This window comes from Rana temporaria, chromosome 4 (genome assembly GCF_905171775.1).
Source record: "Rana temporaria chromosome 4, aRanTem1.1, whole genome shotgun sequence".
NCBI lineage: Eukaryota > Metazoa > Chordata > Amphibia > Anura > Ranidae > Rana > Rana temporaria.
The window spans coordinates 340,886,215-340,954,006 of NC_053492.1; the positions used below are offsets into that span (position 1 = coordinate 340,886,215).

The window sequence follows — 67,792 nt, forward strand, 5'->3', positions numbered from 1 at the left end:
TATGGAGAATCAAGTAAAAACTTAAGGCCCGTACACACGATCCCATTTTACGACAATAATTGTCTGATGGATGCGTTGTGTTGGATAATCCAACCATGTATATGCTCCATCAGACAAAAGTTGGCTGAATTAACACTCGCCAACTGTCTGACAAGAAATCTGTTACGTCGGATTATCCGATCGTGTGTACACAAATCCGTCCAACTAAAATCCCTTTGGATTTTAGTTGGACGGATTTGTACAAACACGCACCATTGTTAAACATTAAGACAACCACATATTTAGGTTTTGTTGGCTGAAAATGTTGTGCCGTCTGTATGCATACCAAGTTCACAGCCAACGCTCTTCGGACCAAAATCCACAGATTTGACTGATGGAAGTCTGATTGTGTGTACGAGGCTTTAGACTAAAGAGAGTGGCTGTGAATATAGTATACTTGTTTTTTTTTTTTTTTACCACACATTTGTTCCCTACTTGTGGTTAATGTGTAAATTAAAGTCTACAGGCTTTAGTTTGTAAATGGATAGAAAACTGGATAAAAAACTGTATTTCGAGTAGTAATGATTCATAATCTCAAATGTCTACGGTTATTAATGGTGTAACCCCAAGGTTTAGTGTTGGAGCCCTTCGTTTTGAACATTTATAAATGATATAGGGTCTGGGATAAAGTGCCATTTCAGTGTTTGTAGATGACACTAAGCAATAGAACAGGGGTCTCAAACTGGTGGCTCTCCAGCTATTGCAAATTTACAAGTCCCATCATGCCTCTGCGAGTCATGCTTGTAACTGTCAGCCTTGCAATGCCTCATGGGACTTGTGTCACAGCAGCTGGAGGGCTGCCAGTTTGAGACCCCTGCAGTAGAATAATGTCCTTACAGGATGTCTTTAATTTACAAGCTGACCTCAATGCACTGTTTAATTGGGCAACTATGTAGCAAATCAGGTTTAATGTTAATTGTAAAGTTATGCATATGGGGCTAAAAATATGCATGCATCATATTTGCCGGGTGGAGCCCATGGTGGAGAAGGATCTGGATATTCTGGTAGATAATGTTTTTAAATAAACAATGGTTTGCACAGATCAGCCCTGATCCTCCTCCTCTTGGTTCCCACACCGGGTACCCCCACAGCAAGCAGGCACACTCCCGAGCCATGGCTGTGTCCATTCACACATGGAGCTGTGGCTCGGCCCACCATCTCCTAATTGGCTCACTGGCTGTGATTGACAACAGCGGGAGACAATGGGTCCCAACGCTGCCAAAAGCCAATCAGGAGTGTGAGTCCCTAGAGAGGCAAGGTTTTCGTGGACATCGCTAGATCGAAATGGGGCTGCACACAGATGTTTTTTTTACCTAATCTTGTGCCTTTAGAACCACTTTAATAATTGCATGCAATGCCAAGCTGCAGTTTCTAAAGCTGGCAAAATATTTTTGTATTAAAAGATGGTATAGAAGAGAGGGAGAGGCAAAAATTTACCCCTGTACAAATCATTAGTAAGACCTCATCTAGAGTATGCAGTTCAGTTTTGGGCACCAGTCTACAAACAGGATACAATGGAAACTGGACAAATTGTAGAGAAGGGCAATCAAAACCAAAAGAGGCATAGAGAATCTGTTATAGGGGGGGGGGATACAGTAGCTAAACTGAATGTATTCTCTCTTGAGAGGCAGTTAAGGGGGGGGGGGGGGGTATGATCAACATGTGTGGTCCATATAGTGAACTCGGTGAAGAGTTATTCACGTTATGACAGCGGGGCACTCTTTACATCTGGAAGAAAAGAAATTTAACCTTCAAATACAGAAAGGCTTCTTCACACCTGCGCAGCCATGTGTCCCAATACACATCTATGGCACTGCCTGCAAAGGGACTAATGCAACACCTTTGCAAGAAAAACATGGCCCTGCATGGAGCACATAGGTAACTGGACAAGGCCTAACCATTTCAAATACTTTGTTTTGTGTGGTTTTTTTTACCTGCAATTTGAGTTAGTGAAAAGGTTTGTTTAAGTGAATAAGATCTAGTCATGACAAAAAGCATGCATTAGCACTTCCCGGAAGGTTGGAATGGTACAGTTGTGACAAATGATGCTCAAAATCGGAAGCATTTCTTGCTATTGCCACTGTCAGTGGTTACCCTATTGCTCCGTTATAAATTTTTCAGCTCTTACTTTGTGGTAATTGTCCTAAAAAAAATAATAGAACACATATGGATCGCTTTGTTTCATGCTTTTTATTTCAATGAACAGAAAAGTGTGTAAATAGAGTCTCATTATTGGCTTGTCAGAAAGCCTTGTAACAGTCCTTGTATGCGAGACAATATAATTTCATTAGTGCTACTGCAGTTATCTGGTCCATATGGAGGGTCAATACTTAGTACTCCGGCCACACGCAATGTGCTTAGTGAATCTCCTTGTACAGTAACAGGAATATTGTTTTGCTCCAGCCAACTTTTCAAGCTCTGTTTCCTGGTCTCCAGATCTTCACTGGATTGTAAACTGGTTTCATAAAGGCTGAACATATGTGAAAGTCTCTTTTTAATGATGTCATCCGCTTCATTGATTACCTCTACATTTTGTATGGCATGCCCCATTACCACCCGAACCAGCGTTTTCTGGGCTTCTTCAAAATGAGCCAGGACAACACTTTAAAAAAAATATATAAAATAAAAAACTGTTTAAAAGAAAGCAGCTGTTAATAAATGTTATAAGACAGACATTCTAAAGCTTTCAAAATTTCTGCATATGAATTACTTCAAGTGATCTGTTTTTCACCCAGTTACCCTCTTATTTAGATTGATGAAAATGATCCAAAGTTGTGTATTTGTGTGTGACAAGAATAAGTGGACCACTGGGATTCTCTGTTCATTTAAAGGGAAACCTAATATAAATCAATAGGTTTATGAGTGAGTGAAATGCTACTTAAGAAAATAGTACCTTCATCCCAACATTGAATAGAGAGATCGCCAATTAAAGCGGAGGTTCACCCTAAAACAAATATACCATTCCATCCAGCATACTGCCGACATGTCTGTTTTTTTTTTCGCTGTACATACCGTTATATCGTTCTTTTCTGACTCTCGTGGGGAATAGGCGTTCCTATGAAGAGGCGTAGATGATTGACGTGTGGCTAAGGCGCGTCACGCGTTCCGAAAATAGCCGAACTGGGACTCCGCTATATACGGCGCCTGCGCAGTCAGCTCCTAGTCTGTGCGCAGGCACCATATAGCGCCGAGTCCCAGTCCGGCTATTTTCGGAACGCATGACGCGCCTTAGCCACACGCCAATCATCTACGCCTATTCCCCACGGGAGTCAGAAAAGAAAAAGAACGAACATGGTACAGTAGAGAATTACAAAAATATAAATTTATTGTACAAAACAATTGATTAAAACATAGGCAGATATGCAATATAAAAAAGGATGCTAATCAGATTCTGCAATATTATTACAGAAACAATTCTCCAGTTTCAAATTTCACATGTTTTGCGGTGACCCGCTTCCTCAGGAGTATGCTTTCAGAGAATAATAAATCTAAAAGAGAAACATATAAACATCAAAAATAAATATATAATCAGGCAGCAGAGAACTGAGGCAAATCACCAAAATGGCTACCATGATGGTAGATCGTCGTATATCTATGACCTCAATACACATAAAAACCATACTATGTCCCTTTAGAAAACCCTGAGGTATAGGTGATGCTAAAAAGAGTGTTACAGGAGTAAAAAAATACTCACCACAAATGCCAGCACCAAAAGGTCTGGGCATCACAAGGCCTGTGAAGGCAATCTCCTGGGCAAGTATGAGAACCAGGTAAAAATGTGAATGTGTAAAACACAGTTTGAGAAAAAGATGGAGGGGGGGGGGGGAAGTGTACCATATGAAGCAGGGCTGTGGAGTCGGTAGATAAATGTTCCGACTCCGACTCCTCAGTTTTATGTACTTCCGACTCCGACTCCCCGACTCCTCTGTATTAATATGCGAATGTATTTTATACATTCCTTGAGGGAAACAAACGCAACCTACCACAGGACTACTGGCTGGGAAGCCAACAGTCTACTGTATTGCACAGTTTAAGCAAAAGACAAACACAATGAAAACAATCAAGTGGCTGGATAGTAGCAGCAGGCATAAACATCAGGAACAGGATCTTTACCAGTTCAAAAATACAAACCACATTATTTGGTTGTTTTAGAACAAAAACAAAGCTTATCTATAATGAACCAAAAACAAAATCTGTAAAACCTAGAAATGGTTTATATTAATATTGAAATGTAGTTATAGGCTTAGCAAATGCAAATCAATTCAATGTAGAGTTCTAATGAAGAGAATTGCCTCTGCCAGATCCTCTTTCATAGAGGCTCTTAAGTCAGACTTTATTATTTTTAGGGCTGAAAATAATCTTTCGACACTGACTTGGGTGGGTGGCATTGCAGTAACTATTCTGGCCACATCACTAACGATCTCTGGATAAACAAGGATGGCTTCTTCAACAGTAAGTTTTGATGAGCGATCATACTTTTCATCTTCTTTTAGTGCTTTATAAAACTCCTGTTGGAATTTTTTTATTTGGACACTTACTGGTTCTCTAACATGCTTTCCCTGTAAAAGCAGAACACAACACTATGGAAAGTATAAGTATTGCAGCTCCTAATTGTGCGTTGCGTGCCATATAGTGAAGCACATGAAAAGCATGCTTCTTCACGGTCACTTAACGTGTTCGTTTTGCGGTTACGTGAGGCACTGCATGCATTGGTCTTTATTCTTACAGTAGAGAAGTCATTAATTATAACTTTTTGTGAATTGGGACATTTAAACTTGCTTTTTTTTTTTTATTCCAATCTAAATTTAGTAGGAGTCGGTGCATTGTTTGCCGACTCCGACTCCAGGTACCCAAAATTTCCCCCGACTCCTCAACTCCGACTCCACAGCCCCGATATGAAGAAAACTTCCCAAAATTGGGTGCTTCCAAGGCTGGGAAGAGAAAACATCTCAATCACCCACATCTTGATAATAAATAACTTATATTTTTTTAATTCTCTTGTGCAAGTCTATACTGTACAACAAAAGTCAATATTGCCTCCTCAATTGGGGTTATGAGTGAAGTGATAGCTTTGAATCATTTAATTCCATAACCAGTTTATTTTCCCAGCATGATGCTCCGTGTTGGGAACACGTGGGGAGCTTAGGTGAGGTCATCGCGCACATATGAACCAGGAAGTAACCGGAATAGCTTGTAAAAACAACTGTTGGTGACCCACTTTATATTCTGTTACTGCGCTTTATTGATTGGGTGCACTATATAATGTGAGTAAATAATTATTGAAAAAAAAAAAAAAACGTTAAATGGTAAAAGCACTGTAGTGTTTTTGCCCTGAGAGCTGGAGAGGATAAGAGGTGCATGCTGGAATTGGAGACCAGAGGACCCCGCAAAGGGGAAACGGGCATTTTATGACCCAATATAATCTATGGGTCATGGAGAGAAAGTTGGAGCACACCTGGTGTATAGCACAAAGTGATGAAAAGTGGATCTGAGCACTGCAATTATGTACAAGAATGCACAAGACACATTAGGGGAGATCTGACAGGGCATCCTACCAACACAAGTGATGGTGCAAAAATCTCCTCCACTGTGCCTTTTTGTTCCGACAGGGGGACCTTTCCCGCCCCCCGCCAGAACAAACGGATCAGCGTTCGCAGCAGCCCTCCTTTAAGGCACATCATGCTGAATTGATTTGGGCTGATTATCTGGCCTCCCCTAAATCCATTTAATACACCCTGGTAAACAATCTAATTTCCACTGCCCCCAGGTCAATAGGCATCTCACTCACACTGTCTTAAAGCCCATACACACGATCTGACTTTGACAACAAATGTGTGAAGGACCTGTTTGATCGGACAATCCGACCATGTGTACGCTCCACCGGACAAATGTTAGCTGTGAAAACAGACAAACTTTCCGCCAACAAATGTCCTACGTCTGCTAATCCGATCATGTGTACTAAAGTCCAAAGTACAAACACGCATGCTCAGAATGAATGCTAAAAATCATACAATAGCAGAAGTTGCCCAAAGGGTGGCGGTAAAGAGCTGCCGTGTGTATGCATACCAAGTTCACGGCCAACGCCCATTCAGAGAAAAATCCACAGAAAAGTCAGATGGAAGTCTGATCGTGTGTATAAGGCTTTAGAATAACCTGCTGCTATTTTACTGTCCTCTGTGCTCTACCAGAGGAGATGCTGGAGGGGGCAGACCCCCACATTAATATGAATACACACCTGCTGCATGCCACATGTCCAAATGCATGGTTATTTGCTGCAATGAGCAACATTAGTATGCTTCACATAATCCATCAGCTACCATTCATAAAACTCTAGAGAATAGTAGCGAGTACCAGCATCCTACTACAGTTCACTTATACATTATAACTCACTAAAGAGACGATGTCAACAAGTTAGAAAAAAAAAAAAGTGACGTTTTCATGAATGAAAGTTTATTCGGAATGTTCCTCCCCTCTCTCCCTGTGAGGCCCCGTACACACGACCTAGAAACTCGACGGGCAAAACACATCGTTTTGCTTGTCGAGTTCCTTGTGAAGCCGCCGAGGATCTCGGCGAGCCAACTTTTCCCATTGACGAACGAGGAAATAGAGAACATGTTCTCTCTTTGGCCCAACGAGATCCTCGTCGGTTTCCTCGGCGAAAAGTGTACACACGACCGGTTTTCTCGGCAGAATACGTCTCCCATCGAGTTTCTGGCTGAATTCTGCCGAGAAACTCGGTCGTGTGTACGGGGCCTTAAAGCTGGCAATACATTTGCCAGAATATTGCTCTAAAATTTTTATCTTAAAAGCAGTCAACTGATTTTCGAATTGGTGGGGTCAAATTGCCATCTGTTTTTGGCTGCAGTGACAAGGAATAAAAAAAAAAAAAAAGAGGAGGGATGGAAATTTGTTCTCGTACTAATTTCTAACAGTAAATGTGGTCTTTGTTTGGGAAAGTCTATTCACTCCAAAATCAAATGTTAAAGGCTAGTTTTTGTTTAAAGGAAATTTCGGACAACATGTACTTATTAAAATTCTTGTATGAATGTGTTTTTGAAAATCTACTAGTGTATGGCCAGTTTAAGTCACTAATTAGGCTCTTAGAGTGGCTCCTGCACAGCCTACCAGTGAAGAAGAATGTAGGAGCGTGTACAAAGCAGTCAGCAGTAGTTGCTGTACCACAATATTTCCTTTTCCAAGTGCTCAGAAAAGTGAAAGCCACTTCTACTGGACTTCTCATTGGTCAGCACAGTCACGTGGCTGCACTGATCAATGAGAACTTGACTTTTGCAAGCATTATGGATACCCATGCCATGTCTGTGTATAGCAGTGCTACACACACAGGCAGGATTTTTGGAGTTAGTTTGTCTTTCTATTTTTTGGCCTGAGGGCACTTTCACACTGAGGCCGGGGGGGGGGGGGGGGGGGGGTGTCGGTGGTAAAGTACCACTAGTTTTAGCAGATTTACCGTCATCTTAGAGTAGCTTTTCAGCCACTAGCGGGGTGCTTTTAACCCCTGCTAGCGGCCGAATAAAGCGTTGCTGCGCTTTGCATGCGCTGTCCATTGCAGGGGCACCTTAGAAGCAGTGTATACACCTCTCCTAAAGCGCTTCAAAGATGCTGGGCTTTCACACTAGAGAGGCAATATTTTTCACCCCCACTACCGAGCAAAAAAGATTTAAAAGCTAGAAGAACTTTGCGGGCCCTTCAGCAGCGCTGGCCATTGATTTCAATGGCAGGGCGTTTTAGTAGCAGTGCATTCACCGCTCCTGCAACGCCCCAAAGATGCTGCTTGCAGGACTTTTCCCATCCTGCAAGCGTACCACTGCACTGTGAAAGCACTCAGGCTTTCACACTGGGATGGCAGGGGAGTCGTTTTTCAGGCACTTTACAGGTGCTATTTTTAGCCCTTTAGCGCCTGAAAAACGCCTCCTTTACCTTAGTGCAGTCCTCTTTCACTTACCTCATCTTTCGATTTTGCTTTTAAATGTCCTTATTTCTTCTGAGAAATCCTCACTTCCTGTTCTTCTGTCTGTAACTACACACTGTAATGCAAGGCTTTCTCCCTGGAGTGGAGAAAGAAGTTCTCAAACCCGATTTCTTTTTATGAAGAGGTAAAACCTTGGACAGAGGGGTGGCTGTGGACGTGGTATACTTGGATTTTGCAAAAGCGTTCGATACAGTTCCCCACACACGGCTCATGTGTAAGGTAAAGTCTACAGGATTGGAAATATCAATTAGTAAATGGATAGAAAACGGGCTAAAAGACAGAATTCAGAGTAGTGGTTAAAGGGGTTGTAAAGGTTCGTCTTTTATTTTCTAAATAGGTTCCTTTAAGCTAGTGCATTGTTGGTTCACTAACCTTTTCTTTCGATTTCCCTTCTAAATGCTTTTTTTCTTTGTTTGAATTTCTCACTTCCTGTTTCTCCTCAGTAAGCTTTCCACCATCATCCAAGTGGTGGAAAGTCACTTAGAAAAGCTTACTGAGGAGAAACAGGAAGTGAGAAATTCAGACAAAGAAAAAAAACATTTAGAAGGGAAATTGAAGGAAAAGGTAAGTGAACCAACAATGCACTAGCTTAAAGCAACATATTTAGAAAATAAAAAACAAACCTTTACAACCCCTTTAACAATTCATACTCTGAATGTCTTAGGGTTATCAGTGGTGAACACCCCCAAGATTCAGTGCTGGAACCCCTACTTTTTAATATCTTTATAAATGATATAGGGTCTGGGATTAAAGGTTGCAGATGACACCAAGCTATGCAGTGGAATAACGTCCTTGCAGGATGTCTACAATTTACAAGCCGACCTCAATGCTCTGTCTAAGTGGGCAACTAAGTGACAAATAAAGGTTTAATGTTGATAAATGTAAAGTTATGCACTTGGGGGCTAACAATATGTTTGCATATTGGGGAACTGGAGAAAGTGCAGAGAAGGGCCACCAAACCGGTAATAGGAATGGAGGAGCTCAGCTATGAGGAAAGATTAGAGGAACGGATCTACTCCCGCTTGAGAAGAGGAGATTAAGGAAGGGAAGTGATCAAGATGTACAAATACATACGTGGTCCATATATTGAACTTATTGTTCAGTTATTCACTTTGAGGTCATCACAGGATGCACTCTTTACATCTAGGAGGAAAAAAGATTTAATCTCCAAATACGGAAAGGTTTCTTCACAGTAAAGCCTCGTACACACGCTCGGTTTACTCGGCAAGAACCAGCAAGAAAACTGCTGGCAGAGCTTTCTTGCCGAGTATAGCGAGCGTGTGTACGAGGCTTTCAGGATTCTCAACAAACAAGAAAACTGCCCAGAATCTGGATGAGAAAAATAGAGAACATGTTCTCCATTTTCTCGTTGTGAGATTCTCTGCAGTTTTCCTGCCGAGAAACCCGAGAGGGTGTATACTTACCTGATCACCGTGGAAACCTGCGCAATGCTCGAAATGACTTCAACGCATGCGCGGTAGCCTTCTAGGCATAGGTAGGGTGCAGCAAGATGGCGGCGATGGCATTGAATGTGACAAGCGCATGCTCGTCGTACGCAATGACGTCACTGCTTTCTTGCCTTTCAAGAGAACCATGGTTCTTTTGAAAGGAGAGTCTGTACACACGGGCGACAAGAGATTCTTGCCAAGAATCTCGTCAGAAAAAAAACGGAGTTAGGCTTACCGGTAACTCTGTTTCTAGGAGTCTTCCAGGACAGCCTCTTGAGACCTTGGGCTCCTCCCTCCGGGACAGGAAACAAGTACACCCTTTTCTTTAAAGGGCAGTCCTCCAGGTCTCCTCTTCAGTTTGCCCGAGAAATAACAGAAGACTCTGAAAGACACAATCTACACATCGTTAGATCATTACCACACTACCAGTTCCTAAATTGACACCGGGTGGGAAAAACTCCGGCTGTCCTGGAAGACTCCTAGAAACAGAGTTACCGGTAAGCCTAACTCAGGTTTTTCTCTAGTCGTCTTCCAGGACAGCCTCTTGAGATGATAAGCAAGAAACTTACTCTTTTTTAGGGTGGGACCACTGTCTGTGGGACCCTTCGTCCGAAGGCCTGATCTTTATCTGACATAAGGTCCAACCGATAATGCCTTGCAAAGGTTGAATAAGATGTCCAGGCTGCCGCCTTACAGATCTCTTCCGGGGAAGCTCCGGCTCTCTCTGCCCAAGAAACTGCAACTGCCCGGGTAGAGTGTGCTTTGACAATTGGTGGTTCTTTACCCCCTATCTGATAAGCCTCAGTAATTAACATCCTCAGCCATCTGGCTATAGAGGATTTAGACGTCCCGTAACCTTTACGGGTACCAGAAAAATTAACAAAAAGGGAATCACTGAGTCTAAACTGCTTAGTGGCCTCTAAATAAAATATTTCTTTTAACATCCAGTAGGGACAACAATTCCCCCTCATCATTCTCTGACGAGGAATGCAGAGTTGGTAGGATAATATCCTGAGTTCTGTGGAAGGTCGATGCCACTTTTGGCAAATAATTTGGGTCCGTCCTAAGAATGACCCTATCATCCAAAACCTTCAGGAAGGGCTCTCTAATAGAGAGGGCCTGAAGATCACTAACTCTCCTAGCCGAGGTTATGGCGACTAGGAATGCTGTCTTTAATGTCACATGCTTCAGAGAAGATTCCTCCAGCGGCTCAAAAGGTTTGTCGGTGAGAGCTTTTAGTACCAGCGAGAGATCCCACGTAGGGCATGCTTTAACCCTAACGGGCTTGGATCTTGCCAGGCTTTTGAAAAAGTTTCTAACAAAGCGATCTTGCTGAAGGGGAGTCTCCAAAAAAATGCTTAAGGCCGCAGCCTGTACCTTGAGGGTGCTTATGGATAAGCCCAGTTCTACCCCAGCTTGCAGAAAATCCAGCACTGCTGGAATATTAGTTTGGAAAGACCCTTGCTCCAGCCTCCAGGAATTGAACTTTTTCCAGATCTTGGAGTAGATAGCCCTTGTCACTGGCTTGCGACATTCCAGTAGGGTTTTCACTACCCTATCTGAAAAGCCACAGGCTTTTAAGAGTTGTTCCTCAGAAACCAAACAGTTAATTTCATGCTCTTTATCCGAGGGTGAAGAACCGGACCTATGGACAGTAAGTCCTCTCTCTCCGGAAGTGACCAAGGTGGATATAGAGCCAGTCTCTTTAGGCTGGTGAACCAAGGCCGCTTCGGCCAGAACGGCGTGACCAAAATCAGGTCCGTGCATTCCCTGATAAACTTCTGAATTACCCTGGGAATTTCACTGGGGGAAAGGCATATGCTAGGTTGAAATGCCAGGGATGGGCGAAGGCATCTATGCCCTTCGACCTGTCCTGATGGTGGATAGAGAAGAACACTGGAACTTTCTTGTTCCCTTCTGCTGCGAATAGGTCCACTTCTGGTAATCCCCAGAGAGACACTATTTGCTCGAACACAACCTGGTTCAGACACCACCACGAGAAAGTCGGCCAGGGTATTTAGAGATCCCTTCAAGTGGACTGCCGAAAGGTATATCAAATTCTTCTCTGCCCAGCTTAGAATTTGTGTCGCCGTGGCCTGAAGGGCTGGACTTCTTGTGCCCCCTTGTTTGTTTAGGTAGGCTACCGTAGACGCATTGTCTGTTCTTACTTGTAGGTGTTGTCCTACTAGGCGACTCCCGAAAGTCTGTATGGCTCTTAGGACGGCCAACAGCTCCTTTTGGTTTGATGACTTTAGGACTTCTGAAGAGGACCATTGTCCCTGGGTCCAAGTCTCCTCTAAGTGGGCTCCCCAACCCTTTCCGCTGGCGTCGGTGGTCAGCACCAGAGCAGTTGGGGGTTGCCATGAGAGCCCTCCCTCTAGGTTCTTTTTGGACCGCCACCACCACAGATCTCTTTTGACTCTGTCTGGGATAGGCATTGGAAGGTCCAACCCCTCCTTCCTGCCATTCCAATGTTTGAGCATAAGCCCCTGTAGGGGGCGTAGGTGGAACCGGGCCCAGGGCACCGCTGGGAAACAGGCTGACATGAGTCCCAAGACTCTCATCACCTCCCTGATGCTGGCTTCTAAATTTGTTTGAAGCTGTGCAATTGCTTGTTCCAATTTGTGGAATTTTTCCAGTGGGAGAAAGGTCTTTCTTTCCACCGAGGAAATTCTGTATCCCAAATACATGACTTCTTGGGAAGGTACCAGTTGTGATTTGTCCTTGTTGACCAACCACCCTAAGGAGCTCAGGAAGGACAGGGCCACCCTTAGGTCGCTCTCTAGTTGGGGACCTGATGGGGCTAAGAATAAGAGGTCGTCTAAGTATGGAATCACTGTGATATTCTGTGTTCTCAGGTGCGCCAAGGCTTCTGCCAGCACTTTGGTGAAGATTCTTGGGGAGGACGACAGTCCAAAGGGGAGAGCCCTGAACTGGAAGTGTTTGATTGTCGTCCCCATCTTCACTGCCAACCTCAGAAATTTCTGACTCTCCGGGCGAATTGGGATATGCAGGTATGCGTCCCTCAGATCCACCGTGGCCATAAAACAATTTGGAAAGATAAGATTGGTCACTGAAAAAATCGACTCCATTCTGAAGCGCTTGTACCTGACAAACTTGTTCAGGGGGCGCAAATTCAATATCAGTCTGTATTTTCCTGAGGGTTTTTTCACCACGAACACGTGTGAATACACTCCTAAACCCTTTTCCGCTAAGGGAACCTCCACCAAGACTCTCTGGTCTAATAAGTCTCCTATGAGGAGGCTTAAGGCTTCCGCTTTCTCCCGATCTTTTGGTAGTTGGGTGATTAGAAGTAATGGAGGGGGAGGGGACAGGAATTCTAGTCTGTAACCGTTTTTTATTATATCCAAAACAAACGGACTGACTGTAGACTTTGTCCATTGCAGGAGGAACTCCCCCAGTCTTCCTCCCACGGGGACCTGAATGTCACTGGGTTTTGGGGGTAGCCTGAGGAGGGTTGAACAAGATTCCCCCTCGACCTCATCCTTTATGGTTAGCCCAGTGTTTTTTAGGACGGTTATCGTCTTTTTGGGTCTGCTTGAACCCTCGAAAAAACTTTCTATTCCCATCTTTTTTCTTTCTCTCGGGAAAAGCTTTCTTTTTATCCTGCGTCCTTTCCAAAGCCTCTTGGAGGCCCGGACCAAACAAATGGTCCCCCGAAAAAGGCAAGCCGCAGAGTTTTAGTTTTGACGCTGCATCTCCGGTCCACGTCTTTAACCAGACTGACCTTCTGGCCGCATTAACCAGGGCAGCTGATCTAGCTGCCAGCTTCACTGATTCAGAAGAAGCATCAGCTAGAAAGCCTACAGCTTTCATAAGCAACGGGAAAGATTTTAAAATCTGTTGCCTAGAAGTACCCGCTGTAATGTGGGCTTGAAGCTGATTGAGCCAACATTCTAGATTCCTAGCCACGCACGTAGCCGCCAGAGCAGGTTTTAGTGCAATGGTGGAGGCATCCCATGCTCTTTTGAGTAGTATTTCACCCCTCTTGTCCATGGGATCCTTAAGACATCCAAGGTCGTCAAAGGCCAGGTCGGTTCTTTTAGAGATCTTGGCTAGGGGTGCATCAAGCTTGGGGTTTTTGTTCCAGGGCTGTGATGCATTATCCTCAAAAGGGAATCTCCTTTTTAAATTCCCCGCAAAAAAGGGCCTTTTTTCTGGCTGCTCCCACTCCTGCAAGATAGCCTCTATTAGCGACTTGTGGACAGGGAAGACCTTGGTCTTTTGAGCACCGCACCCTTGGTATAACTGGTCGTGCTTTGATAACTGGACCGGTTCCTCTCGGATCTCTAAGGTTTCGTAGATAGCATTAAGCAACTCTCCTACGTCCTCTAGAGATAACTTATATCTTGTCCCCCTGGAGGAATCTTCCTCTACCTCTGAGCCCGATGCTGAGTCCATCTGGGAAGAGACTTGGGACCGTGTGGACCCACCAGCCTCCTCTTCCTCCTGCTCAAACACTCCGGGAGTGGCTACCAAGGATGGTGCACTAGAGGCTTTATAAATTGGGGATGGCATTTGCACCCTATCCATCATCCCCCTAAAGGAGCTGAAGGTGGATGCCAATTCGTCCCTGACAGATGTCAAAACTTTATGACATTCAGCAGTGGAGTCGTCTTTAACTAAACTGGCGATGCACTCAACACATAGAGGCTTTTTCCAGCTAGAGCCTAACTTCTCCCCACACACAGCGCACTTTCTTTTTGGGGCCTGGACTGCTGTCTTGTCCTGAGCTTTGACCTGCAAGCAAACACATAGCCAAGCACAATCGTCAGAAACAGCCCCTATGACCACACACCACTGTGAGATAGTCAGAAAATAAGTGCGGGGGAGTCCCTCCACCAAAGTTCCCCACCCAGGGAGGGAGAAGTGATAGTGGTCTGCTTCCAGACCTAATCCCCCAGAGTAAGGCAGAACGGCCTCGCCCCCTTACCTGGGAGATGCCGGAGCCGGTGGACCCGGAGTCTGTAGCCCTCGCCTCCTCCATCAGTCCCCGTGTTGTAAACAGCGCTGCTGCCGTGAAACACGCCGCTCCGGAGCCTTCGTTCCTCTGCTGCGCCTGTTGACGGACGGGACCACATCCGTCGGCGCCCCTTGATGACTCGTGCCTCTGACGCACTTCCGCCCGAGGAACGAATCCGCCCCGCCCCTCAGCGCCGCTCCGGAAGAAGGAAGTAAGTGCCGAGCGGCATGGCTAAGCCAGCGTCACTCGCCGCCGCCATGCTGAGTCCCCTGCTGAGGAAAAAAACCACGCTACCGAGGTCCAGGTACTGGGGATAGGGGGGAGGATCTTTAAGCCCCAAGGGTCCCCGCTCTCCCCGAGCGTAAAGGACAGCAGCAGGAACTTGGTGACCTCCTCTTCCGACCAGGAACAGAGGGGTACCAAGGCAGAGAGGGAAGTCCAGCATTCTCTAGTCCCCTAACGTGCTCCTTCCCTTCTGGCAGGAAACACAAATAACTGAGGAGGAGACCTGGAGGACTGCCCTTTAAAGAAAAGGGTGTACGTGTTTCCTGTCCCGGAGGGAGGGGCCCAAGGTCTCAAGAGGCTGTCCTGGAAGACGACTAGAGAAAAAGACTTTTTTCCTGACGAGATTTTGGCCCGTGTGTACGAGGCTTAAGAGTTGTGAAAATGTGGAATAGACTCCCTCCAGAGATGGTTCTGGCCAGCTCAGTAGATTTCTTTAGGAAAGGCCTGGATACTTTCCTAAATGTACATAATATATCTGGGTACTAACATTTATAGGTAAAGTTGATCCAGGGAAAATCTGATTGCCTCTTGGGGGATCAGGCAGGATTTTTTTACCCTGCTGTAGCAAATTGGAGCATGCTTTGCTGGGGTTTTTCTCCCTTCTCTGAATCAATTTTATTTTTATGTTTTGGTTGAACTAGATGGACTTGTGTCTTTTTTCAACCTGACTAACTAGGTAACTATCATACTATGCAATTGCACTTGTATATAAAATAATAAATATTTATATATAAAAAATCGTGCTAAAATTCATACATCACCATAAATACATTTAAAAAAAAACTCCAGGAGGCACTGGATTGTCTGTTTGCCCACATGCTGGATGGCTTTTTCCCCACACATGTATCGATGCCCATTTATACTCCAATCATGAAAGTTCATAGTTTTAATAAAAGATATTTAGACCCTCTAGCGGAGATACCTCTAGAGGGGGTAATTTGGCTAAAAAAACAGCAGTAAAACAACATCCGACAGTGGGCGCGACACTTAGTGTAGTTAAAAGGATACTCAAAAAAGCCGAGTCATCAACTCTGCTGAACCCAATGACCCCTATCTTGGGCAATCCAGAGTTTGAAATGGGTCTGAAGGATAAAAAATTCTCAATGTTAAAACGACAGGGTAAAAGTAGACTTATGCACTTCATGGCTGATAATCAAGTAATGTCTAGAGAAGAGTTAGATGGGGAGTTTGAAGTAAATTTACACCCTTTCAGGAGAAGGCAGTTAAATGCATTTCTCAGATCAATTTCCATGTATACAAGAGAAATAACTATACCATCTAAGTTTGAAAATGTATGCTTAAAAGAAGAGCCAGCCAGACATGCAATATCGATACTATATGCCATGGTGACAGAGTTGAAGGCCCCACAGAACCTGGGTTTTATACAGGCATGAGAGAGAGAGATGGGGGTCACTTTTTCAGAAATACAAAAAAAATAAGATATTTAGGTTTACACACAAGGTGTCAATAGCAATTAGGTATCAGGAGGAAGTTATATAATTTTGAGCAGGTGGTATAAAACTCCAGAAGTATTGAAGCGTATATACCCACAGGTTTCTGATCTCTGCTGGCGGTGCCAAGGGGCTGTTGGCACTATGATACACATTTTTTGGGAACACCCAGAGATAAAGAATTTTTGGGATATGGTCTCAGAAACAATAGGAGAAATTATCGAGATCTCACTTGGAGATAATCCAGCGGCCTTCCTGCTCTTTGATATTCCTATGTCAACGGAAAAATATAAAAATTAAATTGTTGAGGCATTTACTGTCGACAGCAAAAGCATGCATTCCAGCTCTCTGGAAAAGTAATGTATCTCCAAGTAAAGCACAGTGGATGGCAAAAATATCGGAAGTCCAATTAATGGAAAATCTCACGATGAGTATGAAAAAGCAGGAAGACAAATATCGGCAGATCTGGGCTCCATACGTTGCATACAGGGAGCGGGAGGGATGAGGGGAGGAACCAACAGGAAGTGAAGAGTTAGGGGGAGAGGGTGAGGGAAGGAAGAGGTGTTGTGCGGTTTTTTTGATTCATTTATTTAATTATTATGCGTTTTTGACTATTCTAAGAATAAACCGATACTTTGGTTTATTTCTTTCTTTGGGGGGGAGTATGTAGTGGAAAGATCAGAGGTATAGGTAAATCAAAGAAATAACCAAGGATTGTACTAAAATTATATAAGTTTAAAGATAAAGTAGAAACTTGGGAGAGGAGTAATTAATAATGTGGAAGAGTATATATAAAAAAAAAAAAAGTAGAATGAATGTATAAGATGGTATATTGTCAAAAAGATGTACTATGATTTTTTTTTTCACAAAGATAAAGGGAAAAGAATATTAAAATAAAGAATTGGAAAAAAAAAAAGATATTTAGCGATACTTAAGTATTATGAGTTTATTACTCTTCTTGCATTTATGTGGAATCTGGTCTGCAAGATTTGGTCTCACCTTCACAGATTCATATAAGAGTGGGGCAGTTGTCCCATTGTTGGATCTCTAAGCATGGTTTTAAGCTGACCAGAGATGGTTTGAATCTCGGCCAGTTCAGCCGGAACTGGCCTAATATTTGAACCATGCATGGGCAGGCTGAATGTACGCAAGTTGATCGATCAGATTTTACGTGCAATTATTGCTAGCAGCTGTTATAGCTGTGAACACAATGGCTCCCATGGTTGCAGGAAAGAAAATTGCTCTGTCTATGGCCAGCTTTAAGACAAGGAAAACGTCTGTCTTGACGAAACGCGCCTGGAAGGACGTGTAGTGACGTCACCACGCCGAGGAGGAAGGGCTTCGTTCGCTTGCCGGCCGGCAATTTTTACATGAATGATTTTATCTGTGTTTTTCTTGTGGAAGGGAAGGAAGCCAGTTCCAGGAATCTGTAACCTGTGGGTTCATTACAACTTTAAAGGCCGCGGCTGGGCTATGGCTGACTGCAAACTGAGCTTGCCCTGTCTGGTAAGCGGCTTTGATACCTGGTGGCGGGTCTTCACCTAGAGTGTGCATTATCTGTGAAAGTCATGGTGGTGATTAGGAGCATACCGTACAAGATTCGATCAATCTGGGTGCACAGTGAAAAGTGTACCCCGAGGACTGTACACATATGTTTAATAACTTTTAGTTTCAGTGGACTTTAAACGTTTTGGTGAATTGGCGCAGCTTTAACCCCTTGTCTATATGGCCAGCTTTACCTTCTGTGTTTGGGGGGGTTAAAAAAAGTGTTTGCACCTGGTGGTGTTATAATAGTTGCTACATTCATGGTGGAGGAAAAAAAAAAAAAAAAGTGTTTTGTACAGTCACATATGGACTAGTGTTTTTTTTTCATTATATATGAATGTCACATTTATTTAATGTACTGTATATCAGTGGCGGCGAGTCCATAAGGGACGCATGGGCACCGCCCCCTCTATCCCCGATAGATAGATAAATTCTTGCAATGCATGAATCTATAGTATAGTCGCCTCTGCCACCCCCTATTCAGGCGCTTGGCTCCTTTTCGGGCGCTGGGAGCATGAATTGCAGCAGCAGGGTATTTTTTTGAAGCACCTGATTAGAGCCGTAGGCTCCAATAGGCGTCAAAAAAGGTGAACAGCGAGCGCCATGCGCACACATGCTCCATGTGTTAGGAAAGCAAATGAATATTCGCTTTCCTAACACTGAACCGCCTCTCTGGTGCTCGGGTCTGTTACCTGTCCCCTGATTGGCTGAAACGACAGGCGCTGTGATTGGACACCTATAAGGCATCCAATCATAGCAGAGGACGGGAGAAGACATTGAGGAGCGTGGAGGACACCCCTGCCGTGACCCGCTGCCCCACAGACAGGGTAAGTGTCGGGCGGGTGGGGGGATGCACACTGGCAGCATTTGATGGGATTTTTTTTCAATTTGTTTGCACCCCCCCCCCCCCCCGGAAAAACTTTGAGCACCAGCTGCCACTGCTGTAAATCATATATAACACACACACACACACATATACAAAGTATCAATAATTGTAAATATAAATTCTTACAGATTTCATTTATACCACATCATTTTTCATCACAGATTTTGTTAGGAAGATTTGTTATACAAGTTATGTTATAGATATTTAGCAAGTGCTTCTTTATTTTTGATCTGTATTTGTGTGGTTACAGATATATAGGTGTGAACATTTGAGTGCAGTGTAATTTGGTATAGATTAAGTTTGAACATTACCGCCTTCACAGTGACCAACAATTTCTCAGATATTGAATGCAGCCACAGTTAGTATCATCCATTCACTCTACAGAAACCAAATAAAATATGGGGATTTAGAAGCCATCCGTATTTACCTAACCTACAGACCAGCAACAGCCCACAGATAAATGTTCTTCCTGTACGAGACAGTGTATAGCTCCATTCAACTGAAATTACTAATAAAGGTGTGGCATGTAACTGAAGAATTCTGCATCTATTTAGGTGCTATACGTTGGGTGGGGTGGCAATGCATTGTTGGTATGCAATGAACTTTACACATGTAAAACAGGATTTGTTAACCACTTAAGCCCCGGGCCATATTGCTGGTCAAAGACCAGAGCCCTTTTTCTGATTCGGCACTGCGTCGCTTTAACTGACAATTGCGTGGCCGTGCGACGTGGCTCCCAAACAAAATTGGCGTCCTTTTTCCCCCACAAATAGAGCTTTCTTTTGGTGGTATTTGATCACCTCTGTGGTTTTTAGTTTTTGCGCTATAAACAAAAATAGAGCGACAATTTTGAAAAAAATTAATATTTTTTACTTTTTACCATAATAAATATCCCCCAAAAATAAATAAAAACGTTTTTTCCTCAGTTTAGGCCGATACGTATTCTTCTACATATTTTTCGTAAAAAAAAAAAATTGCAATAAGCGTTTGATTGGTTTGCGCAAAAGTTATAGCATTTACAAAATAGGGGGTAGTTTTATGGCATTTTTATTAATTTTTTTTTTGTACTGCGACATTATGGCGGACACTTGACACATTTTTGGGACCATTGGCATTTTTATAGTGATCAGTGCTATAAAAATGTATCGATTACTATAAAAATGCCACTGGCAGGGAAGGTGTTAACACTAGGGGGCGGGGAAGGGGTTAAGTATGTTCCCTTGGTGTTTACACACACAGCTCCCGGTCCCCGCTCTGTAACGAGCGATCGCGGGTGCCCGGCAGTGATCGTGACCGCCAGGCGCGGGAGTCAGGGGTCAATTGGCTGCTGGGAGAGATGACATATAGCTACGTGCTCTCGCCCAGCAGAGCCAACCTGCTGGTCGGCAAGCAGTTAAATTGGAGGTTAGGGTCTCAAGTCTCCTACTGCATTCAGGAACAAAATGTTTAGCTCAGTTTTTTTTTTTTTTTTGGGTGTTATTCCAGAGAAGTAATTTTTTGGGGAAGAAATTAAATAAACTTTGCATTACAACTATTATCAAGCGCAATGCAGATGAGATGGCAATGAAAAAAATAAAATGTTTTCCTCCATTTAACCTTGCTTAGTAGAAAAACATGGCAAAGCAAAAGATCAATATTTCAGTTTACCACTTGACCTCCAGAAGATTTTTTTTTTTTTTTTTTACACTTTCTGCTATAAAAAACAAACACACATGCATACATACATATATCTCTAATTTCGTAATAAATTTAAAAAATCATAATAAATTTAGTGTCTACAAACTATAGGGCGATCAAAGGGTTAACTGTGTGCCTAGCCTATATCCAAGTGATCCAGTGCACAGGTGCTGCCCTGTAGCAGTAAAACTGCTATAGGGTAGACCTAAAGTGGTTAAAGGGTAACCAAATCTGGTACCTTTTGCACAATATAAATAAAAATAGTTATAGTCTTGTGACAATGAAATGAATGACACCAGCCAGGTCGTTAGGAAGGGAGTCCTTTAAGGCCCGGCCATAGACTGTTTGATTCTTGGCCAGTTTAGCACGAACCGTTAATGGGCAGGCTAAATGTACCAAGTTGAGTTGGGTACAACCAGCCTGCCGGATTCTCTTGCAATTATGCTAGCGGCTGCTATAGCGGGCTAAACAGTAACTGCATCTCTCCCTATTCAGCCAGATACCAGAATACAACAGAGGACAGTGGAGATTGGTTTTCTCTTGTTCAGCTTGCATTCATAATAGTCCCCAGTATTTGGTTCAGCTAAAAACAGGAGAAATTATCTGGGAAATACATATACATGTTTTACAGTTCTCAGATCTTGTTCTCCTGCATTTAAATATATCGGTGTTTACATGTGCTTAGACCAGCGGTCTCAAACTGGTGACCCTCCAGCTGTTGCAGAACTACTAGTCCCATCATGCCTCTGCCTGAGAGTTATGCTTTTAACTGTCTGCCTTGCAATGCCTCATGGGACTTGTAGTTTTGCAACAGCTGGAGGGCCGCTAGTTTGAGACCCCTGGCTTAGATGCTTACAGGGCATCTAACCTGCCTGTAGACACAGAATTATACCACCAAAAATCTCTATATTTATTACAGGTACTTATATAGCGCTGTCAATTTACACAGAGCTTTACATATTTATATTGTACATACTTCAGTCACTGCCATCAAGGAGCTTACAATCTAAGGTCCCCAACTCACATTCATACCTACAGTACACATACTAGGGCCAATTTAGACAGGAGGCAATTAACCTACCTGCATGTATTTGGAGTGTGTGAGGAAACCAGAGTACCCAGAGGAACCTACACAAGCACAGGGAGAACATGCAAACTCCAGGCAGGTAGTGTTGTGGTTAAAATTCGAACCGAAAACCCTAGAGCTGCTAGGCAGAAGTGCTAACCACTTTGCCACTGCGCTGCCTGATATATGCGTTCAGAAATGTCCTATAAACCATATTAGCACGTTTGTCAGGGCGAATGATAGCTACTTTTAGAGCATCAGTTAAAATGCATGCACACACACACACACACACGTCCAGACATTCAGGCCCAGATTACAGAGAGCAAGGCGCACATTACACCGCCGTTTGGCAAACAATGTACGCTACGCCAACGCAGCGCAGAGAGGCAAGCATTGCATTTAGCAAGCCAGTGCTCCCAACGGTGCGCCAGCGTGGCGTGGGTTTCGAAGGCGCACGTGGAAGTGAGCGAGAACCCATGCAAATGAGGCGTGACCCCATGCAAATGATGGGCCGAGCGCCAGACAGGTACGTATTACGAACTGCGCATGCTCCGTGACGACACAGCACCCCCATGCGCCTGCTCACAACCACGCCGGCACAACTGCCTAAGCTACGCGGATCACTACGTACGCCGTGAACATAACGTACGCCCAGCCAGACACACGTCCAACGCAAAATACCTCGGCTTGTGTTCCCTGGTGCAGACCTGTGCATGTCTGTTGCCGGGTTGCACCTCCTTTATGGGGAATAACTTTATGCCGGACGTACAACTCACGCTCATCCTCGCGTAGCATGCGCCGCACGCACGTTCGTGAATCGCCGTATTTCCCTCATTTGCATGGCTAATCAATGGGAGCGCCACCATGCGTCCAGCCTAAATGTGCGCCCACCCTACGCCGGCAAGTTACGTCGGCAGGGTGAAGCCTGTTTGTAGGCGCATATTAGTTTGTGGGTCTGGCGCACAGATACGACGGCGCACATTTGCGTCGGCGTAACTTGTTATACGTCGGCGTAAGTGCTTTGTGAATCTGGGCCCCACTGCCCAGTATCAAGAAAGTGACTGATTCGAGTCTCACTTGCAACAATCGGGCAGTGCATGAGTTAAATCCTGACCAATCACAGCACACAGAATGAGCTGTAACTGTAAATGATCTCATCTAAACACACAGGTTGTTTAGTAAGTGTATAAATCCAAGGGGTTTATTTACTAAAGGAGTAGAAATAATCACCCATCTAGCCATCACTGCAGTCATCCAAGCATTTATTTTTCCCTTGCACATGACAGGGTATTCACAATAAACGTAGCTTCAAGTTAAAGTGGCGTTACTTGAGAAGTTTGGTAATAAAAAATAAAATAAAAAATTATACATAACCCACCTCTATTACTGCAGCTGTCCCCCAGCACAAGACTGAAAACGAAGCAATCAAATGATCACTGACCGCTCAGTTCACAGCAGTTACTGTCAATCACCTACTCTCTGCTCTGACCCTCTTCTGCTCACTGGAACGCCAGGCTGGAGGGGAGCTACTGGAGAGGGCTCTGCCAGTCAGACATCTGGGTGGATCCTGACATTAGTGTCAGGATCCTTCCAGAACCTGGAGCAGCTCTGTGATGTTAGCCCACTAATGGCCAATTCTGGGTCACGAGAAAGCAAAAGTGCACGCCTGTGACACAGAATAGAAGTATGACCAAAAAAAGCTTTGGCCACAATTTTTTTTTTTTTTTTAGCCCAAAACCAACATTTGTAATATTTCAGCATACAAATTCTTAAAATATGGTGGCTGCAATATGGTGGCTGCATTCTTTTTTTTTTTTACCTGGTGATCTGGCCAGTCAAGCCCTTTTTTTCAATGGAACAAGCCATCTTGCAGATGTAACAGTTAGAGCACAGCCATTTACTACTGACAGTGCTTACAATGATCAGCTTTTTTGCAAGAAAAAAAATCCCAAAAGGAAAAAAAAAAAAACTGCTGTTTTTACTGCTTAAAAAGCGTGAGCTGTAATTCAATTTGTTGGTGTATCTAAATCTGCTAGCACATCTAATACCCCCCCCCCCCCCAGATTAATAATGCTGCTGTCCAAAGGCATCTGTTGCTCCTAAGGTGGGCACCCTAGTATTGGAAGGGTTTTAAGGAACAATGGGGTGTCCCCCTAAAAGTCACACATCTAGGTGTTCTGGAGTGGCGGGTAGAGGGGCAACCTCTATCCAATGCAGTCCATTGTATAGTGATTGGCTGACATGTTTCTGCTTGGCTCCTATCAGTTTTCATTCAAAGGATGTGGAGTGTAGTGGTGCCAGTAGGTCCACACACTGATTGAATTTCATCTGGGGGGCAACCTCAGTCTGGATGCCAACCATGCTGCTTAGTTGTAAGGGTTTACTGGCCAGATCGCTAGGTGAAAACAGAAGGAAAAAAAGCCTAGAAAAAGAAGAAAACTAAAGCAATCACCACATCTAAGGAATATTATGCTACAATATATAAAATTGTTGGTTTTGGGATGTAATACCACTTGAACATTCTCTAGTATTTTAGTAAAACCAACCCCTATGGCTTTCACACATTGGTTTAGGTAGGTGTATACGTCTGTTTTCAGAGTTTAAAGCTTTATTTATGGTTTGTATTTAGCCAAAAGCAGTTTTTTTTGTACAGATAGCAGAATGCCTCTGCTTACCTGGCAGACACTGGATCAACAGTTATCATCCATCCTTGGTATTCATACTTTTCATCAGCCGTGACTTTTACCTCTTTGTTGACATAAGACTGCCATTCCAGGGGAGTTTTTTCAAGCCAATTAGTCATGTTTTGTTTTTTTCCCTTTGCTAGGAGGAAACGTAACCAAAAGCATTAATCAAAATAAACAAAAAAGAACAATACAGCTCAAAATGGCAATGTAATAGAGTGTATGCACACCCTTCAGGTGACACACCCTAATAAAATGACAATAGGATTCTCAACAAATGTAGATACCTTCTTTGTAATATACTTTATATTGCTTTACATATTGTTTACTTTTATTATTGTATACTTTATATTGCTTTACATATTGTATAGACGCAACAACTACAAATAATATAAAAACACCACCACCTAAATGAACCAGATGAAATTCAATCAGTGTGCTGACCTACGGGCACCACTCCACTCCACATCCTTTGAATGAAAACGTATAGGAGCCAAGCAGAAACATGTCAGCCAATCACTATACAATGGTCTGCAGCGGATGGCTGGAAGCCAGTAAAAATAGGCAGTTGAGCTGCGCTTTTGCTGCTCCCAAATCGACAAACTGCAGGCGGAGGTTCACCCTCAAAACTAACTTTCTATCTATGCTATCTGCAGCCTTAATAAAGGCTTGTAGCGTTGTCATTTTTTTTAATTCTGGACACTTACCGGTCTTCAGCCTCACTTCCGGGTCTTCTTCCTTGCAGGGAGTGGGCGTGTCGCTCCTTTTCCCCGACCGGGAGCTCTGTGCAATGTCTCCTGGGAGTGAGTGTTGATCCTCCCAGGAGACGATTGACGTGCGGGTAAAGCGCGTCATCGCCTTCCGAAAATATCCGACGGGGACTCAGCTCTTTACGGCGCCTGCCGTGTAGAGCTGACTGCGCAGGCGCCGTAAAGTGCAGAGCCCATCTCAGATATTTTCGGAAGGCATGACGCGCTTTACCCGCACGTCTTAGTAACGCCTACTCCCCGGGGGAGCGAGAACCCGGAAGCCGGGTAAATAGAACGCAAAAAAAAACGCAAGTACAGCTGGAAAAAAAAAATCCAGCATACTGTTGATGTCAGCAGTATGCTGGATGTAACAGAATATAGATGTTTCAGGGTGAACCCCCGCTTTAATATGGCCAACAGCAATCCTAGTACACATTGCTGAGGACAAATTCTACAACAGGTCACATTTGCCAAATAGTACTTTCAATACTTGAAGCTGCAACATGGCATTTCAATAGAGTCACCCTTCAGCTGAAGAAAAGGCAGACTCGGGAGGTGGCAGCTCCTGAACTCCTAACAGAACACTCCCTGCATTCCTAGTCCCATGTAAATTATTCTATATACAATGTATACTGCTGTCCCTATGTAGTAATAAAGAAAATGTTGCTTGTCCTGAGAATTAAAGCAAAGTTTCACCCAAAAATGGAACCTCCGCTTTTCGGAACCCTCCCCCCTCCGGAGTCACATTTGGCACCTTTCAGGGGTGGGGGGCAGATACCCGTCTAATCCAGGAATTTGCTCCCACCCCCGGGCATAGATAGCCTCGGTCGGATATCTACACCATGTCCGGCCCCTCCGGACATTTGTCTAAATGTGCACCATTTAGGAGATATTTACCTTGTAGTACACCGATGAGGTCATCGGCGCATTGCGCTGTGAAGAACTCCTAAAGAGTGCCGTTTCCTTTACTAGCGAGTGCAATGACTGGCGGCACCCACTGCGAGTGACGTCACGTGACTCCGGCCAGTCTGTGGCCCCGGAAAGGAGGGGGGGGGGCAAGGGGAGATGGTTGCAACCACCAGTGGGGACATTGCGGATTTTGTTTGCAGGTAAGTGGCACATAATGTGCTAGTATGTGATGCATACTAGCACATTATGCTTTTACTTTGAAGGGAACTAAAGAAGAAGTAAAACCCATCAGGGTTTACTAGTTGAACACGCTGTTTGGCACACTATACAGCAGAAACAATACTTCCACCTTCACTGCAAGCTGGGTGGACATATAATTGAAAAATAAATAAAAAGGAATTCATCAAAACTGGAGCAGCTATGCATGCCAACCAATCAGCTTCAAGCTTTTATTTGTAACCCTTAAGTGGACAAGCTGGAGACAGGAGTTGATCGGTTGCCATGCACAGCTGCTCCAGCTTTGATACACCCCATCATGCTCTCTAAGCTCCCATCACTTGTATAGGACTTCAGTGCACATAATTGTACCCCAGTGATCTCCTGACCTGCTTGGAAACCAATGTGCTCAGTGCAGACACACACACACCTCTCCTCTATACAGCAGAATCATCCATACACCACCATCAGAGATCAGACTTCTGTGAAAAGGAAATCACATAACACATCATGTCCACATGCAGAGATCACATCCGGGTGAACTACCCACAATGCATCGGTTTGTAGTTTTCGTACGGTGTGCAAAGTAGGCGGGGATTCCTGTACTGCTTCCTAGTAAAAGAACATTTCCTGTACGGAGCTGACTGTGTGCGGAATGCGGATTGGCCCTTCTAATCCCAAAGTCATTGTTCTGGGATACAAAGCATCTTTTATGTCTTTCTATAACAAGTAAATCTGTATATGTAAGTATTTTCTAAATGTGAGACCATTTCAAATACCTTCAGGCTGAGGGGGAGGTCAGACGGGCAGCCCCGGCTTCTTTTGTATTTTCAGGTGTTGGGGTCCGTTCACACTGGCCAGTGGCGGCTGGTGCTTAAAATTTTTTTGGGGGGGGGGCGCAAACGGAAAAAAAAAATTGCAGCCTCACTGTGCCCATCAAATGCAGCCACTATGCCATCAATTGTCACCACTGTGCCATGCCATCAAACGCAGCCACTGTGCCATCAATTGTCACCACTGTGCCATGCCATCAAACGCAGCCACTGTGCCATGCCATCAAACGCAGCCACTGTGCCATCAATTGTCACCACTGTGCCATGCCATCAAACGCAGCCACTGTGCCATCAATTGTCACCACTGTGCCATGCCATCAAACGCAGCCACTGTGCCATGCCATCAAACACAGCCACTGTGCCATCAATTGTCACCACTATGCCCTTTAATTGTCACCGCTGTGCCCTTTAATTGTCACCACTGTGCCCTTTAATTGTCGCTGCTGTGCCCTTTATGTCACCGTTGTGCCCTTTATGTCAACGCTGTGCCCTTTAATTGTCACCACTGTGCCCTTTAATTGTCACCACTGTTGATGTCACTATGCGCTTTAATTGTCCCCATTGTAGCCACTGTGCCCATTGATGTCACTGACTGTGCCCTTCGTCGCCGATGTGCCCGTTCATGCCACTGTGCCTATTGTCGCCACTGTGCCCATTAATGTCACTGACTGTGCCCTGTAAAGTGCCCCTTTCCCCCCCCGCCCGGCACTTACCTTTACTGGAGTCAGCCATCCACGTCCCTCGATGTGTTCTACCGCCCTCAATGACTGACAGGCGTCTCAGCCAATCAGGTTACCGGTAGCCATAATCGGCCAACCTGATTGGCTGAGACGCCTGTCAGTCTTATCCAAGGAGCGCATCCCTAGTGCGTTCCTTGTATAAGCTTCCGGGACCCGAGGGCTGTACTCGGAAAGCCTATCAGAGCCGTTGGCTCTGATAGGCACTTCCGTACAACCAACCAGCTGCCGTTATTCAGATGGCCGGACATGAGCGCCGACCATCTGAACAGCGGCGATAATAACATAGATTCGTGCAATGCATGAATCTACGTTATTAGACTCAGTGGCGGTGAGAGCCAGAGGGGGCAGCGCCCTCTATGGACGAACCGCCACTGCATTGGGCAGCTATTAAATCGCAGTCCCACCACGACGAGAAAAATATTATTTTTTAGAGCGCAGTGCGAAGCAATCCACCGCATCACAGCACGCCGTGGCCAATAATACCTAATGAAGTATCACTGTGTGACATTTCAATAAAGTTTGTTTAAAAAAAGTGAACAGTGCATTGCGCGTGCGCCCCAATAAGCGCATCAGCCATCCTATTGCATCGCAGCTGCTGTAAATAGACCCCTTAGGCTGGATTCACAATAGTGCGATGCCAGACATCGCATTGGATTCGCACTGCATTGCCGTGCACATCAAATGCAATGTAAATTTAGCTAGGCAAACTATGGCTGAAATCGCATCGAATTCGCACCAAAATGGTGCAGGACCCTATGGTGAACACCCAATTCCTGTACCATTTAACAGTTGGCACTGCGAACCGATTTGGAGGCGTCATTAACTTTACATTGACACCCGCATCGGTTTGCAGATGTCAGCGTGATTCAGGTGTGATTCAGGTGTGATGTGGGAACTTGCACAGGAATTGCAGGGTTTCCCGCATCAGACCAGTGTGAACAAATCATATTGTTTTCATACATTAACTACTGTATTTTTAAACTCGCTGCATATCTTTGCATGATCTTGTTTAGACCTACCACTTGTAGCTCAAGGGCCTGCCTGAGTAGATATAGGTTGATTGGATAAATTAGGTAGGTTCTCCTATTACACAATTTTGGTAAATCTGAAGCGGATTGTACAAAGATTGAATAATCATATTGTAACATTTAGCCTACGTTCACATTGGGCCGATTTGACATGTCAAATCGCATGCCAAATCGTCGGCTATTGCCGGCAATAGCAGTGACCGAATTGGTGCAACGCCGATTTTGGGGCGCCACACCGATTCCTAAAAGTTGTTCCTGCGCTACTTTTGGCGACTTCGGGGTGCGATTTCAATAGACATCTGTGCAGGAACCCGCACAGATGTCTCTGAAATCGGACTGACATGCAGGTATGAAATTGTGAGTTCAGCTGCAGAGTGAACCTAGGCTTACTGTATAGTGGTGACACGCTTTGAATTGATTGATGTGCAATTTAGTCAAAACGCTTAAATCTGCAAACTATCGAATAGCTATAACTTTCTTTCCGGTTGATTTAGATTTTGTTACGACTGGATTTGATGAAACAATTGATCGCCCAGAACAAAATATGAGGGCTGGTTCACACTGCTGCAATGCGTGAACCCTGCGCATCACATGTGTCCCGGTGGCAGTTCACACTGCCCTATGCGAACTGCTGGGAGTGTCAGATAAAAGTTAATGACACCCCCAAAACAGTTTGCAGATCACAGTGCGATCTGCAAACTCGGACAGGAATCAGATCGCATGCAATCCAATTCTGCTGCAGACAAAAAAAAGGGGCCTGTGCAAGTTTGATGCAAACTCAGCCATACGATCTTTATGGCTGAAATCGCATTGCGAATCACATCCGATCTCTGACATCACACCATTGTGAACCGGGCCTTAGGCCACATTCACACCTGCGTTTCTGGACAACAGTGAGCAGATGCAAAAAAAATAAAAAAATCAGGTGACCTATCGCCTCCCAGATGCCTGTCAAATGCCCTCCGAAAAGTGATTTGATGCAACAATCCCTAAGGCCGGCTTCACACTTGTGCGTTGCGTTTTTGAGCTCCGTTCTCTTTGCCAAGTTTTCAATCAGCTGTTCAGCGGATCCAGATGACCTTGGAAAGGGGAGGGAGGTCTCGCCACTGTTATCGTGAGGGAGAACTCCACGCCAAATTTTAAATAGAAAACAGACATTGGTTCCCCTCCATGCGCATACCAGGCCCTTAGGTCTGGTATGGATTTTAACGGAAACCCCTATGCCGAAAAAACGGTGTGGGGTTCCCCCTAAAATCCTGAAGCGTACCAAGGCCGTATGCCCTCAACATGGGGGATGGGTGCTTTGGGGCAGGGGGCGCCCTGCGGCCACCCCACCCCAAAGCACCCTGTCCCCATGTTGATGAGGACAGGGCCTCTTCCTGACAACCCTGGCCGTTGGTTGTTCTGGTCTGCGGGCGGGGGGCTTATCAGAATCCGGGACCCTCACCCTATGTGAATGAGTATGGGGTACATCGTACCCCTACACATTCACCTGGTGGAAGAAAAATGTCAATAAAAAAACACCACAGGTTTTTAAAGTAATTTATTAGGCAGATCCGGAGGTCATCTTCCGACTTCGGGGGTCTCTTGCGACTCTCCGGCCTCTTCTCCTGCTCTCTGGTGGCTTCTCCGCGCTCTCCGGTGCTTTCTTCCTTCTGCCGGGCACCACCGTTATCTTCTTGCAGCTCTTTTACTAGCGGGGGCCCGGTCTTCCTCGTCGCCTTCTTCCCTCTTCTCTTCTTGAGATGTTGACTCGACGCTGCCTCCCGTCGTAATGCCGGTCGCACTGTGCGCATTGATTTTTTATAGGCATGGGGCGTGGTCACCAGGTGATGCCACCCGGTGACCACGCCCCCGTATGACCTCACAGTCCCAGGGAATGATGGGACTGTGAGGTCATACGGGGCGTCACCCGGTGACCATGCCCATATAAATCATTGCGCGACGTGCAACCGGCATTACAGCGGGAGGAAGCGTCGAGTCAACATCTCATAAAGGCGAAGAGGAAGACCGGGCCCCCGCTAGTAAAAGAGCTGCAAGAAGATAGCGGTGGTGCCCGGCGGAAGGTAGAAAGCACCGGAGAGCGGGAGGAGAACTGGAGAGCGCGGAGAAGGCCCCCGGAGAACGGGAGAAGAGGCCCAGAGCTGCCTAATAATAAATTACTTAAAAAACCTGTGTAGTGTTATTTTTTTGCCATTTTTCTTCCACCAGGTGAATGGGTAGGGGTATGATGTATCCCATACTCATTCACATAGGGTGGGGGGCCCCCTTATTAAGGGGGGCTCCCGGATTCCGATAAGCCTCCTGCCTGCAGACCCCGACAACCAACGGCCAGGGTTGTCGGGAAGAGGCCCTGTCCTCATCAACATGGGGACAGGGTGCTTTGGGGTGGGGGGGGGCCCCCTTCCCCAAAGTCCCCCCCCCCCCCCCCCCCATGTTGAGGGAATGTGGCCTGGTATGGTTCAGAAGGGGGGGGGGCGCTCGCTTGTCCCCACCCCCTTTCCTTACCGGCCGGACTTTGGTGTGGAGTTCCCCCTCATGATTCCTGTTCAGAACGCAACACATTTGCGAATCAGATGCGTGCCCATAGAAGATAATGGGCCTGAATTCGCACCTGAGCCGCACTACAATGCCTGAAAAACGCACACGTTTTTTGGGTAATGGGCAGTGCGAATGCATCGCACATATGTGAACCAGCCTCATTGAAATCAATGTATTTTATGTTATGCGATTTGGATGTGGTTTAAGCCGCAACCAATTCTCATAGGTGTGAACCCGGCCTAAAGAACAGCCAAAAGTGAAGTTGTCCTTTTCCAGAACACTTGTAATAAAGTAAAGGAGTTGGCTGTCATGCTGGATAAAAGACATCTGTACTTTTTGAGATGTGGAGCATGTATGCAAATCAGGAGTCCGGACTTTCCAGATATGCGTGCTTGTTCAGAGTCACTGAACTCATGTCGATCTTTGACAGGCAGTGAGGGGAAAATGTGTTGCCTCACTGCTTGTTTTAACCCCTGCATTGCAGACGGTTGTGATGCAGTCCTATTTACTTGAATGTGTTGTCTTTGGTGGCAGTACTCCCCAAATATGTGTGTTCAGATCCACCAAATGGAAAAGGATGCAACTTTGTTCCGTTTAGCCCGGGTTCACACTGCTGCGATCTCATATTGCATGTGATTCGCACCTGCGCAGGTGCGATAACATGCGATCTCTGATCGCATTATATTCGCACAGAAAATAGTGCAGGGACTTGTTTCTCCCAACACTAGAATCGGATCGCATGGGTGTTCTCACCTATGCGATCCGATTCCTGTGCGAGTTCGCACTGCGATCTGTGAACAAAACTTGTGGTTTCATTAACTTTGTTAATCACACCCGCAGCAGTTCACACAAGTCTGTGGGAGAGGAGCGATGCCGGAAACAGCGCTGTAATAGTACTGGTTCCTGCATTGCATCAGTGTAAACCCAGGCTTAATAAATAAATAACTGACCTGAGTGGACACAAGTGTATATAGGTGATCATCCACAAGCTCATAGAAATTAATTGCTCTGTGTTTTTCATATGAACATTGCCGGAGAAAAAACGGAATTCACGTGTGAAAGAGCGCAGTCTGTTATTGCTCGAACTTTCTAACAGAACAAACTGTCAAGCAAAAGTGGCAGTTACAGGGTTACTGCTGACAGGAATGCTTACAGTGGTTGGATTTTATTATTTTATTTAAAAAATTTAGGGCATACCACATGCAGTGCTTTTTTTTTTTTTTTTTTCAAAAAGGCATGGAAAGTAGGTTATTTGGGTTCCAATGGCATAGTACACACCAGTGCAGTGCATTCCAGTGCGTTTCAGTTTCAGAAAACCAAAGTACAACGTGCTGCTTTTTTTTTCCCTGCACTGTACTGCACTGTGCATACAGAAACGCATGCGCAGGACGTATTTGTGGTACCGTATGTGAACGGACACTCATCCCAAATGGGCTAAAAGATGTTTGCTGTAACTGCTTATAAAGTGTTAGCCAGAATTCAGCTTCAATTTGTAAAACTGGTCATAGATTGGTAGAATTTTAAATAAAAATTCTTGGGAAAATAAGGTTCTAAAAAAAGTTTATAAATGTTCCTAATCATTAGTGGGTCAAATCAATGTTTGTTTTCATCAGCAGAGCCGAGAAAATTTCAAGGGAGCAGGTTGGAAAATTTCTAACAGTAAAATGTTGTTTTCATGAGGTAAAGTCCATTAACTCCAAAATCAAATAGTAAATGCAAACAAAATCTTTCTATCCATCTATGGCCAGCTTTGGTAAAGTGCAGATAAAACGGTGAGTGCCTCTAAAGGTCCATACAAACGATCGGATTTCCCGACGGGAATTTTCCGACAACAAATGTGTACAAAAATCCAAAGTACAAACGCATGCTCCAAACCAATGCTAACCATCAGACAACATTAGCAGAAGTTGCCCAAAGGGTGGCACTAAAAAGCTGAAAAACCATGTAGTTTCATGTTTGTTGGCCAACAATTCTTTGCCATTTACAAGTTCACAGCCAACACCCTACGGACAAAAGTCCTATGCTTTTTGTCCACGGAAAATCCGATCATGTGTACCAAGGCCTAACACTACCCTCTCATCTGATCGAAAAAGCTGCTGTCTAAGCGTGTCTCCATTAGACCCCTTTTACACTGAAGCAGTGCTAAAGCGCCAGTCATTTTGCAGTGTTTTAGCGATGCTAGTGGGACCTTTAAAAAAAGAGGGAAAAACACACACACATTATTTATGAAGCTGCCAATTGTTTCTATCCTGGTATGAGAGGTTTTAGAGCAAGATCTACCACAGGTATCTAAGGCCTCATGCATACAGGCATAAAAAAAGCTTCTTTAGGCCTCATGTACACTGCTGCTGGTAAACGGACATTTAGGAGCAGTTGGGCATTTTTTTCAACTGCTCCTGAACTTTCCTCTGTTATCTTATCAGTACATGCATACCTTCCGATTGAGTCGAGAAGCCAGGAGATTCACGTCTGGCGTGCCCTATCCCTGGCAAAGTAGCCGAAACACATCCGGGTGTAGCGTCCATTCTCCTTGGTCCAGCATCTGGCGACTTATGTAGTCCGCTTGCCAGTTTTCTTCGCCCGGATTGTACACGGCTGATAGAGCCAGCACGCTCAGCCCACTGCAGGATGTGAGCGACCTCCAATGCTGCAGCCGAGCTTCTTGTTCTTCCTTGATGGTTGACATATGCCACCGCTGTGGCGTTGTCTGACTTGATCCTGACCGGACATCCCTTAAGTTTCTGTGACCATGTGGAGAGGCACAGCCATATCGTCCGAAGTTCCAGCACATTGATCGGCACGTGGGATTCTTCCTGCGTCCAGCGACCCTGTGTCGACTGTACGCCCCAAACACCCCCCAAGCCGGTCAGGCTGGCGTCCCTCGTGATCACCGTACAGCGAAAGTGAAGGAACGACTTCTCGGACTGAAGAGTCAGAGATCTCAGCCAACAGACCAGGGAAACCCTGACTAGCTGACTCACCCGGATTTGACAATCCAGGGTCAACGGAGACTTGTCCCATTTGGACAGGATCTCCCTTTGCAAGACTTGAGTGTGGAATTGAGCATACGGTACCGCCTCGAAGGTGGACACCATGAGACCCAGGACTCGCATGCAGAATCGCAGTGACGACCACCTGCAGGATGCCAACAGCTTCACCACAGTCCGAAGAGTCTGCAACCTTTCCAAGGGGAGAAAAACTCTCACCTCTGAGGAGTCCAGAATTAAGCCCAGGTATTCCAGAGGTGCTGAGTCTGCACCAACACTGACTTCTGGAGGTTCAGTACCCAACCAAAGTCTTGAAGGGTCTGACTGGCAATCACCACATCCTCTTCTAATTCTGAGTCTGAAGCGGCTCTGAGAAGGAGGTCGTTCAGGTAGCCCACAATAGCGATTCCTCGCTGTCTCGGCAGAGCAAGAATCGGGGCAAGCACCTTGGTGCCGACGCCAGGCCAAAGGGGAGAGCCACAGATTGGTAGTGATCATCCCTGACTGCAAAGCGCAGAAATCGGATGCCTGACATATATGGGGACATGCAAATATGCGTCCTTGATGTCCAAGAACGCCAGAAAATCCTCCGGATGGAGTGCAGCGACCACAGGGCGGACTGACTCCACCCTGAACTTTTGTGCTTTTACAAAGGTGTTGAGGGCCCTGACAGGATCGGACGGACCCTGTCCTTCTTTGGGACTACAAACAGATTGGAGTAGAATCCCTAAATCCTTTCCGGCAGCGGCACAGGTACTATCACCCCGCACCTCAGCAGGTCCTGCACTGCCCCAAACAGGGTGTTTTCGACGAGCCTGAACCGACCGGTCGGAAAGCAGGGAGGTCCATCGAGCTGCAAACTCGCGAAGGCGACCCCCCACCCGAGAGTCGGGTGGGGGCAAACCTTCATGCTGTGGCAGGCTTGTTTGGCTTGCGAACCCAGGGACGCTTTTGTCCTTCAGCTGGCCCTTTGTCGGCCTGGGAGCGCTTACCTGCGCGCTCAGACTGACGAAAATACGCTTCTGAGCGGAAATGGAGGGCCCTGGCCTACGGCGCGGCTCCTTACCCTTTCTGGATTGTGGGAGCAGCATGCTCTTACCCCCAGTGACATTCTTAATGTCATCCAGCGAAGCTCCAAATAGCCTCACTCCCTGGAAGGCCAAATCCGCCAGAGCCTTCTTGGAAGTCTGGTCCGCGGACCAGCATTTTAGCCAAATCAGGCGACGTAGCAACACAGCAGATACTGAATCCAAGGCTGCATCGCAGACATACTTAAGGCCATGCACCAACTGGTCAGCCAGTTCCACGCAGACCGTGGAAGCCTGTTGCCTCTCCAACTCATGGTGCAACAACTTTACCCATTCTGTAAGTGTCTGTGACACCAGGGCTGTGGCCAATACTGGCTGCAATGCTGACCCCAGCACCGTTAACATGGACCGGGCCACCGCCTCAGTCCTCCTATCTGCAGGGTCCTTAAAGACAGGGGTCCCCTCTACTGGAATTGTGGTTACCTTGTTTAACCTGGATCCCGGGGGGTCCACAACTGGGGGAGATGTCCATTTTTTGAGGAGACTCTCCTCAAAGGGTTAACGGACCGCCATGCTTTGTCTATAAACGTATCAAAATAAATTGCGTAAGGAAACACCTTAGCAATGCAGGTTGGCTTGTGGGACCCAAAAGGGATCGACACCTCAGTAGATGCCCCCGCCATAAAAAAAAAATCGCAATAAGCATATAGTGATTGGTTTGCGCAAGAGTTATAGCGGCTACAAAATAGGGGATAGAATTATGACTTTTTATTTTTTACTAGTAATGGCGGCGATCTGCGATTTTTGCGGCTGCGATATTGCGGCGGACACTTTTGACACTATTTTGTGACCATTGACATTTATACAGCGAACAGTGCTATAAATATGCACTGATTACTGTATAAATGTGACTGGCGGGGAAGGGGTTAACACTAGGGGGCGAGGAAGGGGTTAAATGTGTTCCCTGGGAGTGATTCTTACTGTGGGGGGGAGGAGACCATCTGTGTCCCTATGTACAAGGGACACAGCATCGGTCTCCTCTCCCTGACAGGACGTGAATCTCTGTGTTTAGACACAGAGATCCACGTCCCTGTCTCTTTGACTGCCGATCGTGGGCACATGGTAGACATTGCGGCCGCCAGGCACGCGCATCGGCAGGCACGGCTTTTCCCCGAAGTAAGCAGAACGCTCATGGACATCCACCCAGAACGCCCATGGACGTCCACCTGGCAGGAAGCGATGCGCTGTAGACAGGGCTTTTTTTCAGGGGGAACTTGGTGGAACTCAGTTCCACCACCTTTGGCTCAGACCCTTTGGTGCCTCCTCACCACAATCACTTGTAAACACAGAAGTCTGGTTTCTGTGTTTACAAGTGACAGCTCTGCACTCTGTGTGTAACCCCCTGAACTCTGCACTCTCTATGTTATGCAATCCTGGTATTTAATGCCCCTTTAAGACCCTTCTACTGTTTGTGAAATCTGAACGGGGTCATGGTTGAGTTCCTGCACCTATTTTCTGAGAAAAAAAGCTCTGGCTGTAGACGTCTTTTGTCTATAGCGCGGGCACCAAGAGGTTAATGTAACAAAAAAAAGGATGTTAAGGAGTCTGGAGCTCATCCATGTAGGTTTGATCGTAAGTGGAATTTGTGTGTAAGTCAGAACACTTCATTTGTAAGTGTAACTTCCGCCTGCGCAGGGATATGGAATGTTCTGGGTGCTTCTGGCTATGCAATACATGTAGCACTGCAATGTGGGATGTTTCTGGCGCTGCTCTGAGGTATCCAGGACCAGCGTGGAGCACAAGCAGCCGACATTAAGGTCGTTCTCCAGTGTTCATAACTCGGGGACTGCCTGTATGTGTATACACAGCACTACATGTGGCCAGAAGTTGAGGGGGGTGTATGGTGGCTTCCAGCACTTCCTGGAGAACTCGAGACGCTCAGGAACTGTTGACATCACTTCCTGGTGCTCCGCACGCACGTTACACCCGCCCCACCCAGCTGGGAGTGTCTCCAACAGCTTTACTTCACATATACACATCAGCTTTCCACGGGTCAACACTAGACTCCTTAACATTGTGAGTACTTTTGTTTTTAGAGTATAAATACTGCTCGTATATCAAGACAATTTTTTTTGTAATTGCTTGTATAGCGTGTTACTGTTAAACCGAAGTATTACTGTACTTTCCATGTAACATTGTCTTAGCGCCAGCTTGTAGACCTGACTATGCCTCTTATATGTAACTAGAAAGTTTTACATTCTATGTAGCGCTTCTAGGTTCCGGTTATTAGTACAATGAAATGTGACGGTTTATGAATGGCGTGTGCTTAGTATCGGTGAAGCTCTGCATTCATTGTGTGTCCATCGAGCGCCATAGACACCACACGCATACACACACAAAAGGGGCGGAGCGTCCCTAGGCTACTGCCCTATCCACCCACTCTTCTTGAATGTGGGCGTTCCTAAGACTTGCGTAACACGCTTTTAGCCAATGGGAGCCAGGTACTTTTGCAGGCTGTTGTAGCTCTTATAAGAAACGAGCAGGCGCTCCGCCATATTCCAGCTCTTATAAGGGTTGTTGCAGGAGAGCCTTCGGGAGGACTGATGTCGCGGTACGGGAGGTACAGTGGTGGTAAGTACACGTCGCTGTGTGACGGAGCGTGCTTTAGGGACGCCATTGTGTTGAATGTGGTGCATGGAGCTGTGTTGCCAGGCAGGCGCTTCCAAGGCATGTGTGGCCTGCAGCGGCCATTTTGTGAGGCGCGCTAGTCACGTGCTCGGTGTAGCGATTCGGGCGGTGTATTGCTGTGAGAGGGGGGAAATCTCCAGTCATCTCTTGGAGAGGTTTGTATCGTACATGAAGAGGGGCGTGTTGGGCCCATCACCTCTATTGTGTCCTCACCGGCCGAGTAGAGCGGGCTCCGTGTTACCTCGTGTTTACTGAGCGCGCTAATCTCTTTCTCTGGTCCTGTGTGCGATCACTGGGTCGCTGCCGCCATCTTTGCTATAACGCATAGCATGGCGCCAGGACTCCCGCGATACATGCAGCACCCCCATGGGTCGGAGATTTATGATTTTTTCTGATGGGATTATCAATTTGGCGGGAGCTTTGTACACCTTTATTATTGCAGCTTCCCAGTTATACGATGTCTACATTGGTTTTCTATATTAGGCCGCTGTGTTTTACAAATGCATGTGTGTTTTTTTAAAGCGTTTTCTGGGTGCCGGTTACCCAGCATGCAACATAAAACTTGAGCTAGCGACAAAAAATGCAGGCCCATTCTTGCTATGGCTTAATTTCAATGGGGGACGGTGTTTGGTCCAGTTTTGAAAGATCCTGCATGCCGGAGATTTCAAAACACAGTGGTGTGAAGAGGCCGACCCCGCAGGACTCTGCTGACAGACAGCAGCTCTCTGCTTGGGGAGCTGAGAGAACCGAACCATCGGCGGTGTTCGATGTCTCGGTTCTCAGCACGCCAGGGGACAAATGCAGCATTCACCTAGGTAAGTATGATGGGCAAAAAACTAAAGTCGTGTGTGTGTGTGTTTAAAAAAAAAAAAATATATATATATATATATATATATATTACACACACACACACACACACACACACACACACACACACACACTTTTCTTTTGCTAGCCAAAGAAAAGCTAGGGGCCTAGGGAGAACAATGCAAGCAACGTCTGTCTGCCCATCCATTCTTTGAATGGATGTTTGCTTTGAATTTGCCCAACTTGTGAAAAATTTGTTGACATGGAAACTATTTTAATTGTGCTCAGCCTATACTATTTGTGGTCCAGGATTGGAATAAAGGTCATCATTGTCAATAACTTTTTTTTTTTTTTTATGGTGGGCTGTTGGGCTGCTTTCACACTGAGCAGCTGTGGGCGTCACCGATGCTGCGGTTTGGCTGTGTTGCCCATTGATTTCAATGGGTAGGGGCGCTTTAGGATCCTCCTACAGCACTGCAAAGATGTACCACCCTGCCAGCGCAATGCTCCAGTGTGAAAGGAGAGGTGCTATTTTTAGTGTTCTAGCGCCTCAGTGCGAAAGCAGCCTATGGGATGAGTTTTCATGCAGTTGGGGAATATTGCATAGTTAAAAAAAATCTTGCCTAGTATGTAGTCTGCATATGTTAGGTTTTGTCTTTCTATATGCTTCCTTCATCAATGATTTGATGATATATTTTTTTTTTTTTCCCATTATTTGCTATTAGGTTTACTGTCTATTTTCTATTCTTAGACGCAAAAGTCTACGTGGGTAATCTTGGTACTGGTGCTGGCAAAGGCGAGTTGGAGAGAGCTTTTAGTTACTACGGTCCTCTGCGTACAGTTTGGATTGCAAGAAACCCTCCAGGATTTGCTTTTGTTGAATTTGAAGACACAAGAGATGCTGAAGATGCAGTGCGTGGCTTAGACGGAAAGTATGTTGAACTTTTGAAAGTCTTTTATGTTCTGAAAATACCCTGCATGTCAGAGCTGGTGTAGAAACCTAGAGAGGGAAAAAAAGTTGTGCCCATAGCAACTGATTTGATGGTACAGTGACTGTCATTAAAGCGAAGGTTCACCCAAAAGTGAACCTCTACTTTTTGGAACCCCCCCCCATTTGACACTTTTCAGGGAGGAGGGGGTGCAGATACCTGTATAAAACGGGTATTTGCACAACTTTCTGGTATAGAGTCCCGCCCCTACGCTTTAAGGCCTCACGCACACTGGACGTTAAAATAACATTATAAAAATGCTAGTAGCTTCGCAGTGAGTTTTTCTACCTTTTTTCAATAGTGTTTTTTCGTGTTGGGGTGTTTTTTTTTTTTTTTTTTTTTTTTTCCAATGGATCAAAAACGTTAAATGCTGGTGAGTGATGTTTTTGAGCATTTATCAGCATTAGAGCATTTTTACAGCTGGAAAAACGTCTCTCAGAACCCACTATTTTATTTTTATATTTTTTTTCTGCTCAAAATTGCCACTGCCCAAAACTGCTAACAATAGCAGACAAAAAATTCTCCTGCGCTTTGGTATCTCCTGCTATAGGGTAACGTGGTCCAATTGCAGGGTTTATTCAACAGTCTTGCAGCCGCCCTCAGAATCATGGGAATTCATAAGGCTAAAAAAGAAAGGAGGGCGCACTGACCTAGTGTTGTATTACCGTATAAAAGGGTTTTATTACATATTAAAACAATGGTTATACTCACAAAAATGAGTTGTAAACAGCACTTGGCAGACAATACAACTGTCACCGAGGCTCTGAGGAAAGGGGTTCGCCCCTGAAACGCATCAGCCATATCGCCGGTTTGATACCACCCGATCCGTGTTGTCACCGTTCTTCTGGCGTTGCTGTGTACCAGTTGTATTGTCTGTCAAGCGCTGTTTACAACTAATTTTTGTGAGTATAACCATTGTTTTAATATATGTATTAAAACCCTTTTATACGGTAATACACTAGGTCAGTGCGCCCTCCTTTCTTTTCTCTTTTTTAGGCTTCAAAACTGCTAACAGCCTATGTGTGCATGGACATATAGGATAACATGATGGAGAGTTCATTGACTGTAGAAAAAAACGTCTACTGGCAAAAACAGCTGCTGTAAAAACATCCAGTGTGCATGAGGCCTGAAAGTAAGGCCTCACCTGCACTGCTGAATTGTCAGGTTCCAGACACGTTCTGCTGTATATTTAGTATACAGCATGCTTATGAGTGCCAAATGCCTGGTCTGTTGCTACACTGCCATTTTTCTGTTATGGTTTTTAGTGTGCCCTTTGGTGATGTAGGGGATGGATAATGAAACCACAGAACAATAGGGGGACTGTAATGGCGTTCACCACTCAAAAATGTTATATCCTGTTAAGGCTTGATAATCGTGGATAAAATGTATGCTGTGGTAATTTGTAGTAATGTGTGTGTGTGTGTGTGTGTTTTTTTTTTTTCTCCCTCTGGATACAGGGTTATCTGTGGCTCAAGAGTAAGGGTAGAACTGTCAACCGGCATGCCGCGTCGTTCCCGCTATGACAGGCCGCCAGCGCGAAGGCCATTTGATCCAAGTGACAGATGTTATGAATGCGGTGAAAAGGGGCACTATGCATACGACTGTCAAAGGTACAGCAGGCGTAGAAGGAGCAGGTACAGTTCATCTTGGCTGGCTGTAATCCGACTCGCTCAACAAGTACTTATTTTTTATTTTTGCTGTGGTTGTTTTAAAGCAGCAGTCCTTAAGTGAATAAATGTAATCAATTATCTGACTGCCCATTAGACTAGATGATGATGCAGGCTGTAATACTTTAGGGTATAGCTCTTTTGCTGTAGTATTAAATTTACCTAGTTGCTTAAAATAAAATGTGTCAAACATATATGACTGGGCAGTACTGACAGACCTACGCTTTACTATATTTTCTGTTATAGTCTCTAAATTATGTGATCCTATTTATCCTGGGGGGGGGGGGGGGGGGGGGGTGATATCTGATCAACAGGAATTCTATGGTCTGATTTTTCCTTAGTTTATAATTTTGGCAGTTCTGTCTCTTGCCCTAAAACTGTATGTTTGACAGGTTAAACGGAAGCCTTGTTGCATGCTCTTGCAGCTTACGGGAGGTTCAGAGGAAGCCCTCAGAATAATATAGTAAATGATAGTTTTTAATATTGGGTTAGTATTTCTCAGTATCTGCTGTGGCCTTAAATCTGTGGCACAACTGAAAACTGTGTTAGAATGGTGGGCTGCTGCTTTTCTGTTCTGGTACATTTGGCTTGTTTTACTTTTTGAATTGTTCAATTATATTAATAATCACCTGGTCAAAACCTTACAGGTTTCTTCGTTTGAGTCAGTCGCCTTGATTCAGAATGTCACGAGCCTTAAGATTTCATACTGAGGCGCCTTGCAAATCCGACATTATGATTCTGCTAGACCTTGAGGTGATCAGCATAAGAGGCCAGATCCCCTCAAACCATCTACATCTAGATCCACCTTTATGATTCTGTAGAGGTCATGAAATCTAAGATCTACTGTGATCGCCGTATCAAAGTAATACAGTATTGCCTTACAATTGGGGCTCCCCTCCGGTTTAGAAAAGAACTGCAGATTGACCACATTCCCATCTAGAAAAAACCTTCATGCGTCAATCAAGCCTCATCTGGCTCATATGGCTGTCAGTTTGATCGTCGTTAGATTGGAAGACCTACAGTAGATGAAACGATCGGCTGGTAGATCCTTCTAGACCGTATAGATCTTCTAGACCTTGGGCCAAAGAGGGTCGACCTGCAGACTTGCAAGGTTTATTTTAACTACCACTTCTAGTCTTTATATTTTAGAATATTTACTTTTAATGTGAAAATGGAATTCCTTTTTTTTAACAAGTTTTTTTTCTCCTGGGTAGATCTATTCGAGGCAAATAGGTTGCCTATTTATTTTTATTTATTTTTTTTCCAGACATTGGCAATGTCTGGTTAAGTTGCATTGTTCTTTGTAATTTAGCCATTAAATAACTTGTTCGTTTAATATATTCAGGTCTAGATCCCGCTCTCACTCAAGATCTCGGGGAAGAAGATATTCCCGATCACGTAGCAGAAGCCGTGGTGGTGGTAGGAGGTACGTTCATCTAATGTCTACCACCCATTCATTCAGTACAGTACTTTACAATAGAACGTTTGAAGTGCTCAGTTAGGTCAGGTTGATATGGGAGGGGGGGGGGGGGTTTATCTTTGTCTTCCAGTGTTTTCATAGATGGTGTTAAACTACTCTTGGCACGATTCCATACAGAAGAAAGCCGCTTTGCGCCCCCTAAACAATACCCTATAAGGACGTGAAAGAAGTTTGTTTGAAATCTTTGCAAATTTATTAAAACTGAAAACACATGTACATCAGTATTCACAGCCTTTTCCATGATGCTCAAAATTGAGCTCAGGTGCATCCTGTTTCCACTAATCATCGTTGATGTTTCTACAACTTGATTTGAGTCCACCTGTGGTAAATTCAGTTGACTGGACATGAATTGGAAAGGCACACACCTGTCTGTATAAGGTCCCACAGTTAACAGTGCATGTCAGAGCACAAACCAAGCCATGAAGCCCAAGGAATTGTCTGTAGACCTCTGACAGGATTGTATTAGGGCACAGATCTGGGGAAAGTTGCAGAAAAAATTCTGCAGCACCGTGAATGTCTCAATTACAGTGGCCACCATCATCCGTAAATGGACCACCAAGGACCCTTTCTAGTGTGTGCTGCCTGGCCAAACTGAGCAACCAGGAGAGAAGGGCCTTAGTCAGGGAGGTGACGTAGAACCCGATGGTCACTGACAGAGCTCCCGCATTTCTCTGCAGAGTGAGAAGAACCTTCCAGAAGAACAACCATCTCTGAAGCACTCCACCAATCAGACCTGTATGGTAGAGTAGCCAGACAGAAGCCACTCCTCAGTAAAAAGCACATGACGACCCACCTGCAGTTTGCCAAACGGCGACTGAAAGACTCAAACCATGAGAAACAAAATTCTCTGGTCTGCTGAAACAAATAAACTCTTTGGCCTGAATGGCAAGTGTCATGTCTGGAGGAAACCAGGCACCACTCAGACATCCTTGATGAAAACCTGCTCCAGAGCATTTCAGACTGGGGCGAAGGTTCATCTTTTAACAGAATAGCAACCCTAAGCACACATCCAAGATAACAAAGGAGTGGCTATGAGACAACTCTGAATGTCCTTAATTGGCCCAGACATAAACCCGATTGAACATCTCTGGAGAGTTCTGAACATTGCTGTGCATTGACGCTCCCCATCCAACCTGATGGCGATTAAGAGGTTCTGCAAAGAAGAATGAGAGAAACTGCCCAAAAATAGGCATGCCAAGCCTATAGCATCATACTCCAAAAAGACTTGAGGCTGTATTAGGTGCCAAAGGTGCTTGAAAAACGTATTGTGCAATGGCTGTGGATACTTGTGATTTATTTTTATTGTTTTCCCCAGTCTTATATTTAATTTGCGAAGGTCTAAACTTCTTTCATGTTGTCATTATGGGTTATTTGTAGCATTGTGAGGAAAATAATGAATTTAATCTGTTTTGTAATAAGGCTGTAACGTAACACAATGTGGAAAGTGAAGCGCTGTGAATACTTTCCTGGATGCACTGTATGTCCCTGGCAGCTCACTGGCTTCTGCTGACTGTCATGGTCTCTTGTAATGTGTCCATTCCTCACCAACAAGAGTGCAGGTGTCAAAGTTATATATATATTATATATATATATATGTGTGTGTGTATATATGTGTATATGAGAGAGAGAGAGATTTTTTTTTTTAACCACTTAAGACCCGGACCATTATGCAGGTTAAGGACCTTGCCCTTTTTGCGATTCGGCGCTGCGTCGATTTAACTGACAATAGCGTGATGTGGCTCCTAAACAAAATTGGCGTTTCTCCCCCCCCCCCCCTTGGTGGTATTTGATCACCTACGGTTTTTATTTTTTGCGCTATAAACAAAGAGCGAGAATTTTTTTCAAAATTGAATATTTTTTACTTTTTGCTATAATAAATATCCCCCAAAAATCTAAAAAAAAATTCCTCAGTTTAGGCCAATACATATTCTTTTCCCTATATCAGGGAACAGACGATCACTGCACACACCTCCCTGTTCTTCAGCTCCGGTGACCGATCGCGGCAATCGGGTCCCGGAGCGCACCGCATTTTGTAAGAGCTTGTAGTCTTTATTGGTTGTAATGAATAGTTAAAATGCAGACATAACTGCAAGACTTTCATATTTTCATGTTCTGTTTCTTTCTGTAGGTCCAGGTCTGGTTCTCCCCGGAGGTCAAGATCTCCTTCACCGCGTAGGTCCAGAACTGGAACTCCACGCAGAACTCGATCTCCCCCTTCTGTTAAAAGATCTCGGTACGTAACTCATGTGAAATTATAGCTTACTAATAATGGTCTCCCAGCTACTGTGCAGAAACAGTGTAGAACCTACTCAGGATTCTCTTGACTTCAATTTTGTCGTTTTGGGGTTTATTTACTAAAACTGGCACACTTAGAATCTGGTTCAGCTGTGCATGGTAGCCAATCAGCTTCTAACTTCAGCTTGTTCAGTTAGCAATAAAACCTAGAAGCTAATTTGTTTCTATGCATAGTTGCACTACATTTTGCTCACTCCAGTTTTAGTAAATAACCCCCAATGCTCCTATATTTGCATAAGGGGGCAGAGACTTATCGCTCTGCACAATAGTGTAACTCCTCCAAGTCGCTGTGCCGATTATTTTTTTGTGGCCACAAAGAGATCATGGGGATGGAACTGCTCTTATGTGCCTTTTCCAATGAATGGAAAGACCTTCCCTCAAATGGTAGATGGCCTTTATCACCTCCAACTAATACTGATCAGACTAAAAGTGTGTGTGTGTGATTTTTATTTGTTTTGTTTTTAAATTCTCTTCTCTCTCCCCCCCCCCCCCCCCCCCCCAGATCTAGGTCAAGGTCTAGATCCAGGTCTGTGTCACGCCCCAGATCTGTGTCACGCCCGAGGTCTGTGGCACGCCCCAGAAGCAGGTAAGATATTTTACTTCGATACAGGCTAGAATAGCTGTACTTTTTCCAGCCGTTTGTCTTGGAAATGTACTGTTGTAACAATCAATATGCATAATATACTGCTGATTTAGGAACTTGGTCATCCATTGCTGCAGAACACCCTGGGTACTTTACTAGATTAGATTATAATGTAACGTTTTTTTTTTCAAGATTAGAAATTTCCACAAAGCTTTGTACCGGGAACATAATTTTAAATTGATTAAAAATGCAGGGAAAACTGGGTGTGGTTAAAACTGAATTATAACCCTAGACTAACTTGGCATGGTCTCCAAACAAGCTGTGAATGCAAATGACTGTTTTATTTTTATTCTCTATCTGTAGGTCAAAGTCAAGATCTGTTTCTCCAAAAGGAGCAAGGTATATATTGCCAGATCCTGGTATTTTTACATCTTAACATTTCCCATGAATAATTTGTTTTAAAATTTTGATATGTGGCGTTGTTTCACATTTGGTATTACTTGGGGAAAGTGAGTTTTTAGTATACTGATTTTTAGGGGCAGTCGAGGACGTTTTGGTGGGTATAGGCTGTGTTGGGCTTCCTTGTTGTAGAGTCTGATGCGATCATATTTAATTTTCATTTATGGTTTACAAGTAATTAGAATCTATAACATTTTAAACCTTAAACCATTTTATTTTCCGTCTGTATGGGGTTTAAATCCTGGTTATGAGTTTAGAACTGGATCTGAAAACTTCTAATATATAATATATGTTTATTTTCAGTCGTTCACCATCCAGAAGCCCGAGGAGGAGCATAAGTGCGGAAAGGAATGGCTAAATGACCACTTGGAATTTATGGCGCTCCTGCCACAACTTTTTCACTTTTTTTGTTTGTGTTCTTTTTTTTTTTTTTAAAGTCTCACTTTGGTAGGCTAGCATATGTCTTTTTATATCCTGTCCACATGAAAGTGAAACCTTTTTTTGTATCTAAATTACTTGTGCAATGAACATGAGTTGTCCTGATTTAGAGTGTCTGCAGGAGGCAGATGTAAGTTTGCATGGCTGTAGATAATTTCACTTTTTTAGAACCTGTAAAATAAAACTTGCTCAGTGGCCAACTATGCATATCGTTTTGGCTTGTCTTCAAAAAATGTCTCAAGGGGCTAGACATAGGAATACTGATCATGGATTTTGCTAGCAGTGTGCCACTGATATCTTCATGGACTGGCTCTTTATTTTGTTCAGCTGTTGTTGATTCCAAAAATTAGTTTGAGACATGTATTCAAAGCTTGTTTCCTAAAGCTTTAAACCAGGTGTCTCAAACTGCCGTCTCCCCTAGCTGTTGCGTAACTACAAGTCCCTTCACGACTCTGCCTGTGGGAGTCATGCTTGTAACTGTCAGCCTTACAATGCCTCATGGGACTTGTAGTTCTGCAACAGCTGGAGGTCCGCCAGTTTGAGACCCCTGCTTTAAACACTGTTGCAGATCATAGAACTTCAAGTAATGCGATGTTATAAATAAAGTTTTATTTGTGTTTTGTTTTTCAAACTTCTGTTTCTGTGTGTTTCTTAATGGTTATAGAAGGGGCTTAGAAATATGTGAAGGTTAAAGAACAAGTGCACATAGATAATAGAGAGATATAGATCCATCTATCATTCCTTTTTAGTTAAACATTTTGCAGCCCTGCCTGACGCCACACATCCTTTTCTGGTAAAAAAAAATAGATTTGCTGTCCTCTTCATAATACCCATAGGTAGTGCAGTCTTATTCGTTCCTATGAGTAAGCCATGTTCTGCTTGAATGTAGATTACCCATAGATGTGAATTGGGCCATTGCACTAAGTAGACACTAAAAGGAGCTGGTAATGTTTTTGCTGGAAAGGTGGCTCGGGGCAGAGCTGCGCAGTGAATATTGCTGGGGCAGGAAAACGGGCATGTTTTCAATATGACATGCTGCATTTGGGGGTCTAAAAGGATGCTTTATTAAAAGTGAGTGTGTCCTTTTTTAATCATTGATTCCACTTGCATCTCTAGTATTGAATGCTATTGGAATTGACAGGTACCTCGTATTTTCAGAAGGGGGGGATTCCAAAACAAGCAAAGTCCTTTTGTGTATTGAGAGAGATATAACATTTTGCCCCTGTACATATTGGTAAGACCTCATTTGGAAAGTGTAGAGAAGGGCAACCAAACTCATAATGGAGCTCAGCTATGAGAAAATATTAGAGGAACTGAATTTATTCTCTCGAAGAGGAGATTAAGGTGAGACATGATCAACTTGTACAAATACAGAAGTTGTCCATGTAGTGTGAGAAAAATGTGAAACTGCGCTACCTAACTAAGTAAACAAAAATAATAATAAAAAAGCTGCAACAAAAATTGTGATATACACACAATAAATAGACAAAAGGAAAAATTAAGTAGCGCAACTTAATTTTTCCTTGTGTACTTGGTGTTTGAGTTTATTTACTTTTAAGGTCAGAGAGGACAAGGGGGAACTCTATGTCTAGAGGGGGGGATTTAATCTCCAAATGCAGAAAGGCTTCTTCACAGCAAGAGATGTGGCATAGACTACCTCCAGAGGTGGTTCTGGCAAGTCAGATTGTTTTTTTTTATTATTATTATTTTAAAGGCCTGGATTGTTTCCTTAATGTACATAACTGGGTACTGACTTTTTTTTTTATAGATAGTGGATCCAGGGAAAAATCAATTTGCGTTTTGGGGGATCAGGAAGGATATGACCCCCCCCAGTTGAAGATTTCCTTATCTTGCATGCATATACAGTAGCTATAAAAAGTCTACTCACCCCTGTTAATGTCAGGTTTCTGTGATTGTAACAAAGACAAAAAAATAATATTTTTAGAATTTTTTTAATGTGACATAAATTACAGCTCAATTGAAAATCAAACTGAAATCTTTGGGGGAGGGGTGGTGTAAAAATAGACTAAAAGAATGTGGTTGCATAACACTTGTACACACCTCTTATAACTAGGGATGTAGTGGGCTTCAGAATTAAGCAATCGTATTCAAACTTGGGTTAAATAGGAATCGGTACACACCTTCCATCATTTAAAGTACTTCTGATTAACCCCAAATAAAGTTCAGCTGTTCTAGTAGGTCTTTCCTGACATTTTGGTCACATCCTACAGCAAAAGCCATGGTCTGCTATAGAGAGCTTCCAAAGCATCAGAGGGATCTCATTGTTAAAAAGGTATCGGTCAGGAGAAGGGTACAAAAGAATTTCTAAGGCATTAGATATACCATGGAACACAGTCATCATCCAGTGGCGAAAATATGGCACATGGTGACATTACAAAGAACTGGACATTCTGCCAAAATTGATGCAAAGACAAGAAGAAAACTGGTCAGGGAGGCTGCCAAGAGGTCTACAGAAACATTAAAGGTACTGCAGGAATATCTGGCTGTGTGGTACATGTGACAACAATCTCCTGTATTCTTCATATGTCTGCTATGGAGTAGAGTGGCAAGATGGAAGCCTTTTCTTACGAAGAAAATCATCCAAGCTTGGATACATTTTTCAGACACATCTGAAGTCTCCTAAAAGCGTTTGGGGAAACATGTGTTCTGGTCTGATGAAACAAAGGTTGAACTTTTTGGCAATAATTTCAAAAGATATGTTTGGTGCAAAAACACTGCACAACACCAAAAGAACACCATACCCACAGTGAAGCATGGTGGTGGCCACATAATGCGTTAGGGCTGTTTTTCTTCAGCTGGAACAGGGGCCTTAGTCAAGGCAGATGGAATTATGAACAGTTCCAAATTCAGACAGAGGACTGCAAGCTAATCTGCTGCTGGCAGATTCAGACCAGATTCTTCTAGTAATGGATAGTCTCGGGCCAGTCAAGTGCAGTGTTGGCCTCAATTTGCAAATTTCAGCAGTAAGAATTTGGTTTCCTATGGTTGGAGCTTAAATGTGCTACTGGAGCCTCCACAATGCCATGACATGCTGTCGGCAGCCACAGCTATTTGTGACAGTCTGCACAGCCATTGATCATTGTAGGTGAATGATGGCTGTGACAAAAGTCATTGATAGCTGTGGCGTCTGCAGCTATTCACATTTGTCAATTCCATCTAGAATCCACAGCATGTGCAAATGAAAGCCCTACATGGATATTTCATTGAATTGTATTCTCTGCATGGTGTAGGAAGTTCTTTGTATCAAGTTCTGCCTAATGTGTTCCACCAGTGGCTCGGATAATAAAGCACTTTCTAAGGCCAGAGCTGTGGCAGATACTGGCAAGTCTGAACTTGTATATGAAAACTTGCTTTTTTTTTTGGCATTGAAAAGCAGCTTTATTGAAAAATAAGGCACATTGTTCAGTAATTAACGGTCCATTCAGTAAAATCGTCATGGAAGAACATAAAGAAGTAATTTGCATAATGTGCTTACAAAGAATAAATATAGTACAGGAGTTCATATATCAACAATCATGCTGTGATATACAGTAACTATTGATCCATAAATTCTCAGATTATATGAAAAGAAAGGTGGAAAAAAAAATTGGTCAGGCATGCAAACAAGAAAGATACATTTCCAATACGTATATTATCGCTATGGAAATAGCAAGATGTAACTGTAGGAAGACGAATGGTGTAGTATAGGTTGGAGATTAATTTGGAGAGTTTTGTACCCAATATTATATCTTGTACAGTGGGGGTGTTGGGGGAAACAGTCGCATTTGAAAATTTAGTTTGTAGGGCATGGCGAAGCTGTAAGTATCTAAAAAAATAAATGATTAGGGAGGGAATATTCTTTAACCACTTCCCGACCGCCGCATGTAGATACACGTTGGCAGAATGGCACGGACAGGCACATCGACGTACCTGTACGTGCCTGCCTAGACATGGGTCGGGGGTCCGATCGGGACCCCCCCCCCCCCCCGCTACACGCAGCGGTCGGGGAGCGATCCGGGACGACGGCGCAGCTATTTGTTTATAGTCGCGATCGTTTCCCGGAGCTGAAGAACGGGGAGAGCCGTATGTAAACACGGCTTCCCCATGCTTCACTATGGCGCTGCATCGATCGAGTGATCCCCTTTATAGGGGAGACTCGATCGATGATGTCATTCCTACAGCCACACACCCCTACAGTTGTAAACACACACTAAGTGTACACTAAATCCTACAGCGCCACCTGTGGTTAACTCCCAAACTGCAACTGTCATTTTCACAATAAAGAATGCAATTTAAATGCATTTTTTGCTGTGAAAATGACAATGGTCCCAAAAATGTGTCAGAAGTGTCCGCCATAATGTCGCAGTCACGAAAAAAATCGCTGATCGCCGCCATTAGTAGTAAAAAAAAAAATCATTAATAAAAATGCAATAAAACTATCCCCTATTTTGTAAACGCTATAAATTTTGCGCAAACCAATCGATAAACGCTTATTGCTTTTTTACCAAAAATAGGTAGAAGAATACGTATCGGCCTAAACTGAGGAAAAAAAACAATTTTATATATGTTTTGGGGGGATATTTATTATAGCAAAAAGTAAAAAATATTGCATTTTTTTCAAAATTGTTGCTCTATTTTTGTTTATAGCGCAAAAAATAAAAACCGCAGAGGTGATCAAATACCACCAAAAGAAAGCTCTATTTGTGGGGAAAAAAGGACACCAATTTTGTTTGGGAGCCACGTCGCACGACCGCGCAATTGTCTGTTAAAGCGACGCAGTCCCGAACTGTAAAAACACCTTGGGTCTTTAGGCAGCATATTGGTCAGGGGCTTAAGTGGTTAAGCACCTGAAATGTTTTGGGTCCTGAAGTGGTTATAACCTGATGTAGGTAAAGTATTCCATTGGTGACCCATACGATAGGATCCAGGATGGTAGGGATGAGCCCGGAGATTGAACATGCATTGCTGGCTGATGATTGGCCAAGCATGCACTATGACCCGCATTCTTTGGCCAATCACAGCGCCGTTAGCAAAGAGCCATAATTGGCCAAAGGCAGGGTGCCTTTGGCCAATTATGGCTCGGGGTTAAGTCCACGCCCCACACTATAAAAGGCCGATGTGCACATCGGCCCTGTGTAGTGTGTTTCTGGCGTTGAGAGAGTCATTTCATTAAGTTTGAGCAGGCAGGCGATTCAGTTAGCTGCAGTGTATTGTATATATTTCTCTTATCGTCCATGGACGGACACAGCCTTCACAAGTGGGTTATGTTCCTGTTCATAGGAGAGGACTAGGCAGAACATGTTAGATATTTAAATACATGTTACTTTAACAGAGTTGAACAGCCCCGCCCAGGGGGCGGTTCCTCCGGACATAATCCTCCCTGCAGCATGCAGCCTCAGTTTTTTTCTGCCTAGCAAAGGAGAAGGACGTGGCTCCCTTTGGGCCCAGCTCCCTGAGGAAATTTTTCTTTTTAATTTTCTTTATTTGAAAATCTATCAACTGCCGGCTGGGTGACAGGCGCCAGCGGGTCCTCACATGGACGGGTAAGCACAGTCCTTTCTGCTTCGGCAGGTCGGTACGGCTGGGGTTAGGGGGTCCTGCTCTCTGTCACGTTTCCCTCTGCTGCTGCTATACCACTGCTACCAGGGTGGGTGGACCTGTGGGGGGGCTCCTTTTCCCACCGGGGTACTGTAGGGTGTCTGGGCCCATTTTTAGCTGTGGGGGTGTGCTTTGCCCTAGGGAGGCCCCTTTCGGCCTTCTCATTCACATTGCGGCGTTTCGCTGCCATTTCTTTGCAGTCTACTGTTTGCATTGGAAATTCCCATTGGCGGCCAATTTGTTGTGGTCATGCTATGGCGCAGCTTGTTATTGCGGTCGGCCATTTTACTGTGGAAAAATTTGTGTTTACTGCGCTGTACCTCAAAACTATAATATGTGATGATGCTGCAACTTTCATGTGAGACACACACACACACCGGAATAACAAAATATATAAAGCTGCGCAAAAAAGAAGAATTTAAAATGTGGTTGTGTATATGTGTATGTACATAAAAATTCAGAAATATAGGTGGGGGAAACTGTCTCCTCCACTAAACTTCAATGAAAATTCGCACACACCTGAATATTACCTTGTGCTCTACTCAATCATTGAATGTATAAGTGATAAACATTGCAGGCCTAATTGCCCTAAAATAATATAAACACACTGAAATGTACACAGCAAAGTGCACACTCAGTATACAGCTCTGCAACCTGCATCCAATAGAGCTTGGTGCAGCCATAGTTTTTTGCTGGCCAGAAGGTGCTGCACCAATGCAGAGCAAGGCAAAAAATCATACATGAAGAAAATGAATGAATGTATGCAAGAGAAATATTTTTAACCTTCCACTGCTGTTTTGGAGAATACAAGGGGCCATCTAAATACCTGTCGAGGTGGACGTGGGAGTTGGACATTAGTGAAAATCCTTTACGCAGAGACCCAGGGCTGGGAAATTAGCCCACAAAGCATGTGTGATCTCTTTTAATTAGGGGATCATACAGTCTAGTAAGCGGCTACTACCTGGTGGTGGAGGATTCCTTTTCTCATTCACTCTTTCCTGGGTGTTACTCATATGTCACCGTGGACTCTCGTATAAGAAATCTACACCTTTGGGAGATTGCTTTTTGTTTGGAACTTTACCTTTGCTGTGGACATTTCAGTGTGTTTATATTATTTTAGGGCAATTAGGCCCACAATGTTTATCACTTATATATTCAATGATTGAGTAGAGAGCACAAAGTAATATTCAGGTGTGTGTGAATTTTCATTGAAGTTTAGTGGAGGAGACAGTTTCCCCCACCTATATTTCTGAATTTGTATGTACAGTATATACACAACCACATTTTAAATCCTTTTTTGCGCAGCTTTATATATTTTCTTGGCCATTTTACTGTGGCTGTGCCCTGTTATCTCTGAGGCGTCCGGCAGCCATTTTGTGTGGGGTTTTGGCCTCTAGTGCTGGCTTTCTGTACGGCGCACAGCACATATCTCCTCACAGCTTTTTCCCCACAGCAAACGCTGTGTACAGAAGGTGGGCAGCGGCGCTAAGCAGTCTCTTGCTGGGTTGGTAATTCCCCCGGTCAGTGCAGCAAGGAGGGTGGGCTTTTTAGGTCTTGAATTGGTCCCTGAGAGCTGTCTGTGGTTATGGAGTCAGTATCTAGCCCTTCCCCAAACATGCCAGAGGTGGCAGCTGGTGCTTTGTCATCAGTACTGGAAACATTTGTTGCCAGGGTGGAAGCGGCATAAGGGGGGTACAAAGCGCCCCATCTCCTGGGGAATGCTCTGACTCAGACCCAGGCCTGGCTGCGGCTCAAGACCCCGGTTATAGGTTGTCAGAGGATGTGGACCAGGACCTTCCTTGTGAGGAAGACTCCTCACTTGGGTCAGGACAGGGTACTTGTCAGTGCGGTAAGGGACTCTCTTAAGCTGGATAGTACAGCTGAGGCATCCACTGAGGGTTCAGTCTTTTTTGGGTCCCACAAGTCGGACCGCTCTGTGAAGGTTTTTCCTTATGTGTCCTTTTTTGACAAGTTCATTGATAAGGAATGGGAAAAGCTGTGGAAGTCCTTTGTGGCTCCTCAGCGCCTAGCGGTCCGTTACCCTTTTTTTTTATTCTTTATTTTAGTATTTTTTTCCCAAAGATAATCATAATACATCTTTACAAATAAACCATCTTATACATCCATTCTACTCATTGCTACTCTTATACACTTTTTATTTTACCTTGCTCACTTTACCATACAAAAAAAAAAATCTATCCTATCCCATTATTCCTTCTTTATCCACTTCCATACTGGGCACTTAAACACCCTCCTGACCAGACCAATTTTCAGCTTTCAGGGCTCTCACACTTTGAATGACAATTACTCAGTCATGCAACACTGTACCCAAATGATTTTTTTGTCATTTTTTTCCCACAAATAGAGCTTTCTTTTGGTGGTATTTGATCACCTCTGGGTTTTTTATTTTTTGCGCTATTAATGAAAAAAAAATGTTTTTTTCTTAGTTTCTGTGATAAAATTTTGCAAATTATTAATTTTGATTTATACATTTTGGCCACAATTTATACTGCTACATGTCTTTGATAAAAATAACCCAAATTTTTTGGAAATTATTTGGTCTGTGTGAAAGTTTTAGAGTCTACAAGCTATAGTGCAAATCATAATAAATTATCACATATGATCACACCTGATGTATTGAAGGCCTATCTCATTTCTTGAGACCCTAACAAGCCAGGAAAGTACAAATGCCCCCCCAAATAACCCTTTTTGGAAAGTAGACATCCCAAGGTATTTAGTAAGAGGCATGGTGAGTTATTTGAAGTTGTAATTTTTCTCTTTCGTTCATAGACGGACACAGCCTTCATTGACCTTAGGGTTATGCTTCTTCCTACCAGGAGATTTAGGCAGAATTCTACAGCACTTAAGGTGTTAAAAACTTTCCTTCATGCCGCTCCTCCCAGGGGGCGTGGCTCCCCCAGGCATAACCCCCACTCTGCCCTAGCAGCTTCAGTTTGTTTCTGCCTAACCGTCAGGAGAGTCAGGCTCTCTCTGGAGTCCTGGACTCTGGAGTTTTTTCTTGCAAATTTTTTTGCATTTTGCGAGTTTTTTCCTCGCTTTTTTATTTTATTTTTATTTTTGAATCCTGCGATTCTTCTATCAACAGCCGACTGGGTGACAGGCTGGGTCCTCGACCCTTGTAGTCCCCCCAGGTTCGGCCTTCGAGCGTGTGCCGGCCCTCAGCTCCGCTTTGGGACGTCCACGACAGGCCCCATTGCTCCAGGGGCGGCCGGGGAACTTCGGTTCTAGGGCACACATATGACCGGTCTCTATGGCCTTGTCACAGTGTGTCTGGCTGACAACCATGCCGTTCGCGGACGTTGGTTCTGTCTGGGATACCTCCAGCCGGGTAGTCGCAGGACAGGTAAGTAGTGGCCCCTTACTCAGGTAAGTGGTCTGGCTGGAATGTTTTCCCTTGGGAGGTCGACTGAGGGTTTTCCCCTGCTTTCCTCTCTCCCTTATTCCTCTCCCTCCTTCCCCCTTTGGGTGACGGCTGTGCAGGGTTTTTTTTTCTCTGGGGCTCATTTTTTCACTCGTGGTATGGCTGGGGCTGTTCTGTGTCACTGCAGGGGACTGTGGTGGACATTCTGGGCATTTTTGTGTGTGCTGTGTGCTGTTTTGGTGTACTGTCATTTTTGGGTACACTGTCTTTTTAAAACTGCGCAACGGCGGCCATTTTGCCGGAGCCGCGCTTGTATTATTCGGCGGCCATTTTCTTGTGGCCGGCGCCGTTTTCAGCACTAGTTCGGCCTCTAGTGGCCGTTTCGGCGGGGGAAAAAGACCGCGAATCATCTGAGGGGACAGACGCAGCGCTGCAGCTTCTCCTCAGCACACACTTGCCTTCACAGACCGCGCTGTACCAGAGGGTGGTGAGTCTCAGGGGGCCCCATACTGTGCTCTAGCGGCCGGGAGGTGACCTGTGGGGGACTTTTTTCCTGCCCTTGGCAGTAGGGGTGAATTGGCAACGGCAATATGGAGCCTGAATCAGGCCCCTCATTCCTTACAATGCCGGAATTAACCCTTAGCGCCCCTTCCCCTGCCACATCTGTTGAGTCGGTGTCGGCTGTCCTGGAGTCTTTTTCTCACCAGGTTTGAAGCAGCCAGTGCTCGGTTGGGGGGTAAAAAAGCGCCCCCCCCCGGAGGCTGTTTCTGGGGATATCTCTGACCCAGAATCTGATGCTTCTGGTTCTGTCATGTCAGAGGATGCGGGCTTAACCCACATGGACAGCGAGGATGACTCTGCTGCGGAGTCTGCTGATAAGGAATTTGTTGGAGTTCTTATTACTGCGGTGCGTGAGACTCTTCATTTAGAGGATGTGGCGGAGACACCAGCGGTGTCAGTCCTTTTTGGATTCCGCAAACCACCGCGTACCGCTAAGGTATTCCCCTGTGTTCCTTATTTAGACAATATGAGAGGCGGTTCCGTATGCCCAATTCCACACCAGGGTACTACAGAAGGAGATTCTGTCACGATGGGACAGGGTCCCATCTTCTCTGGATCGCCAGATTCGGTTGAGCCATCTGGCCAAGTCTTCCCTGGCATGGTGGCTGACGTCTCCGGTGCTTCGGTCCGGGAAGTCTTTTCTTCCGTGCCGCTGGACAGTGGTCACGACGGATGCCAGCCTCTTCGGCTGGGGGGGGCGTCTGGGGCACCCAGTCAGCCCAGGGGCGATGGACTCGGGAGGAGTCCCGCCTGCCGATCAATATCCTGGAGCTCCGAGCAATCAAGCTGTGCCTTGTCAGGTGGTCCCTGGAGCTACAGGGTCGTCCTGTCAGGATCCAGTCCGACAACGCCACGGCCGCGGCGTACTTCAATCATCAGGGCGGCACAAGGAGCTCGGCCGCGGCGACGGAGGTCGCTCACATACTTCGGTGGGCCGAAAGGTCCGTTCCGGCCCTGTCGGCGGTATACATTCCGGGAGTTCTGAATTGGCAAGCCGACTTCCTAAGTCGCATGACTCTGGATCAAGGGGAGTGGTCTCTCCACCCGGAGGTGTTTCAGGTCCTGTGCCAAAAATGGGGCACTCCAGACATGGACCTTCTGGCGTCCCGTCTCAATCGGAAGGTACCACGGTTTGTGGCCAGGTCAAGGGACCCGTGGGCAGACGCGTCAGACGCGTTAGTGGCTCCCTGGGGTCAATATCACCTGATTTACGCCTTCCCTCCTCTAAGGCTCCTACCCCGCCTGCTGCGCAGGGTGGAAGCCGAAGGTATTCCAACGATCCTGATCGCCCCAGATTGGCCGCGTCGCTCTTGGTACGCGGACCTGGTACTTCTGGTAGCAGACGCCCCCTGGCGCCTGCCTCTGAGGGAAGATCTCCTGTCTCAGGGCCCGATCTTCCATCCTGCTTTACGGTCACTGGCTTTAACGGCGTGGCTGTTGAGAACCAGGTACTGAAGGACCGGGGCCTGTCGGGCCCGGTAATCTCTACCATGCTGCGTGCACGGAAGTCCACTTCTCGAAAAATTTACCATCGTACATGGAAAGCATACATCTCTAGGTGTGAGGAGATGAAGTGGCACCCCCGTACTTACGTGGTGTCCCGGATCCTGCTGTTCCTACAGCGGGGAGTGGACCAGGCTCTTGCCTTGAGCACGATCAAGAGTCAGATTTCTGCTCTGGCTGTTTATTTTCAGCGTCCCTTGGCAGTGAATTCTTTGGTTCGCACGTTTGTGCAGGGGGTCCGGCATGTGGCCCCCCCGGTGCGCCCTCCGCTACCTTCTTGGGACTTGAATTTGGTCCTCTCGGCGCTTCAGCGTGCCCCCTTTGAGGACATTCGGGAGATCCCTTTGCTGACCTTGTCGCAGAAGGTGGTCTTTCTGGTAGCTATTACCTCTATCAGACGAGTGTCTGAACTGGCGGCCTTGTCTTGCAAGGCCCCCTACTTGGTCATCCATCAGGATAAGGCGGTGCTGCGCCCGCAGCCCTCTTTTCTTCCGAAGGTCGTTTCGGCCTTTCACATTAACGAGGACATTGTTGTTCCATCATTATGTCCTCAGCCGAAGAACCCGAAGGAAGCCATTTTACATTCTCTGGATGTGGTTCGGGCCCTTCGAGTTTACTTGTCGGCGACAGCTCCGTTCCGGAAGTCGGACTCGCTGTTCGTGTCTGTGTCCGGTCCCAGTAAGGGCCTGGCAGTCTCGTCGGCCACCATTTCCAGGTGGATCCGACAGGTTGTGCTTCAGGCCTACGCCCTGAAGGGGCGGGCGCCTCCCTTTCGGGTCACGGCGCATTCGACCAGGACGATCGGGGCCTCCTGGGCTTTCCGTCATCAAGCCTCTGTGTTACAGGTGTGTAAGGCTGCGACCTGGTCGTCGGTCCACACTTTTTCAAAGTTTTATAAGGTGGATGTGAGTGCATCTTCTGATGCCTCCTTCGGCCGCAGGGTGTTACAGGCGGCAGTTTACGGTTGGAGTTCCTCCGTTGAGTAACTCCGGTTTTGTTTGGGGTGTAACCTGTTTTTGCTGTGTTATTTTCCCACCCCTCGAATTTTTTTGACACTGCTTGGGGACGTCCCTAAGGTCAATGAAGGCTGTGTCCGTCTATGAACGAAAGAGAAAAAAGGATTTTTGTACTCACCGTAAAATCCATTTCTCTGAGTTCATAGACGGACACAGCACCCACCCCTCCTTGGTTTGTACTGCTTGTTACGAACTGAAGCTGCTAGGGCAGAGTGGGGGTTATGCCTGGGGGAGCCACGCCCCCTGGGAGGAGCGGCATGAAGGAAAGTTTTTAACACCTTAAGTGCTGTAGAATTCTGCCTAAATCTCCTGGTAGGAAGAAGCATAACCCTAAGGTCAATGAAGGCTGTGTCCGTCTATGAACTCAGAGAAATGGATTTTACGGTGAGTACAAAAATCCTTTTTTTCCCAAAACACTTTGCAAAATTAATATTTTTATTTTTTATTTAAAAAATTTCTCAAAAGTGTCATTGTAATAGCTTATTTCTCTCACATGGCATGTGCATACCACAAATGACACCCCAAAATACATTCTACTACTCCTCCTAAGTAAAACGACACCCCATGTGTGAGACTTTTTCACTGCCTGGCCCCAACCTGCAGGGAGCGCCATCAGGGGTTTTAGAAGCATAAATTGCACATCTAACTAGTTGACAACCTATTACACTTTTGAAGGCCCTGGAACACCAGGACAATGGAATTACCCACAAAATGACCCCATTTTGGAAAGCTAACACCCCATCGTATAATCTATGAGGCATAATGAGTCTTTTGAAAGGTTCATTTTTTCCCAGAAGTTTTTGGAATATGTGGAAAAAAAATGAAAACGCATTTTTTTTTACACAAAGTTGTCCATTGATAAGATATTTCCAACACATAGCATGTAAATAGCAAAAATGACACCCCAAAATACATTTTGCTACTCCTCCTGAGTAAAACGACACCCCATGTGTGAGACTTCTACACAGCCTGACCACATACAGAGATCCAATATGCAAGGAACACCGTCAGGTGTTCCAGAGACACATAGCATGCACATACCAAGAATTTCACCCCAAAATACATTATGCTGAGCAAAGCGTAAACAAAAGATTACCTGTGGTAATAGTAGCGCAGTTCTACACAGCAGGATAGCACTGGTCCAGGCAGCAGGCAGGGACTTGGTCAGCAACGGCATACACAATTGTCCAGGCAGGGATACTGCAGGTGGTCAGTTCATGCAACAGGCAGAGGCATGATGGCATAGGTCCTACAGGCAGCTGGCAGAAGGAGGGCCTCGTTCAGGACAGAATGGGGACAGGGGTAGAGGCTTCTCCCACCCAAATCTCTTTGAAGCCTCCGGGCAACCAGACCCTAATCTAGGATGAAAAAACAAAAAAAATTGTTTTCTTTATCTAGAAAAACTTTTCTGGAGCCCCTCACATATGTGAGACCCCTGTGTTGAATCCCACTAGTCCAGTAGCAGGGTACAAGATCAGTCCAGGAGGCAGGCAAAAGGCATGGTCAAACAGTCCGAGGTCAGTTCCAGATCAGGCAGAGGCATTACAGAATCGTTAGGCAGAAGAATGGTCGAAAAACAGTCCAGGGTCAATTCCAGATCAGGCAGAGGTATTACAAAATCATTAGGCAGAAGCGTGGTCCAATAACAAGCCAGGGTCAGTTACAAAAGCAGGCAGTGGCATAAGGGGTGAGAAGGCAGGAACGGAGGATTACGTTTACCATACTAAACTAATACTTTAGTTTAGTATGGTAACATTTAAAACAGTCAGTTACACAGAGGCCTGGTTGTGAAGGACACTCGGCACAATAATAAACTGCGTCTCGTCTGACTCCTCCACTGGCACACACTTTACATTTTTTTTGAGCTCGTCGGCCTGATGCTGTGGGAGGGACCTTATCCGGGAAGTGCCGTTCGGAGAGCCGACTTAGAACATCTGATCGGATGTTTTGGGGTAGGTTAGTCGGAATATCAGGGTTGTGGTCATTTCCTCCAGGTAGCCAAGGAAGGGTAGGGGGAATAATTCCGAAAAATAGTCTAATAAGGGGCGAATTTTGAAAAGCATGTCAAAATTTGGGTGATTTCGGGGAAGGCACTGGGTATTATCATTGAAGTGGAGGAACCTCATGATTATAAAATATCGAGATCTGGGCATTGTTGCAGAGAAAATTGGCATGTGATAAATGGGGCGTTTTGACCAAAAGGAATGCTTTTCATTTTTTGGGTTGAGTCCCATGCAAAAGGTGAGGCCTAAAAAAATCCTGAACTCCTCCACTGTAAGGTCTCTCCACTGGAAGGGACGGGCATAAGACGATGTGGGGTTGTTGGTGATAAATTGTTGGGCATATAAGTTGCACTGGGCCACAATGCTAGATAGCAGTTCCTCAGTGAAAAATAAATCGAAAAAATTAATTGGTGAAAAATTGCCCGTGTTCACCTGGACCCCTGGCTGGGCAGTGAAAGGGGGAATGTTGGCTTCTCCGGAATTTGGAGGAAGCCACAGGGGGTATTGAAGGGCATAGGGAAGGCTGGCATGGGTCCTTGGCCTTTGTTGCTGAGGTACTGCGGTGCTGATGGATGGCACTTCGGTGCTGGTGGATGGCATGTCGGTGCTGGTGGATGGCATGTCGGTGCTGGTGGATGCCACTGCCTTCTCACCAGAGCTCCTTCTTTTGGCGGGCTGACCATCTTCCCCCTCTGAGCCTGTCGCTGTGCCACTGATGTAGACTGGCTCATAGTCTACGTCCGAATCCGAATGGTTATCAGAAAAAGAGAGCTCCACATTGCTCTCGTCAGGTGCAGAAAGAATTTGATATGCCTCCTGTGCGGAATAACGATGTTTTGACATTGCTGGCGACTTCACAGGTGTGTGTGGCACAGATGTGCACTGAGGTGGCACAGATGGGCAGAGACGGGGACTGAGGTGGCAGAGACGGGGACTGAGGTGGCAGAGATGGGTACTGAGGTGGTGGAACAGATGTACACCGATGAGGCAGCACAGATGTGTACTGATTGCACAGATGTGCACGGATGAGGCGGCACAGATGTGCGCTGAGGCGGCACAGATGGGCACTGAGGAGGTGTTACAGATGGGCCCTGATCACAGGTGAGCACAGGTGGTACTGATGGCACAGGCAGTACTGATGGCACAGGCGGTACTGATGGCACAGGTGGTACTGTGGCACAGGTGGTACTGGTGGCACGGCGGTACTGATGGCACAGGCGGTACTGATGGCACAGGCGGTACTGATGCCACAGGCGGGCACAGGTGGTACTGTGGCACAGGTGGTACTGGTGGCACGGGCGGTACTGTGGCACAGGCGGTACTGTGGCACGGGCAGTACTGGTGGCACAGGCGGGCACAGGTGGTACTGGTGGCACGGGCGGTACTGGTGGCACGGGCGGTACTGTGGCACGGGCGGTACTGTGGCTCGGGCGGTACTGGTGGTACCAGGTGGGTACAGGTGGCACTGATTGGGCGCTGATGGGCACTTTTACACTAACTTTTCACTTTTTTTTTTAGGATTTGTAGCAAACTCACAGTATCTCTCCCTCTCCTCACACGCGGTGTCTGTGTGAGGAGAGAGAGACGGCAATGAGAGATGATCTCATATGTTTACATTTGAGATCATCTCTCATTGGCCGCACAGATCGTGCTTTAAATAGCCGCTGTGATTGGCTATTTACCGCGATCTATGTTTGGCTGTGTCCAGGGGACACGGCCAGCACAGTAGTTCCCCGCTGCGCGCTCGTGAGCGCGCGTGGGGAACGAGCAAAGGGGCGGCCGTAAAAAGACGGCCTGTTAGAGATTGGGAGCCGCGCTGCGGCCGTACAAAGTCGTACGGCCGTCAGCTAGTGGTTATCTTAAAATTTGTATTGTTTTGATTCTGTCCTTATTTTATATCTTTGTTAATTAACTATCTCCCTAGCCCTTTCACTACATACCCCCCTCCCCTCAAGAAATAAATAAACCGGAAATACCGGTTTAATCTTAGGACAGTTAAACAGAAAAAAAAAATTCTCCCTCTGCCCTCTCTCCTCCTCTCACCCCACCCACTCCCTGTATGCGACATAGGGAGCCCAAATCTGTCGGTACTTGTCTTCCTGCTCTTTCATACTCATAGTGAGATTTTCCATTAGTTGGACTTCTGATATTTTTGCCATCCATTGTGCTTTATATTGGAGAGACATTGCTTTTCCAGAGAGCTGGGATGCATGCTTTCGCCGTTAGGCCCCATACACACGAGAGGATTTATCCGCGAATACGGTCCAGCGGACCGTTTCCACGGATAAATCCTCTCGAGGATTTCCGCGGATTTCTATGCGATGGAGTGTACACACCATCGCATTGAAATCCGCGCAGAAATCCTCTGGCGATGACGTATCGCGCCGTCGCCGCGATTATGACGCGGCGACGTGCGCGACGCTGTCATATAAGGTATTCCACGCATGCGTCGAATCATTACGACGCATGCGGGGGATCCCTTCGGACGGATGGATCCGGTGTGTCTATACAGACCAGCGGATCCATCCGTTGGGATGGATTCCAGCAGATGGATTTGTTTGGCATGTCAGCAAATATTCGATCTGCTGGAATCCATCCCAAGGGAGAAATATCCGCGGAAACAGATCCGCTGGAGTGTACACACCATAGGATCTATCCGCTGAAACCCATTTGCTGGGATTTTTCAGCGGATGGATTCTATCGTGTGTATGGGGCCTAATAAGCAAATGTCTCAACAATGATTTTTTTATATTTTTCAGTCGAAAGCGGGATGTCAAAAAGCAGAAAGGCAGCTGGATTATCTCCAAGTGACACATTAATGATTTCTTCTATTGTTTCTGAGACCATTTTCCAAAAATTCTTTATTTCTGAACATTCCCAAAAATTGTGCATCATAGTGCCAACAGTTCCTTGACAACGCCAACACAAATTGGATACCTGTGGATATATACGATTCAATACTTCTGGGGTTCTATACCACCTGCTCAAAATCTTATAACTCCCTTCTTGATACCTGGTTGCTATTGATGCCTTATGCGTATACCTAAATATCTTATTTCTTTATCGTACATCACGGGACACAGAGCTGCTTAGTAATAACTATGTGGGTTATATATCCTACCTTCAGGTGCTGGACACTGGTGTAATCAACCAAACAGGAAGTCCCCTCCCTATATAACCCCTCCCATACTGGGAGTACCTCAGTTTTTTCATCAGTGTCTAAGGTGTTTCCACAGGAATACCTAAAATCGCATAAAGATGCTGGAGTGCATAAGGATGCGGAATCACACATGGTTACTTGATAACCCGAGTCCTTGATTTCCCAAGGATATTTGGTCACCCAGAGAGGCTTGTTTCCACAGGAATGCCAAAAATCGCATAAAGATGCTGGAGTGCATAAGGATGCGGGGTCACACATGGTTACCTGATAATTCAAGTCCTTGATTACCCAAGGATATTTGGTGACACACAGAGGCTTGTTTCCACAGAAATGCCTAAAATCGCATAAAGATGCTGGAGTGCATAAAGATGCGGGATTACACATGGTTACCTAATAATTCGAGTCCTTGATTACCCTAGGATATTTGGTCACACAGAGAGGCTTGTTTCTACAGAAATGCCTAAAATCGCATAAAAATGCTGGAGTGCATAAAGATGCGGGATCACACATGGTTATCTGATCGCCCGAGTCCTGGATTACTCAGGCAGGTTTGGTCACACAGAGAGCCGCAGAGATGCTAAAATCGCATTAAAATGCTTAATTGCATAAAGATGCTGGATCGTACAGGGGTGCTCGATCATACAAGAATCCTTGGTCACACAAGGGTACTTGTCCGCACATGAGTGCCTTAAGATGCATAGATGTTGGATCGCATGAAAATTGCTGAATCGCATAAGGATGCATGTTTGCCTAAATTTTGCATTATGAGGCATGATAATTAGGTTTCCTTAATTATACAGGATTCCTTGGCCTTACATAGGAATTCGGGTCTGCAGGGGTGCATGTTGTGCAATGCTGCATAACACGTTCATAGCGCATACTTGGTTGCAAGATGCTTATTCATAGCTCACATGCTATATGTATACGTGTATGCAGCACGCCCCCTCTTATGTTTTTTGCCGAAAACATATTTGCATGATTCATATTTCCATGTACACACGCTGCCATAGAGGCATGTGGTCTTTGAAAGCTGGCCACATGCACATATGAGGAGCCATTTGCAGGTGTGTTTATTTACGAGGGGCTAGGGCCCGCCTCTACCTAAGGGCCCAGGGTATAGCAGTAATGGCATAACGAGGCAAGCTCCTGCTGACAGATCAGTAGCATGGCTGGGCCTTGGGGAGTCCAGCATGGTTAAATATCTGGAACTCCTGGTTTAGGATCCCAGTCTAGTGGGAATATTCTGGCTTCATTCAGAGACAGTTCCCTATGCTCAGTTTTAATCAAGGCTGATATAGACATTTTGCGGTCGGCCTGGAACAAGTGGATCCTAACCTAGCATTATCCTAGGAGTCTGGTCCCAGGGATATGCTGGAATTTCAGTTGAGGGGGTTTGACTGAATGATTGACAGAAGGGAAGATCCTTCATACCCTTTACCTGGGAGCAGGTTGCGAGGGCTGGCCTCTAAGGATAGAATCCAGGCCTGGAAGAGACCACGGCACAGGGAAGGTGGTCATGCTCCAATGGAGCTTTATCTGTCAGCCTTCTAGAGCTGCGGATGGAGCATCTGGCTTAAGGGCCTGAATGTTTAAAGGGTTGCTCTGTCTGAATACAATCTGACAGTGCCTCTCTGGTGGTTTTTCTTTATTTACCAGGGAGGAGCTTGGGCCTGGCCTATTGTCAATCGTCAATTCATGGAATACTAGATTGGCAGGCGATTCGCTTGAGCCGTCTACGATTAGGTCCGGGGGATTAACCTCTACACCCCAACTTGTTTCTGACCAAATGTCACAGAAACGGTACCCTGTTCGTAGGGGGTATTGGTCCAGGTTCAGCAAGAAATTGAACAACTTTATAGCAAGGACAAAGGATCCACCAACATGCGGAACAGATGTGTTGGTGATCCTGGGGGACCAGTCATCGCTGGTTAGGTGTTTTCTCCCCCCAAGGCCTCAACTTTCGTGGCGTCCATGCTACACCAGAAGAACGGAAGCTGACCTAACTGCTCCGGCATAGCCCATGCGACCTAACTGTGCAGGCACAGCAGAAGTGATCGTATAGGAACCAGGGCTCCTTACGGCTTGTCCAGGCCTGCTTCGCAGGGTTACATCCTGTCTTGCATACAGGGGTATTAATTGTCTGGCTGTTATAGCCCGCATTCTGGAGGATCTGGGTTTCAGAATCAGCGGCAATTACCTTGATTCATACAGGAGAGCTGGCCTCCAGGACCAGATATCCTAGGATCTGGAAGGCCCATGTTCCTGGTGTGAAACCAAGGGGTGGCATCCTTGGTAGTATGTCTTAAGTAAGAGTCTTTCCTTCCTACATTGGTAAGGAGATGGAGCTAGCCTTAAGTTCCATCAATGATCCAATCTCTGCCTTGTCAATATTTTCAAGGGTCGCTTGTGTCACACTCTTGATTCGGGCCGTTATACAAGGGGTGACGGGTATAAGTCCGCCAGTTAGGTCACCCTTAGGCTCGAAAGATTGGATCTAGGTGTTTTAGCTTACAGGGTCGGCACCTTGGGCTGATGCGCCATACTCCCGTCATTCTTCTAAAGAAGGAATTGGTGTTCTTGTTTGCAGTTGCATCTGCAAGAAAGTATTGGCAACTATCTTTGTATAGAGCCATACTTAATTATTTGCACAAGAAGGGTGATGTTAAATTCTCACCCAACCTTAGTTACTAGAAGGATCTAGTGTTCTTTTGAATCCAAGATATTTTTGCCTTCCTTTTTCAAAACCTTGGTCCGCGGAAGGAAGGTTATTGCTTTTCTCTCAATAGAGATGAGAGCAGTTAACAATTTATCTGAAGGTTTTCAGATATAGAAAGCTGGCGTTTTATGGTGCTACCAGAAGACCCTAGATATGGGCAGGCAGTATTCAGATCAGCTATTAAGATGGTCTCTATCTCTCTCCCTCTCGTAAGAAGGGTCAAGCCCTAGCTGAAGCAGCTACTCGGATACGGAAAGCTGAGAGGTTTGCGCTGCCAGAAGGCCCCAGGAAAGGGCAGGCAACGTCTAATTCAACTATTTTCAATGTTGATTCATCAGGTTATTATTCAGGCTTGTGGTTTATAGAGTGGGATTCCCCCTGGCTTTTTTCAGGGGCTCCCTACCAAGATAGTAATCGCTTGGCGCGATGCATTACCAAGCCTTTATAACTCAGATTTGCAGGGCCGCAACTTGGTCGTCTGTGCTTACGTTCATGAATTCCTATCGGGTGAACATAAGACGGCAGGAGGACGCAGTCTTTTGGCGCAGTATGCTGCAGGCAGCATTATAAGTCCTCTCATGGCGGTCTGCGTTGTTGGTGTCTCCCTCCCCTCAGTAGGCATTGCTATGGGACATCCCACATAGTTATTACTAAGCAGCTCTGTGTCCCGTGATGTACGATAAAGAAAATAGGATTTTTAAATACAGCTTACCTGTAAAATCCTTTTCTTGGAGTACATCACGGGACACAATGCTCCCGCCCCTCTTGTTTGGGGATATTGGGACACTTATTGCTTTGCTACAAAAACTGAGGTACTCCCAGTATGGGAGGGGTTATATAGGGAGGGGACTTCCTGTTTGGTTGATTACACCAGTGTCCAGCACCTGAAGGTAGGATATATAACCCACATAGTTATTACTAAGCAGCTCTGTGTCCCGTGATGTACTCCAAGAAAAGGATTTTACAGGTAAGCTGTATTTAAAAATCCTATTTTTTTTGTGCTTCTGAGAAAGTGACCCCCCATCTCCCTCTCCCATGCCTGTATGAAACCAAGGTTCTGTGGGGCTTTCAATTCGGTCATCATGGTATACAATAGTGATTTTGCATGTCTCACTGATTCTCCCTTTAGACATAGGTTTTCAAATTTAGAGGGTGTGGCTATATCTCTCGTTCGAGTAGATATTGATCTGAGAAATGCATTTAACTGCATTCTCCTAAATCTTCAATCTTTCCCAAAACTCACGATCCAACTCTTCTCTAGACATTACTTGATTCTCTACCATAAAATGTATAAGTCTACTTTTGCCCTGTCGTTTTAACGTCATGAAACTTTTGTCCTTTAGACCTGGTTCAAACTCTGG

The 67,792-nt window shown here is 45.3% G+C and overlaps 2 protein-coding genes across 8 annotated transcripts; one reads left to right on the top strand and one right to left on the bottom strand.

Annotated features, from left to right (window-relative positions):
- Positions 1–2,210: 2,210 nt before the first annotated feature.
- GEMIN6 (gem nuclear organelle associated protein 6) lies at positions 2,211–26,484 on the bottom strand. Of its 3 annotated transcripts, none has more exons than XM_040350777.1 (3): positions 26,395–26,484; positions 24,047–24,194; positions 2,211–2,641 (listed from the first exon to the last, which is right to left on the bottom strand). In XM_040350777.1, exons 2-3 carry the CDS (start codon positions 24,172–24,174, stop codon positions 2,269–2,271), a joined length of 501 nt encoding a protein of 166 aa, XP_040206711.1. In that variant the 5' UTR covers positions 24,175–24,194; positions 26,395–26,484; the 3' UTR covers positions 2,211–2,268. The 3 variants fall into 3 exon arrangements, with proteins under 3 accessions (XP_040206711.1, XP_040206709.1, XP_040206712.1); XM_040350775.1 differs by having other exon boundaries at positions 26,360–26,467; XM_040350778.1 differs by having other exon boundaries at positions 26,319–26,461.
- Positions 26,485–26,539: 55 nt separating this feature from the next.
- Positions 26,540–47,123, top strand: SRSF7 (serine and arginine rich splicing factor 7). Of its 5 annotated transcripts, none has more exons than XM_040350774.1 (8): positions 26,540–26,672; positions 39,307–39,513; positions 41,028–41,204; positions 42,583–42,663; positions 44,846–44,950; positions 45,515–45,598; positions 45,959–45,994; positions 46,358–47,123. In XM_040350774.1, coding segments are annotated over exons 1-8 (747 nt in total). In that variant the 5' UTR covers positions 26,540–26,670; the 3' UTR covers positions 46,413–47,123. The 5 variants fall into 5 exon arrangements, with proteins under 5 accessions (XP_040206708.1, XP_040206704.1, XP_040206706.1 ...); XM_040350770.1 differs by lacking the exon at positions 26,540–26,672 and adding an exon at positions 36,972–37,162; XM_040350772.1 differs by lacking the exon at positions 26,540–26,672 and adding an exon at positions 36,972–37,162 and having other exon boundaries at positions 41,028–41,180.
- Positions 47,124–67,792: the final 20,669 nt, after the last annotated feature.

Excerpts from the sequence above, each read along its gene's own strand:
- GEMIN6 (XM_040350777.1), bottom strand. The coding sequence starts at position 24,174 with ATGACTAATTGGCTTGAAAAAACTCCCCTGGAATGGCAGTCTTATGTC. Across the intron at positions 2,642-24,046 it reads GTTGATCCAGTGTCTGCCAG|TGTTGTCCTGGCTCATTTTG; the intron begins GTAAGCAGAGGC and ends TTTTTTTTAAAG.
- SRSF7 (XM_040350770.1), top strand. The coding sequence starts at position 36,987 with ATGGTGGCTTCCAGCACTTCCTGGAGAACTCGAGACGCTCAGGAACTG. Across the intron at positions 42,664-44,845 it reads AGCCGTGGTGGTGGTAGGAG|GTCCAGGTCTGGTTCTCCCC; the intron begins GTACGTTCATCT and ends TTCTTTCTGTAG. Across the intron at positions 45,995-46,357 it reads GTTTCTCCAAAAGGAGCAAG|TCGTTCACCATCCAGAAGCC; the intron begins GTATATATTGCC and ends GTTTATTTTCAG.